General features: G+C 39.8%; 2 pseudogenes; both read left to right on the top strand.

The window, feature by feature from the left end:
• Window positions 1-31,146: 31,146 nt before the first annotated feature.
• On the top strand, window positions 31,147-44,262 carry LOC101148360 (mas-related G-protein coupled receptor member X3-like; annotated as a pseudogene).
• A 9,240-nt stretch (window positions 44,263-53,502) lies between these two features.
• LOC115936208 (mas-related G-protein coupled receptor member X3-like) lies at window positions 53,503-59,940 on the top strand (annotated as a pseudogene).
• Window positions 59,941-72,089: the final 12,149 nt, after the last annotated feature.

The following is a 72,089-nucleotide window of genomic DNA, read 5'->3' as shown; positions in this document are numbered from 1 at the left end:
TAGAGGTAGCTGTATTTATGTTAGACAAAATATAGATTGTCATAAATTGCCACAAGAGATGAAGAAGGTTATTATATAATGATAAAGAGGTCAATACATCAAGATGATATAACAATTGTAAATATATATGCACCCAACATAGGAACACACTGTTAATAGAACAGAAGGGAGAAACAAAAAGCAATATAATAATAGGGAACTTCAATACCCCAGTTTCAATAATGGATAGATCATCCAGATAGAAAAATCAATAAGGAAATAGCAGACCTGAACAATGCTATAGACCAAATGGTCCTAGGAAATATATACAGAACATTCCATCCAAAAGCAGCCAAGCTCACATGGATTATCCTCCAGGATACATCATGTGGTAGGCTGTAAAAAAGGTCTTAACAAATTGGAGATGAATGAGATCATACCAAATATCATTTCTGACCACAACTGTATGAAGCAAGAAATCAAAGAGATGTCAAAAATTGGAAAATTCTCAAATATATGTGGAAATTTTACAGCAAATTCCTGAAAACCAATGAGTCAAAGAAGATATCAAAAAGGAAACCAAAAATATCTTGAGACAAATGAAAATGAAGACATTTCAAAATGAGAGAAATGAAAATGAAAACACAATGTAACAAACTTAACGGATGCAGCTAAAGCAGTGCAAAGAAGAAAGTTTATAGTGATAAACACCTACATTAAGATAAAAGATGTTAAATAAATAAAGGGTACTAGACTTAATACCTGGTGGTGAAATCATCTGTACAACAACCCCCATGACACGAGTTTACCTGTATAACAAACCTGCACATGCACCCCTGAATTTAAAATAAAATTTAAAAAAATCAAGGAAAAAAGATATTAGATAAACAACCTAATTTTACATCTCGAGGAAGTAGGAAAAGAAAAACAAAGTTAAGCCCAAAATCCACAGAAAGGGGGAAATAATCAATACCGGAGAAAATAATAAACTAAATAGAGAATACAAAAACAATAGAAAAGATCAATAAACAGGAGCTGGTTTATTGGAAAGATAAACAAAATCGACAACCTGTAGCTACACTAAGAAAAAATGAGAGAAGACTCAAATATCATAAATGAAAGTGAAAACATTACAACTAATACCACAGTAATACTAATAATCATAAGAGACTACTGTAAACATTTTTACACCAAGTTGAATTACCTAGAAAAATAAATACATTCCTGGAAATATACACCCCACCAACACTGAATCAAAAATGGAAAATCTTCACAAAAATTCAGTCAAAATAGATCATAGACATAAATATAAAAATGCAAAAGTATAAAACCCCTAGAAGATAACATAGGAGAAACCCTAGATGATCTTGGGTATGATGACTTTTTAGATACAACACCAAATAAATAATATAGGAAATAAATAATTAATAAGTTGGACCACATTAAAATTAAAAATATCTGTTCTGCAAAAGACAACATCAAGATGACAAGAAAACAAGTCACCAACTTGGAGTAAATTTTGTTTGATACAGCTGACAAAGGACAGTTACCTAAGATACTAAAAAATCTCTTAAAAATCAACAATAAGGAAACAGGGAGGCAGGACTAGACTGCAGCTCTGGACAGAGCAGCATGTGGAGGCTCACATTGTGAATTTTAGCTCCAGATCAATGGCAAGAACAAACCAACAATCCCAAGAGGACCCACAGGCCATTTGAAGGAAGCAGACTGCTCCTGAAGGACCTGGGAGAAACCCCAAATACTGTGAGTACCCCAACTGCAGAAGTGGGAAAGGGAGACTCTCCTCTCCTGAACACACACCCCCACTGCTAAAGCAAAAGGTCCATTTGCAGGAGAAGTTTGGGACTTTACCAGGAGCTGAGTCAATTTGAGGAGCTGAGTCAATTTGGGGAGCTGAGTCAATTTGGAGAGCTGAGTGTAATACAGGGGTAGAGGAAGCAGCAGAAAGGCCCTGGGAGTGCACTGGGTCCCCTAGCAGGCCATTCCTGCCTGGCACCACAGGTATCCATCCAGAGGGTGCCAGAGGAGCAGGGCATAAAACTCCACAGAGAGAAGGAAATCTCTAGCTGAACTTTGTAACAATTTGAACAGGGTAAGAAGCCTCCTGGCCAGAACTTGGGGGAGAGTGCAAATCCAGTGTTCAGACTCCACAGTAGGGGGTAGAACCAAGCCCTTTTCATTTCCAGCTGTGGGGGCAGGTAGCCTGGGGCAGATTTTCAAGCCCATCTCGCCCTCTGCCTGGAAATGGACTCAGGGCTATTGGAGGGGTAGGGCATGGTGGGAGTGAGACCAGCCCTTTGGTTTGTGTGGGAGCTGGGTGAGGCCTGTGCTTGCTGACTTTCCCCCACTTCCCTGACAACCTGCATGACTCAGCAGAGGCAGCCATAATCCTCCTAGGTACACAATTCCAGTGACCTGGGAATCTCACCCACATCCCCCACAGCAGCCACAGCAAGTCCTGCCCAAGGAGAGTCTGAGCTCAGACACACCTAACCCCACCCTCTCCTGATGGTCCTTCCCTACCCACCCCGGCAGTGGAAGGCAAAAGACATATAATCTTGGGAGTTCTAGGGTGATGCCTACCACAAGTTCCTCACCATACTACCACAGCTGATGTTCTCTGGAAAGCGCCACCTCCTGGCAGGATACCAACCAGCACAAAAATAGAGCATAAACCACCAAAGCTAAGAATGCTTATGGAGTCCATTGCACCCCAAGCCCCACCACCTCCACTGGAACAGGCGCTGGTATCCAAGGCTGAGAGACCCACAGATGGTTCACATCGCAGAACACTGTGCAGACAACCACCAGTACCATCCCAGAGCTGGGTGACTAGACAGAGAAGAGACAACAATCACAGCAGTTCAGCTTCCAGGAAGCCACATCCATAGCAAAAGGGGGAGAGTGCTACATTAAGAAAACACCCTGTGGAACAAAAGAATCTGAAAAACTGCCTTCAGCCCTAGACCTTCCCTGTGACAGAGCCTACCCAAATCAGAAGGAATCAGAAAACCAATGCTGGTTATATAGCAAAGTGAGGCTCTTCAGCACCCTCAGAAAATCACACTAGTTCACCAGCAATGGATCCAAACCAAGAAGAAATTCCTGAAAAAGAATTCAGGAGGTTAGTTATTACCTGAAAAAGAATCCAGGTTAGTTATTAAGCTAATCAGGGAGGAACCAGAGAAAGGCAAAGCCAAATGCAAGGAAATCCAAAGAATGATACAAGAAGTAAAGGGAGAAGTATTCAAGGAAATAGATAGCTGAAAGAAAAAAAACAATTCAGGAAACTTTAACACACTTTTAGGAATGTGAAATGCTAGGCTGGGCATGGTGTCTCATGCCTGTAATCCCAGAACTTTGGGAGGCCTAGGTGGGTGGATCACAAGTTCAAGAGATTGAGACCATCCTGGCCAACATGGTGAAACCCCGTCTCTATTAAAAATACAAAAATTAGCTGGGCGTGGTGGTACACACCTGTAGTCCCAGCTACTTGGGAGGCTGAGGCAGGAGAATCGCTTGAACCCAGGAGGTGGAGGTTGCAGTGAACCGAGGTCATGCCACTGCACTCCAGCCTGGTGGCAGAGCAAGACTCCATCTCAAAAAAAAAAAAAAAAGTGAAATGCTCTGGAAAGTCTTACCAACAGAATTGAACAAGTAGAAGAAAGAAATTTAGAGATGGAAAACAAGGTCTTTGAATTACCCCAATCCAACAAAGACAAAGAAAAAAGAAGAAAATAGAAACAAAGCCTCCAAGAATTCTGGGTTATGTTAAACAACCAAACCTAAGAATAATTGATGTTCCCAAGAAATAAGACAATTCTAAAAGCTTGGAAAACATATTTGGGGAACTAATTGAGGAAAACTTCCCCGGCCTTGCTAGAGACCTAGACATCCAAATCCAAGAAGCACAAAGAACACCTGGGAAATTCATCACAAAAAGATCTTCACTAGGCACACTGTCATCAGGTTATCCAAAGTTAAGATGAAGGAAAGAATCTTAAGAGCTATGAGACAAAAGCACTAGGTAACCTATAAAGGAAAACCTATCAGATTAACAGCACATTTCTCAGCAGAAACCCTACAAGCTAGAAGGGTTTGCGGTTGGGGCCGTATCTTCAGCCTCTTCAAACAAAACAATTATCAGCCAAGAATTTTGTATTCAGAAAACTAAGAATCATATATGAAGGAAAGATGGTCTTTTTCAGACAAACAAATGCTGACAGAATTCACCATTACCAAGCCACCACCACTACTAACTGCTGAAAGGAGCACTAAATCTTGAAACAAATCCCAGAAACACAACAAAACAGAACCTCTTTAAAGAATAAATCACGCAGGACCTATAAAACTAAAATACAAGTTAAAAAGCAAAAACAAAAAAGAAAAAAACAAAGTATACAGGCAACAAAGAGCATGATGAATGCAACTGTATCTCACATTTCAATACTAACATTGAATGTAAATGGCCTAAACATTCCACTTAAAAGCTACAAAACCACAGAATGGATAAGAGCTCACCAATCAACAATGTGCTCCCTTCAGGGGACTCACCTAACACATAAGGACTCACATAAACTTAAAGTAAAAGGGTGGAAAAGGCATTTCATGCAAATGGACATCAAAAGTGAGCAGGGGCAGCTATTCTTATATCAGACAAAACACACTTTAAAATGGTTAAAAGAGACAAAGAGGGACATTATATAATGGTAAAACACCTTGTCCAACAGGAAAATATCATAATCCTAAACATATATGCACCTAACACTGGAGCTCCCAAATTTATAAAACAATTTCTAGTAGACCTAAGAAATGAGATAGACAGAAATGCAATAATAGTGGGGGACTTCAATACTCCACTGACAGCACTACACATGTCATCAAGACAGAAAGTCAACAAAGAAACAATGGATTTAAACTACACCTTGAAACAAATGGACTTAACAGATATATAGAAAATATTTCATCTGACAACCAAAGAATATATATTCTATTCAACAGGGCATGGAACTTTCTCCAAGACAGCCCATATGATAGGCCATAAAATGAGCCTCAATAAATTTGAGAAAACTGAAATTATATCAAGCACTCTCTCAGACCACAGTGGAATAAAACTGGAAATCAACACCAAGAGGAACCTTCAAAACCATGCAAATACATGGAAATTAAATAACCTGCTCCTAAATGAGCATTGGGTAAAAAACAAAATCAAGATGTAAATTTAAAAATTATTCAAACTGAAAGACAATGACACAACCTATCAAAACCTCTGGGATAGAACAAAGGCGCTGCTAAGAGGAAAGTTCATACTCCTAAACACCTGCATCAGAAAGACTGAAGGAGCACAAACTGACATTCTGAGGTCATACCTCAAGGAACTAGAGAAACAAGAACAAACCAAACCCAAACCCAGCAGAAGAAAGGAAATAACCAAGATCAGAGCAGAACTAAATGAAATTAAAACAATAAAAAATACAAAAGATAAATGAAACAAAGAACTGGTGCCTTGAAAAGATAAATAACACTGATAGACCATTAGCAAGATTAACCAAGAAAAGAAGAGAGAAAATTCAAGTAAACTCACTAAGAAATGAAACAGGAGACATTGCAACTGACACCACTGAAATACAAAAGATCATTCAGGCTACTATGAACACCTTTACACACATAAACTAGAAAACCTAGAAGAGATGGATAAATTCCTGAAAAAATACAACCCTCCTAGCTTAAATCAGGAAGAATTAGATACCCTGAACAGACCAATAACAAGCAGCAAGATTGAAATGGTAATCTAAAAATTATCAACAAAAAAAAGTCCAGGACCTGAGAGATTCAAGCAGAATTCTACCAGACATTCAAAGAAGAATTGGTATCAATCCTTTTGACAGCATTTCACAAGATAAAGAAAGAAGGAACCCTCCCTAGTTCATTCTATGAAGCCAGCATCACCCTAATACCAAAACCAGGAAAGGACACAACCAAAAAACTACAGACTGATATCCTTGATAAACATAGATGCTAAAATCCTTAACAAAATACTAGCTAACTGAATCCAGCAATATATCAAAAAGATAATCCACCATCATCAAGTGATTTCATACCAGGGATGCAGGGATGGTTCAAAATACATAAGTCAATAAATGTAATACATCATCTAAACAGAATTAAAAACAAAAATCACATGATCATCTCAATAGATGCAGAAAAAGCATTTGACAAAATCCAGCATCCCTCTATGAATAAAACTCTCTGCAAAATTGGCATACAAGGGACATACCTTAATGTAATAAAAGCCAACTGTGACAAACCCACAGCCAACATTATACTGAATGAGGAAAAGTTTAATGCATTCCCTCTAAGAATGGGAACAAGACAAAGATGTCCATTCTCACCACTCCTCTTCAACATAGTACTGGAAGTTCTAGCCAGAGAAATCAGACAAGAAAAAGAAAAGGGCATCCAAATCAGTAGAGTGGAAGTCAAACTGTCACTGTTTACAGGAGAAAACTTCAGTCCCTGAAAACTCTAAGGACTCCTCCAGAAAGCTCATAAAACTGATAAAAGAATTCAGCAAAGTTCCTGGATACAAGATTAATGTACACAAATTAGTAGCTCTGCTATACACTGACAGCGACCAAGTGGAGAATCAAATAAAGATCTCAACCCTTATTATAATAGCTGAAAAAAAAAGCAAGCTTAGGAATATACCTAACCAAGGAGTTAAAAGACCTCTGCAAGGAAAACTACAAAACATTGCTGAAAGTAATCACAGATGACATGAAGAAATGGAAATACATCCCATGCTCATCGATGTGTAGAATCAATATTGTGAAAATGACTATACTGCCGAAAGCAATCCACAAATTCAATGCAATTCCCATCAAAATACCACCATCATTCCTCACAGAATTAGAAAAAAACAATTCTAAAATTCACATGGAACCAAAAAAGAGCTCACATGGCCAAAGCAAGACTAAGCAAAAAGAACAAATCTGGAGGTATCACAATATCTGATTTCAAACTGTACGGCCATAGTCACCAAAACATTGTGGTACTGGTATAAAAATAGGCATATAGACCAATGAAATAAAATAGAGAACCCAGAAATAAACCCAAATACTTACAGCCAACTGATCTTTGACAAAGCAAAAACATAAAGTAAGGAAAGGACACCCTTTCCAACAAATGGTGCTGGGATAATTGGCTAGCCACATATAGGAGAAAAACTAGATCCTCGTCTCTCACCTTATACAAAAATCAACTCAAGATGGATTAAAGACTCAAACTTAAGACCTGAAACTATGAAAATTCTAAAAGATAACATTGGAAAAACCCTTCCAGACATTGGCTTAGGCAAGGATTTCATGATCAAGAACCCAAAAGAAAATGCAGTAAAAACAAAGATAAATTGCTGAAGCCTAATTAAACTGAAGAGCTTTTGCACAGCAAAAGGAACAGTCAGCAGAGTAAACAGACAATCCTCAGCCAGAGAAAATCTTCACAGTCTATACACCTGACAAAGGACTAATATCCAGAATCTATAATAACTCAAATCGGTAAGAAAATAACAAAATCACATCAAAAAGTGGGCTAAGGACACGAATAGACAATCCTCAAAAGAAGACATACAATTGGCCAACAAACATATGAAAAAATGCTCAACATCACTAATGATCAGGGAAATGCAAATCAAAACCACAACGCAATACCACCTTACTTCTGCTAGAATTGCCGTAATCAAAAGATCAAAAAACAGTAGATGTTGGCGAGGATGTGGTGAACAGGGAACACTTCTACACTGGTGGTGGGAATGCAAACTAGTACAGCCACTATAAAAAACAATATGAAGATTCCTTAAAGAACTGAAAGTAGAATTACCATTTGACCCAGCAATTCCACTACTGGGTATCTATCCAGAGGAAAAAAAAGTCATTACTCAAACAAGATACTTGCACACGCATGTTTATAGCAGCACAATTCACATTCACAAAATCGTGGAACCAACTCAAATGCCCATCAATCAATGAGTAGATGAAGAAACTTGGTATATATACATGATGGAATACTACACAGCCATAAAAAGGAATGAATTAACAGCATTTGCAGTGACCTGGATGAGATTGGAGACTATTATTCTAACTTAAGTAACTCAGGAATGAGAAAACCAAATGTTGTATGTTCTCACTGATATGTGGGATCTAAGCTATGAGGATGCAAAGGCATAAGAATGATACAATGGAATTTGGGGAGTTGGGGGAATTAGTGGGAAGGGGGCGAAAGATAAGACTACAAATATGGTGCAATGTATACTGCTCAGGTGATGGGTGCACCAGGATCTCACAAATCACCACTAAAGAACTTACTCATGTAACCAAATGCCACCTGTACCCCAATAATTTATGGAAAAATTTTAAAAAGATGTACAAAAATATATTTACACTATCCCATCATCTATTGAGTGCAATGGCATGATGTCTAAAGAAAAGTACATACCTTAATGAAAGAATACTTTATTGCTAAGAAATGCTAATGATCATCTGAGCCTTCAATGAGTCATAAACTTTTTTACTGTTGGAGGGTCTTGCCTCAATGTTGATCACTGCCTACTGATCAGGGTAGTGGTTGTTGAAGGTTAGAGTGGCTGTGGCAAAATCTTAAAATAATGCAACAGGGCCAGGCACAGTGGTTCACACCTGTAAACCCAGCACTTTGGGAGGCCAAGTCAGGAGGATCACCTGAGCTCAGGAGTTCAAGACCAGCCTGGACAACATGGCAAAGCCCATCTCTACAAAAAATATAAAAATTAGCTGAATGCAGCGGCACATGCCCGTAGTCCCAGCTACTTGGGAGGCTGAGGCAGGAGAATGAATTGAGCCTGGGAGGTGGAATTTGCCGTGAGTCATGATGGCATGACTGCACTCCAGTATGGGCAACAGTGAGTCACTGTCTCAAAACTAGTAGTAGTAGTAGTAATAATAATAATAATAATAATAATGATGCAATAGTTTAGTTTGTCACACTGGTTGACTCTTCCTTTTATAAAAGATTTTACTGCAGCATGCAATGTTATTTGATAGCATTTTACCCACAGTAGAACTTCTTTTAAAATTGGGGTTAAAAACAACACGGTACTTGTATTAATTCATTTTCATACTGCTATAAAGAAATGCCTGAGACTGGGTAATTTATAAAGGGAAGTTTTAATCAGCTCACAGTCCCATAGGCTTAACAGGAAGCATGGCTGGGAAGCCTCAGGAAACGTACAATTATGGCAGAAGGTGAAGGGGAGGCAAAAGCATGTCTTATATGACTGCAGGTGAAAGAAGAGTTGCAAAGGGAGAACTTTCAAACACTGTTAAAACCATCAGCTCTCATGAGAACTCCCTCACTATCATGAGAACAGAATGCAGGAAACCACGCCCATGATCCAATCACCTTCCACTGGGTCCCTCCTTCCACATGTCGGGATTACAATTCAAGATGAGATTTTGGTGGGGAACACAGAGCCAAACCTTATGATGCCACCCCCAGCCCCTCCCAAATCTCACGTCCCTTTCACATTTCAAAACCAGTTATGCCTTTCCAACATTCCCCCAAAGTCTTAACTCATTACAGCATTAACACAAATGTCCAAGTCCAATGTCTCATCCGAGACAAGTTTTTCCCACCTATGACCCTGTAAAATAAAAAACAAGTTAGTTACATCTAAGATACAATGATGGTGCAGTCATTGCATAAATGTTCCCATTTCCAAATGAAAGAAATTAGCCAAAACAAAGGGGCTATAGTCTCCATGCAAGTCTGAAATCCAATGAGGCAGTCTTTAAATCTTAAAGCTCCAAAATTATCTCCAAAATGATTTCCATGTCTCACATCCAGGGCACACTGATGCATGGGGTGGGCTCCCCCAGTCTTGAGCAGCTCTGCCCCTGTAGCTTAGCAGGGTACAGCCCCTACAGCTGCTTTTACAGTCTGGCATTGAGTGTCTGCAACTTTTCCAGGTGTACAATATAAGCTGTCAGTGGATCTGCCATTCTGGGGTCTGGAGGATGGTGGCCCTTTTTTCACAGCTCCAGCAGGCAGTGCCCCAGTGTGGACTCTGTGTGGGGGCTCCAACACCACATTTGCCTTCTGCACTGCCCTAGCAGAGGTTCCCCATGAGGGGTCCACTGCTGCAACAGACTTCTGCCTGGACATCTGGGCATTTCCATACATCCTTTGAAATCTAGGCATAAATTCCCAAAGCTCAGCTCTTGTATTCTGTGCACCCACAGGCTCAACACCACTTGGAAGCTGCCAAGGCTAAGCAATGGCCCAAGCTATACCTTTTAGCCATGACTGGAGCTGGAGCAACTGGGATGCAGGGCACTAATCCTAAGGCTGCAGAGCAGAGGAGCCCTGAGCCTGGTGCACAAAGCCATTTTTCCCTCCTAGACCTCTGGGCCTGTGATGTGAGGGGCTTCCTCAAAGGTCTCTAACATGCCCTGGAGACATTTTCCCCATTGTCTCTGATATTAACATTCAGCTCCTCATTACTTATGTAAGTTTCTGCAGCCTACTTAAATTCCTCCCCAGAAAATTAGTTTTTCTTTCCCATCACATGGTCAGGCTGCAAATTTTCCAAACCTTTATGCTCTGCTTCCCTTTTAAACATAAGTTCCAATTTCAAACCATCTCTTTGTGAACACATAAAACTGAATGCTTTCAGAGTAATCCAAGCCACCTCTTGGATGCTTTGCTGCTTAAAAATTTCTTCTGCCAGATACCCTAAATCATCTCTCTCAAGTTTAAAGTTCCATAGATCTCTAGGGCAGGGGCAAAATGCTGCCAGTCTCTTTGCTAAAGCATAGCAAGAGTCACCTTTACTCTAGTTCCCAACAAGTTCCTCATCTCCATCTGAGACCACCTCCACCTGGAATTCATTGTCCATATCACTATCAGCATTTTGGTCAAAGCCATTCAACAAGTCTCTAGGAAGCTCCAAACTTTCCCACACCATCCTGTCTTCTTCTGAGCCCTCCAAACTATTCCAACCTCTGCCTCTTACCCAGTTGCAAAGTCACTGCCACATTTTTGGTTATCTTTATAGCAGTACCCCACTCTACTGGTATCAATTCTCTGTATTAGTGTGTTTTCACACTACTATAAAGAAATGCTTGAGACAGGGTAATTTATAAAGGAAAGAATTTTAATTGACTCATAGTTCCACAGGCTTAAGAAGAAGCACAGCTAGGAAGCCTCAGGAATCTTACAATCATGGTGGAAGGCAAAGGGGAAACAAAGCATGTCCTACATGGTAGCAAGCAAGAGAGAAAAGCTGGGAAGGGGGAACTTGCAAACACTTTTAAAACCATCAGCTCTCACAAGAACTCCCTCACTATGATGAAAACAGCCTGAGAAACTGCCCCCCATGATCCCATCACTTCCCACCAGGTCTTTCTTGTGCTGTTCTTCTGATAGTGAATGAGTCTCATGAGATCTGATGGTTTTAAAAATGGGAGCTTCCCTGCACAAGCTCTCTTTTTGCCTATCACCATCCATGTAAGATGTGACTTGCTCCTCCTTGTCTTCTGCCATGATTGTGAGGCCTCCCCAGCCACATGGAAATGTAAGTCCGTGAAACCTCTTTTTCTTCCCAGTCTCAAGTATGTCTTTATCAGCAGTGTGAAAATGGACTAATACATAGAGATTGGGTGATTTATAAGAAAAGAAGTTCAATTGACTCACAGTTCTGCATGGCTGGGGAGGCCTCAGGAAGCTCACAATTATGGCAGAAGGCACCTCTTCACAGGACAGCAAGAGAAAGCATGAGTGCCAAGCAAACAGGGAAAAGCCCCTTATAAAGCCATCAGATTTCATAAGAACTCACTGACTATAACAAGAACAGCATGGGGGTAACCACCCCCATGATGCAATTACCTCCTACTTGGTCAACATGTGGGGATTATAGGAACTACAATTCAAGATGAGATCTGGGTGGGGACAGAGCCAAACTATATCAAACAGAAAACCAAATACCACATGTTCTCACTTATAAGTGGGAGCTTGTTGCGGGAAGTCACGGACCCCAAATGGAGGGACCGGCTGAAGCCATGGCAGAAGAATGTGAATTGTGAAGATTTCATGGACATTTATTAGTTCCCCAAATTAATACTTCTATAATTTCTTATGCCTGTCTTTACTGCAATCTCTAAACGTAAATTGTAAAGATTTCATGGACACTTATCACTTCCCCAATCAATACCCTTGTGATTTCCTATGCCTGTCTTTACTTTAATCTCTTAATCCTATCAGCTGAGGAGGATGTATATCACCTCAGGACCCTGTAATAATTGCATTAACTGCACAAATTGTACAGCATGTGTGTTTGAGCAATATGAAATCTGGGCACCTTGAAAAAAAGAACAGGATAACAGCAGTGTTCAGGAAACAAGAGAGATATCCTTAAACTCTGACTGCCAGTGAGCCGGGTGGAACAGAGCCATATTCCTCTTCTTTCAAAAGCAAAGGGGAGAAATATTGCTGAATTCTTTTTCTCAGCAAGGAACATCCCTGAGAAAGAGAATGTGCACCTGGGAGTGGGTCTCTGAACTGGCACCCCCAGGCGTGGCCATCTCTTATGGTTGAGACTGCAGGGGTGAAATAGACCCCAGTCTCCCATAGCACTCCCAGGCTTACTAGGAAGAGGAAATTCCCACCTAATAAATTTTGGTCAGACCAGTTATCTCAAAACCCTGTCTCCTGATATGATGTTATCAATGACAATGGTGCCTGAAACTTCATTAGCAATTTTAATTTTGCCCCGGTCTTGTGGTCCTGTGATCTTGCCCTGCCTCCATTTGCCTTGTGATATTCTATTACCTTGTAAAGTACTTGATGTCTGTTACCCACACCTATTTGCACACTCCCTCCCCTTTTGAAACTCCCTAATAAAAACTTGCTGGTTTTTGCAGCTTGTGGGGCATCACGGAACCTACCGACATGTGCTGTCTCCCCCAGATGCCCAGCTTTAAAATTTCTCTCTTTTGTACTCTGTTCCTTTATTTCTCAAGCCAGCTGACACTTAAGGAAAATAGAAAAGAACCTATGTGACTATCGGGGCAGGTTCCCCGATAGGAGCTAAATAATAAGAACTTATGAACACAAAGAAGGATACAACAGACGCTAGAGTCTACTTGAGTGGGGAGAGTGGGAGGAGGGGCAGAAAAGATAATTATTGGGTACTGAGCTCAATACATGGGTGATGTAATAATATGGACAACAAACCACCATGACACGTTTATCTGTATAACAAACATTCACATGTACCCTCAAACCTAAAATTTAAAAATCAGTGAATAAATAAAACTGAGGTCAATTCTCTCAAACTCTGCCACTGCTTTATCAACTAAACTTATGCCATAGTCTAAATCCTTTGTTGTCACTTCAACGATGTTCATAGGATCTTCACCCATCTCAAGAAACCACTTGCTTTGTGCATCTGCAAGAAGCAACTCCTCATTCACTTGAGTTTTATGAGATTGAAACAATTTATTCACATCTCCAGCTCTTCTTCCAATTCTAGTTCTCTTGTTATTTCTACCACATATGCAGTTACTTCCTCCACTGAAGTCTTGCACCTCTTGAAATCATCCATGAGAGTTTGAATCAACTTCTAAATTTCTGATAATATTGATGTTTTGTCCTCCTCCCATGAATCACAAATGTTCTTAATAGCATCTGGAGTGGTGAATCCTTTCCAGAAGATTTTCAATTTACCCAGATCCATCAGAGGAATCACTATATATTGCAGCTATAACCTTCTGAAATATATTTCTAAAATAACAAAGCTTAAAAGTCAAGACTACTTCTTGGTCCAAGGGCACAGATGGATATTGTGTTAGGAGGCATGAAAAAAATATTCACTTCCTGCACGTCTCTATCACAGTTCATGGGTGACCAGGTGAATTGCCCATGAGCAGTAATTTTTTGAAGGGAATCTTTTTTCTAAGTACAAGATCTCAACAGTGGGCTTAAAACATTCAGTAATCGATGCTGTAAACAGATGTGCTGTCATCCAGGCTTTGTTGTTGCATGTATAGAGGATTGGTGAGATCTGTTTACCTTAGTTTTTAAGGGCTGTGGTGTTTTTAGAATGGTAAATGACCATTGGCTTCAAGTTAAAGTCACCAGCTGCATTTGCCTCTAATAAGAGAGTCAGCCTGTTCTTTGAAGCCAGGCATTGAGTCTCTTCTTTAGCTATGAAGGTTTTAGATGGCATCATCTTCCAATAGAAGGCTGTTTAGTCTACATTGAAAATCACTGTTTAATGTAGCCACCTTCATCAATTATCTTAGCAGGACCTTCTGCATAACATACTGCAGCTTCTCCATCAGCACTTGCTGCTTTACCTGGAACTTTTATGTTTTTTACTTAAACATCATGAACTAAATTATTCTTCTGGAACTTCCTCACCTCTCTCATCCTTCACAGACTTGAAGAGAGGAAGGGCCTTGCTCTGGATGAGGCTTTGGTTTGAGGGAATGTTGCAGCTGGTTTTATTGAGCCAGACCACTAAAACTCTCTTCATATCATCAATAAGGATGTTTCTCTTTCTCATAATTCATGTGTTCACTGGAGTAGCACTTTCATTTCTTTCATGAACTTTTCCTTTGCATTTACAACTTTGTGAACTATTTGGCAAAAGAAGCCTCACTTTCTGCCTATTTTAGCTTTCAGCTTTCATGCATTCCCCACTGAGTTTAATCATTTCTAACTTTTGATCTAAAGTGTGAGGTATAGGACTCTTCCTTTCCCTTGAACACTTATTCCCCATTGTGGCATTGTTAGTTGACTTAATTTCAATATTTTAGTGTCCCAAGGAATAGGGACACCCAAGAAGGGAGATGGGGGAATGCCCTGTCAGTGGAGCAGTCAGAACACACATAATGTTTATCGACTAAGCTCACGGTCTTTTATGGGTATAGTTTGTGGTGTCCCCAAACAGTTACAATAAGTAACATCTAAGGTCACTGATTACAAGTTACTATAACAGATAGAACAATAATTTTAAATTTTGAAATATTGTGAAAATTACCAAAATGTGACACACAGACCTGAAGAGAGCATATGTTGCTGGAAAAATTTTGCTGACAGACAGGGTTGCCACTAACTTTAAACTTCTATAAATGCAGTATGTGTGAAGCCCAATAAAGTGAAGCAAGATAAAATGATATGCAGGAGGGAGGCAGAGCAAGATGGTGGGATACAAAGCTTCCCCAGTTGTCCCCCAAGCAAGGACACAAAGTTAACAACTATCTACATGGACAAAAATACCTTCATAAGAACCAAAAATCAGGTAAGCACTCATAATACCTGCTTTAAACTTCATATTCCTGAAAGAGGCACTGAAGAGATAGAAAAGAAACAGCCCTGAATCACAGACACCACCCCTCCCTGACCCCTAGCAGAGGCAGTGTGGTGCTGACAGCATCTCTGGGTGCTGGGGGAGGGAGAATACAGCAATTGTAAGGCATTGAACTCTGCTGACCCCCACCCACAGAGGGAGCATTTAAAGCAGCCCCAGCCAGAGGGGAATTTCCAATACCAGCAGTCTGAACTTGAGTGCCTGCAAACCTTGCCACCTAGGGCCAAGTGTTCTGGGTGTCTTATATTGAAAGGCAGTCTAGGCCATAAGAACTGTAATGCATAGGCCAGTCCTAGGGCTCAACTAGGCCCAGAGGCAGTGAACTGGGGAGCAGGAGATGCCACCCACCGACATACTAGCTGGGGTGGCTAAAGTAGTGCTGGAATCAACAACCCTCCCCTAACCCAGGCTGCACAGCTTGTGGCTCCCTTTCTTCTGCTTGAGGAGAGAAGAGGAGAGGGAAGCCTGGGGAGAACTTTGTCTTGCATCTTGGATACCAGCTCAGCCACAGCAAGATAAAGCACAGGTCAGTCCTGAGTCCCCCATTCTAGGCCCTAGCTCCCAGACAACATTTCTAGACATATCCTGGGCTAGAGAGAACCCACTTCCTTAAAGGAAACAACCCAGCCCTTCCAGCACTCATAACCTGCAAACTTAAAAGCCCTTGGGCCCTAAATAACGAGCAGCAATACCCAGGTGTAGCAGCAGTACTACATCAAGGGCCTTCGTGAAGCTGAGACTTGCTGGCTTCAGGTACCAACAATGCCACATGGGGGTAGAGCACCAAGCAGGCTCTTTGGGATCCCCATTTCTAGGACTTGACTCTGGAACAGCATTTCTGGACCTGCTGTGGGCTAGAGGGAAGTCTACCTTTCTGAAAGGTGAGTCCCAGGCCAGGCAGCATTCACCACAAGCTGACTTAAGAGACCTTGGGCCTTAAGGGAATATTGGTGGTAGTCTGAGAGGACTTCTTATGACCAGGCATGGTGGTGGCTACAGAGTGAGGCTCTTCTGCCTTTGTGACGGGGAGGGAAGAGTGGTAAGGACTGTGTCTTGTGGTTGGAGTGCCAGCCTAACTGCAACGCAATAGAATGCCAGGTAGACTCCTAAGGTTTTTGACTTTAGACTCTGATTCCCAGATGGTACTTCTGGATCCACCCAGGGCCTGGGGGGCCCCATCATCCTGAAGGGAAAGACACAGACCTGGCTGAATTTGCCACATACTGATAATAGAGGCCTAGGACCTTGAGGGAACATAAACAGTAGCCAGGGAGTGGCTACAGCAGGCCTTTGGATGAGACCCAGCATTGTGCTGGGACCCAGCACAGTCATAGTAGTGGTGGCCACAGGGGTGCTTGTTTCACTCCACCCCCAGGTTTAGGTGGCTCAGAACACAGCAAGAGAGAGACTCTGTATGTTTGGGAAAAAGTAAGGAAAGGCTACAATAGTCTCTGCCTGGTAATCTAGAGAATTCTTCCAGATTTTGTCCAACACCATCAAAGTGGTATATCTACAAGTCTGCAAGAACCACAGCATTAAATGGCCTGGGGTGCCCCCTAAAGCAGAAACAGCTTAGATAACAACACCCAAGTCCTTTTGAAAGCCTTCCCAAGAAGTGTGGGTACAAATAAGTCCAGACAGTGAAGACTGCAATAAATACCTAACCCTTCAATGTTTAGACACTGAAGAACATCTACTAGCATGAACAACTTTAAGGAAAACATGACCTCACCAAATGAAATAGACAAGGCACCAGGAACGAATCCTGGAGAAACAGGGATATGTGACCTTACAGAGAATCCAAAATAGCTGTGTTGAGGAAACTCAAAGATATTCAGGATAACACAGAGGAAGAATTCAGAGTTTTATCAGATAAATTTGACAAAGAGATTGAAATAATTTTAAAAACTCAAGCAGAAATTCTGGAACTGAAAAATGCAATTGGCTTAATGAAGAATGCATGACAGTCATTTAACAGCAAAATGGGTCAAACAGAGGAAAGCATTAGTGAGCTTGAAGAAAGGCTATTTGAAAATACATAGAGAAGACAAAAATAAACAATGAAGCACAGCTGCAGGATCTAGAAAATAGCTGCAAAAAAGCAAATCTAAGAATTATTGGCCTTAAAGAAGAGACAGAGAAAGAGATGGTGTAGAGAGTTTATTCAAAGGGTTAATAACAGAGAGAACTTCCCAAACCTAGAGAAAGATATTAATGTCCAAGTACAAGAAGATTATAGAACACCAAGAAGATTTAACCCAAATAAGACTACCTCTCAAGGCATTTAATAGTTAAACTCATGAAGATCAAGAATAAAGAATAAAGAAGGAATCCTAAAAATAGCAAGAGAAAAGGGACAAATAACATACATTGGAGTTTCAATCATCTAGCAGCAGACTATTGAGAGGAAACCTTACAGGCCAGGAGAGACTGGCATTTAAAGTGCTGAAGGAAAAAAAGAAACTTTTACCCCAGAATAGTATATCTGGTAAAAATATTCTTTAAATATGAAGAATAAAGACTTTCCCAGACAAACAAAAGCTGATGGATTTTATCAATACCAGACCCATTCTACAAGACATGCTAAATGGAGTACTTCAATCAGAAAGAAAATGGGATTAATGAGCAATAAATAATCTCCTAAAGGTACAAAATGTACTGGTAATAATAAATGCACAGAAAAACACAGATTATTATAACACTGTAAGTGGGGTGTGTAAAGTTCTTTTATCCTAAGTAGATAAACAATGAGCCAATCAAAAATAACAACAACAACCTTTCAAGACATGGTCAGTATATTAAGATATAAATAGAAACAACAAAACAGAAAGCCAGGGAATGAAGTTAAAGAGAGTTTTTATTAGTTTTCTTTTTGCTTGTTTGTTCATGTAAATAGTGTTAAGTTGTTATTAGGTAACAATAATGGGTTATAAAAGTATTTGCAAGCCTTTTGGTAACCTCAAATCAAAAAATATAGAATACACAAAAAATAAAAAGTAAAAAGCCAAATGATATTTTCAGAAAAATCATCTTCACTAGAGGAAGACAGGAATGAAAGAAAGAAGAAAGAGACGACTACAAAACCAACAGAAAACAAATAATAAAATGGCAGGAGTAAGTCCTTATTTATCAATAATAACACTGAATGTTATTGAATGGACTAAACTCTCCAATCAAAAGCCATAGACTGGTTAAGTAGATGAAAAAACAAGACCCATTGATCTGTTGCCTACAAGAAACACACTTCACCTATAAAGAAACATAGACTGAAAATAAAAGGATGGAAAAAGATATTTCATGCCAATGGAAACCAAAAAAGCAGGGGTAGCTATACTTTTATCAGCCAAATAGATTTCAAGACAAAAACTATAAGAAGAGACAAAGAAGGTCACTATATAATGATAAAGGGATGAGTTCACCAAGAGGATATAACAATTTTAAATATATATGCATCCAACATTGGAGCACCCAGATATATAAGCAAATATTATTACAGCTAAATAGAGAGGTAGGCCCCAGTACAATAATGGCTGGAGACTTTCAGCATTAGACAAATCTTCTAGACCAAAAATCAGCAAAGAAATGTCACAATTTATCTGCACTATAGACAAAATGGACCTAATAGATATGCACAGAACATTTTATCCAAGAACTGCAGAATATTCTTTTCCTCAGCACATGGATTACTCTCGAAGATAGACCACATGTAAGATCAGAAGGCAAGTCTTAAAATATTCAAAAAATTGAAATAATATCAAGCATCTTCCCTGACCACAATGAAATAAAACTAGAAATTAATAACAAGAGGAATTTTGGAAACCATACAAATACATGGTAATTAAACAATATGCTTCTGAATGAACCATAGGTCAGTGAAGTAATTAAGAAGAAAATTTAAAAATCTCTCTAAGCAAATAATAATGGAATCACAACATGCCAAAACCTATGAGATACAGCAACAGCAGTACCCAGAGGGAAATTTAGAGCTATAGGTGCTTACAGTTAAAAAGAAAAGCTTTACATAAATAATCTAGCAATGCGTTGTAAATAGCTACAAAAGCAAGAGCAAACCAAACCCAAAACTTGTAGGAGAAAAGAAATCATAAAGACCAAAGCAAAAATAAACTAAATTGAAATGAATAAAAAATATCAATAAAAACTTAAAGTTTTTTGAAAAGTTAAACAAAATTCCAAAATCTTTAGCCAGACTAAGAAAAAAAGTGAGACGATCCCAATAAATAAGATCAGACATGAAAAAAGACACTAAACTGACACTGCAGAAATTCAAATGATCACTAGTGGCTACTATGAACAACTATATCTCAATAGAAAAAGTCCTAGATACATACAACCTTCCAAGATTGAACCAGGAAGAAATCCAAAACCTGAAAAGATCAAGGAACAAGATCTAAGATGTAACAAAAAGTCTCCCAGAAAAAAAAAAAAAAAAAAAGCCCAGGATTCTATGGCTTCACTGCTGAATTCTACCAAACATTTAAAGAATTAATCCTACTCACATTATTCAGAAAAATAGAAGAGAAAGGAATACTTCTAAATTCATTCTACAAGGTCAGTATTACCTTGATACCAAAACCAGGCAAAGACACATCAAAAACAGAATACTACAGGCCAATATCTCTGATGAATATTGATGCAAAAAGCCTCAACAAAATATCAGCAAACCAAATTTAACAATACATTAGCAAGATCATTCATCAAGACCAAGTGGGATTTATCCCTGGGATGCAAGAATGGTTCAACATATGCAAATCAATCAATGTGATACATCATATCAACAGAATGAAGGACAAAAAAAAATGACCATTTCAACTGTTGCTGAAAAAGAATTTGATAAATTTCAGTAACCCTTCAGGATAAAAAAAAAAATCTCCAAAAACTGGATATAGAGGAAACATACTTTAACATAAAAGTCATATAAGACAGACCCACAATTAGTATCATACTAAGTGGGAGAAAACAAAGTCTTTCCTCAAAGAACTGGAACACAACAAGGATGCCCACTGTCACCACTGTTATTCAGCATAGTACTGGAAGTCCTAGCTACAGCAAGAAGACAACAGAAAGGTATAAAGAGCATCCAAATCGGAAAGGATGAAATCAAATTATCCTTGTTTGCTGATAAAAATCTTATATTTGGAAAAACCTAAAGATTCCACAAGGAAACTATTAGAACTGACAAATTCAGTGAAGTTATATGATAAAAAAATCAACATACAAAAATTAGTAGCATTTTTATATGCCCACAGTTAAAAATCAGAAAAAGAAATAAAAAGGTAATCCCATTTGCAATAGCCACACATAAAATTAAATACCTAGAAATTAACTGAACCAAAGAAGTGAAAGATATCTATAATGAAAACTATAAAACACTGATAAAGGAAATTAAAGAGGACAGAAAAAATGTAAAGACATTTCATGTTTATGGACTGGAAGAATCAACATCATTGGTGAAAATTTCCAGGACATTGGTCTGGGCAAGGATTTCTTGAGCAACACTCCACAAGCACTGTCAACCAGAGCAAAAACAAACAAATGGGATTACATCAAGTTTAAAAGCTTCTGCACAGCAAAGAAAGCAATCAACAAAATGAAGACACAACCCACAGAATGGATGAATATATTTGCAAACTACCCATCTGACAAGGGATTAATAACCAGAAGTTAAACAAGTCTACAGGAAAAATAATCCAATAATCCGATTAAAAATGGGCAAAAGATTTGAACGGACATTTCTCAAAAGAAGACATATAAATGGCAAAGAGGTATATGAAAAGGTGCTCAACCTCACTGATCATCATAGAAATACAAATCAAAACTACAATGAGATGTCATCACATCCCAGTTAAAAGCTTATATCCAAAAGACAAGAAATAACATATGCTGGTGAAGATGTGAAGAAAAGGGAACCCTTGTATACTGTTGGTAAGAATATGTTAATAAATTAGTATGACCACTATGGAGAATAGTTTGGAGGTTCCTCAAAACACTAAAAATAGAGCTACTAGATGATCCAGCAATCGTACTGCTGGGTATACACAAAAGAAAGGAAATTGGTATGTCAAAGGGCTATCTGCACTCTTATGTTTGTTGCAACACTGTTTACAATAGCCAAGATTTTAAAGCAACCTAAGTGTCCATCAACAGATGAATGGATAAAGAGAATGTGGTACATGTACACAATGGAGTGTTATTCAGCCATAAAGAATGAGATCCAGTCATTTGCAACAGCATGGATAAAACTCGAGATCATTATGTTAAGTGAAATAACTTTACATCACACTTTCTCACTTGTTTGTGGGATCTAAAAATTGAAACAATTGAACTCATTGACATTCAGAGTAGAAGGATGGTTACCAGAGGCTGGGATGGGTCATGTGTGTGTGTGGGGGGGGAAGTGGGAATGGTTAATAGGTACAAAAAATGGTTAGAAAAAATGAATAAGACCGGGATCCATTCCGAGATGGCCGAATAGGAACAGCTCCGGTCTGCAGCTCCCAGCGTGATTGATGCAGAAGACGGGTGATTTCTGCATTTCCAACTGAGCCTCCACTGGTGATACCCAGGCAAACAGGGTCTGGAGTGGACCTCCAGCAAACTCCAACAGACCTGCAGCTGAGGGACCTGACTGTTAGGAGGAAAACTAACAAACAGAGACGAATAGCAACAACATCAACAAAAAGGACATCTACACCAAAACCCCATCTGTAGGTCACTAACATCAAAGACCAAAGGTAAATAAAACCACCAAGATGGGGAGAAACCAGAGCAGAAAAGCTGAAAATTCTAAAAATCAGAGAATCTCTTCTCCTCCAAAGGATCGCAGCTCCTCATCAGCAATGGAACAAAGGTGGACGGAGAGTGACTTTGATGAGCTGACAGAAGTAGGCTTCAGAAGGTCGGTAATAACAAACTTCTCTGAGCTAAAGGAGCATGTTTGAACTCATTGCAAGGAAGCTAAAAACCTTGAAAAAAGTTTAGATGAATGGCTAACTAGAATAAACTGTGTAGAGAAGACCTTAAATGACCTGATGGAGCTGAAAACCATGGCACGAGAACTTTGTGATGTATGCACAAGCTTCAATAGCCAATTCAATCAAGTGGAAGACAGGATATCAGTGATTGAAGATCAAATTGATTAAATAAAGAGAGAAGACAAGGTTAGAGAAAATAGAGTAAAAAGAAATGAACAAAGCCTCCAAGAAATATGGGACTATGTGAAAAGACCAAATCTACATTTGACTGGTGTACCTGAAAGTGATGGGGAGAAGGGAACCAAGGTGGAAAACACTCTTCAGGATATTATCCCGGAGAACCTCCCCAACCTAGCAAGGCAGGCCAACATTCAAATTCAGGAAATACAGAGACCGCCACAAAGATACTTCTCGAGAACAGCAACCCCAAGACACATAATTGTCAGATTCACCAAGGTTGAAATGAAGGAAAAAATGTTAAGGGCAGCCAGAGAGAAAGGTCAAGTTACCCACAAAGGGAAGCCCATCAGACTAATAGCTGATCTCTTGGTGGAAACCCTGCAAGCCAGAAGAGAGGGGGGAGCAATATTCAACATTCTTAAAGAAAAGAATCTTCAACCCAGAGTTTCATATCCAGCCAAACTAAGCTTCATAAGTGAAGGAGAAATAAAATCCTTACAGACAAGCAAATGCTGAGAGATTTTGTCACCACCAGGCCTGCCTTACAAGAGCACTAAACACGGAAAGGAACAACCAGTACCCGTCACTGCAAAAACATGCCAAATTGTAAAGACCATTGATGCTATGAAGAAACTGCATCAATTAATGGGCAAAATAACCAGCTAAGATCATAATGACAGGATCAAATTCACACATAACAATATTAACCTTAAATGTAAATGGGCTAAATGTCCCAATTAAAAGACACAGACTGGCAAATTGGATAAAGAGTGAAGACCCATCAGTGTGCTGTATTCAGGAGACCCATCTCATGTGCAAAGACACACATAGGCTCAAAATAAAGGGATGCAGGAAGATCTACCAAGCAAAAGGGGGGAAAAAAAAAGCAGGGGTTGCAATCCTAGTCTCTGATAAAACAGACTTTAAACCAGCAAGATTAAAAGAGACAAAGAAGGCCATTACATAATGGTAAAGGGATCAATTCAACAAGAAGAGCTAACTACCCTAAATACATATGCACCCAATACAGCAGCACCCAGATTCATAAAGCAAATCCTTAGAGACCTACAAAGAGACTTAGAATCCCACACAATAATAATGGGCGACTTTAACACCCCACTGTCAATATTAGACAGATCAATGAGACAAAAGGTTAACAAGGATATCCAAGACTTGAACTCAGCTCTGCACCAAGCAGACCTAATAGACATCTACAGAACTCTCCACCCCAAAATCAACAGAATATACATTCTTCTCAGCACCACATCACACTTATTCTAAAATTGACCACGTAATTGAAAGTAAAGCACTCCTCAGCAAATGTAAAAGAACAGAAATCACAACAAACTGTCTCTCAGACCACAGTGCAAACAAATTGAAACTCAGGATTAAGAAACTCACTCAAAACTGCACAACTACATGGAAATTGAGCAACATGCTCCTGAATGACTACTGGGTAAATAAAGAAATGAAGGCAGAAATAAAGATGTTCCTTGAAACCAATGAGAAAAAGACACAACACAGAATCTCTGAGACACATTTAAAGCAGTGTGCAGAGGGAAATTTATAGCACTAAATGCCCATAAGAGAAAGCAGGATAGATCTAAAATTGTCACCCTAACATTACAATTAAAAGAACTAGAGAAGCAAGAGCAAACACATTCAAAAGCTAGCAGTAGGCAAGAAATAACTAAGATCAGAGAGACACAAAAAACTCTTCAAAAGATCAATGAATCCAGGAGCTGGTTTTTTGAAAAGATCAACAAAACTGATAGACCACTAGCAACACTAATAAAGAAAAGAGAGAAGAATCAAATAGATGCAATAAAAAATGATAAAGGGACTATCACCACCAATCCCACAGACATACAAACTACCATCAGAGAATACTATAAACACCTCTATACAAATAAACTAGAAAATCTAGAAGAAATGGACAAATTCCTGGACACATACACCCTCCCAACACTAAACTGGAAAGAAGTTGAATCTTTGAATAGACCAATAACAGGCTCTGAAATTGAGGCAATAATAGCCTACCAACCAAAAAAAGTCCAGGACAAGATGGATTCACAGCTGAATTCTATCAGAGGTACAAAGAAGAGCTGGTACTATTCCTTTTGAAACTATTCCAATCAATAGAAAAAGAGGGAATCCTCCCTAACTCATTTTATGAGGCCAACATCATCCTGATACTAAAAGCCTGGCAGAGACACAACAAAAAAAAAGAATTTTAGACCAACATCCTTGATAAACATCGATGTGAAAATCGTCAATAAAATACTGGCAAACCAAATCCAGCAGCACATCAAAAAGCTTATCCACCACAATCAGGTTGCCTTCATCCCTGGGATGCAAGGCTGGTTCAACATATGCAAATCAATAAACATAATCCATCATGTAAACAGAACCAACCACAAAAACTACATGATTATCAATAGACGCAGAAAAGGCCTTCGACAAAATTCAACAGTCCTTAATGCTAAAAACTCTCAATAAACTAGGCATTGATGGAACATATCTCAAAATAATAAGAGCTATTTATGACAAACCCACAGCCAATATCATACTGAATGGGCAAAAACTGGAAGCATTCCCTTTGAAAACTGGCACAAGACAGGGATGCCCTCTCTCACCTCTCCTATTCAACATAGTGTTGGAAGTTCTGGCTAGGGCAATCAGGCAAGAGAAAGAAATAAAGCATATTCAATTAGGAAAAGAGGAAGTCAAATTGTCCCTGTTTGCAGACGACATGATTGTATATTTAGAAAACTCCATTGTCTCAGTCCCAAATCTCCTTAAGCTGATAAGCAACTTCAGCAAATTCTCAGGGTGCAAAATCAATGTGCAAAAATCACAAGCATTCCTATACACCAATAACAGACAAACAGAGAGGCAAAACATGAGTGAACTCCCATTCACAATTGCTACAAAGAGAAGAAAATACCTAGGAATCCAACTTACAAGGGATGTGAAGGACCTCTTCAAGGAGAACAACAAACCACTGCTCAATGAAATAAAAGAGGACACAAACAAATGGAAGAACATTCCATGCTCATGGATAGGAAGAATCAATATCATGAAAATGACAATACTGCCCAAGGTAATCTATAGATTTGATGCCATCCCCATCAAGCTACAAATTACTTTCTTCACGGAATTGGGAAAAACTACTTTAAAGTTCATATGGAACCAAGAAAGAACCCACATTGCCAAGACAATCCTAAGCAAAAAGAACAAAGCTGGAGGCATCACACTACCTGACTTCAAACTACACTACAAGGCTACAGTAACCAAAATAGCATGGTACTGGTACCAAAACAGAGATATAGACCAATGGAACAAAACAGAGGCCTCAGAAATAACACCACACATCTACAACCATCTGATCTTTGACAAACCTGACAAAAACAAGAAATGGGGAAAGAATTCCCTGTGTAATAAATGGTGCTGGGAAAACTGGCTAGCCATAGGTAGAAAGCTGAAACTGGATCCCTTCCTTACTCCATATACAAAAATTAATTCAAGGTGGATTAAAGGCTTAAATGTTAGACCTAAAACCATTAAAAACCCTAGAAGAAAACCTAGGCAATATCATTCAGGACATAGGCATGAGCAAAGACTTCATGACTAAAACACCAGAAGCAATGGCAACAAAAAGCCAAAACTGACAAATGGGATCTAATTAAAGAGCTTCTGCATGACAAAAGAGACTGCCATCAGAGTGAACAGGCAACCTACAGAATGGGAGAAAATTTTTGCAATCTACCCATCTGACAAAGGGCTAATATCCAGAATCTACAAAGAACTACAAATTTACAAGAAAAAAATCAAACAACCCCATCAAAAAGTGGACAAAGGATATGAACAGACACTTCTCAAAAGAAGACATTTATGCAGCCAATAGACACATGAAAAAAATGCTCATCATCACTGGTCATCAGATAAATGCAAATCAAAATCACAATGAGATACCATCTCACACCAGTTAGAATGGCAATCATTAAAAAGTCAGGAAACAACAGATGCTGGAGAAGATGTGGAGAAGTAGGAACACTTTTACAATGTTGGTGGGAGTGCAAATTAGTTCAACCATTGTGGAAGACAGTGTGGTGATTCCTCAAGGATCTAGAACTAGAAATACCATTTGACCCAGCCATCCCATTACTGGGTATATACCCAAAGGATTATAAATCATGCTACTATAAAGACACATGCACACATATGTTTCTTGTGGCATTATTCACAATAGCAAAGACTTGGAACCAACCCAAATGTCCATCAATGATAGACTGGATTAAGAAAATGTGTCACATACATACCATGGAATACTATGCAGCCATAAAAAAGGATGAGTTTATGTCCTTTGCAGGGACATGGATGAAGCTGGAAACCATCATTCTCAGCAAACTATCACAAGGACAGAAAACAAAACACTGCATGTTCTCACTCATAGGTGGGAATTGAACAATGAGATCACTTAGACACAGGGCGGGGAACATCACACACAGGGGCCTGTAGGGGGTGGGGGCACTGGGGGAGGGATAGCATTAGGAGAAATATCTAATGTAAATGATGAGTTGATGGGTGAAACAAACCAACATGGCATATGTATACCTATTTATCAAATCTTCACGTTGTGCACATGTATCCTAGAACTTAAAAAAAAAAAAAAACTAAAAAAAAGAAAAAATGAGTAAGACCTACCATTGATAGCATAATAGTGCTACTGTAGTCAATAATAACTGAATTGTATATTTTTAAGTAACTTAAAGAATATAATGGGATTGTTTGTAACTCAAAGGATAAATTATTGGGGGATGGATACACCATTCTCCATGATATGCTTATTTCACATGGCATGCCTATATCAAAACATCTCATGTACCCCATAAATATATACATCTACCATGTACCCACAAAAATTTACAAAAATAAAGAATTATAAAAATAAGAGATATGACCGTACTATGTTTCCATATGCATTTGTGTTAGTTTTACAACTTTTCCATTGATTAGCTTTTCTATATATGAATGACTACTACAATATTGTGCTTATTCAGGCTTTACACTATATTTTAATCATCCGTCCTCATTACCCTTCTTTTTCAGAAGATGTGGTTGGGTTCGTTTTCTCTTATTTCTTCCTACTGCTTACTTTGTATATAGAAACACTATTGGTTGTTATACAATAACATGGCATGCAGCCACCTACCTGAACTGTCTTGTCTGTGGTGTTTCAGTTCACATCAGCGGTGTCCAGGAAATCCATCACACCACTTGCCATTCTCTCGCACACCTGCTCTGCTTCGTCTTCCAGCCACTCTTTCTCTGCAACCACTTTGACAACATTGGCAATGACTCCTCATTGCTCAGCCAAAGGTTAATCTTGAAACCATGTAGCCACTACTGACACTACTTACTCATCAATAACTCCATGGCTTGGAATTCTGGAACATCATAATCTCGTTTTCTTCTTCCCCCGCCCCGTTTCTCCTTTTCATGTTTTGCCAATGTTAGATATCAGTTCTAAATTTCTTTTCAAAGAATCAGTGTCAGTATGTTCAATTCTTTGCCTTTGACTTTTAAACTTAACTTTATTGTAAAGCAACCTTTTTCGATTATCTGCTCTACCCTGACTCATTCCAATTACCTGCTCTGTCATAACCATTTTTCCCACCAAACCACTCACGCTGTCACTCTTTAAATTAGCCAGTCGGAATTAGTTTAGCCTGTGCGGTCTAACCCTAGCCAATAGGGGAACAACACAGCAGCAGGGGCCACATGAGTCAGGGATAAGAACCTGTTTCCCTCCCTTGTCCAAGTGTGCTCTCACCATTGCTCCATCTGTAAGGGTGCACCCTTCTATAGAAGTGACTTGCCTTGCTGAGAATTAAAAAGAAAATTTTATATTCGAGTGCTGTTTCTTTTGTGGCACTGAAACTTTATTTATAACAGAGGGATGCCAGTAAAATTGGGGAAGGACCACAGGGAGAAGGAAACTTCCAGCTGAACTTTGTGATAATTTCAACTAAGCATGAATTTTCCAGGACATAATTTGGGGGTGGGAGGCAAACATGAAGTGCCAATAAAACCACAGAAGCCGGGGCAGGGAGGAGGCAATGCCTGAAAGCCCTGCTTGCTTTCTCAGAAGGCGGGCTTTCCTCTGGCAAGTTCTCAGTCCCTGGATATAAAGTTGGTGCTGTTGGGGGAGCACAGCAGGAGTGAGACTGGCATTTCTGGCTGCATGGGAGCTGGGTGAGGCCTGTGACTGCCAGCTTTCCCCCCACTTCCCTGAAGTCCTGTATGATGCAGCAGAAGCAACCCTAATAGCCCTGGGAATGTAACTCCATCAGCCTGAGAAACACACCCCTATCTCCCACAGCAGCCACTGCAAGCCCCGCCCAAGGATAGTCTGAGCTCAGACATACCTAACCCTACCCCCAACTGATGATCTTTCTCTGCCTGCCCTGGAAGCCAAAGACAAAAGACATAATCTCTTGGGAGCTCTACAGCCCCCACCCAGCACCTGAGAAACCGGAATACTTATCCAGGTGACTTCAGGGAAAACTTGTATCCTCCCTAAAATACTGCAGCTGATGCTGGTGAAAGCCTCATGTCCTGGCTGGAGGCCAACCACACAACCATTACAGCAACTCACAAAACAACCCTGCCTGAAGAAAGGAGAAAATATCAGATAACTGCACAGCCTGTAACATCCTGGCTAACCAGAGGTCCTGAGTCTGTCCATGTGACTTTACTGCCAGCACAACCAGCATTTTAAAAAACCAATACACTAAACAAAACTACAATCAAGGTCCCACATAGAGTCCACCTCATTCTCCTACTACCTCCACCAGAGCAGGTCCTGGTATTCATGACTGACAGACCTGAACACAGATCACATCACAGGACCCTTTGCAGACACTCCCCAGTACCAGCCCAGAGCCTAAGAGCTCCCCTAGGTGGCTAGACTCAAAAGAGAAATGACAGTCACTGAAGTCTGGCTCTCAGCAAGTCCCATCCCTAGGAGAAAAGGGAGAGGGCCACTTCAAGGGATCACCCCATGGGACAAAAGAATCTGAACAGCAGCCCTTGAGCCCCAGATCTTCCCTCTGACATAGTCTACCCAAATGAGAAGGAACCAGAAAAACAATTCTGATATGACAAAACAAGGTTCTTTCACACCCTCCAAAAATCAAGCTAGCTCACCAGCAATGGATCCAAACCAAGAAAAGATCTCTGAATTGCCACAAAAAAAGAATTCAGAAGGTCGATTATTAAGCTACTCAAGGAGGCACCAGAGACAGGTGAATACCAACTCAAAGAAATATTTTAAATGTTACAGGATATGGGCAGAAAAAATTCCCTAGAGAAATAGACAGCATAAATTTAGAAAATTACAGCTTCTGAAAATGAAGGACATAGAGAAATGCAAAATACACTGGAAAATCTGAATAGAATCAAACAAGCAGAAGAAAGAACTTCAGAGTTGGAAAACAAGGCTTTCAAATTAACCCAATATGACAAAGGCAAATAAAAAATAACTTAAAAAAAATGAACAAATCCTCCAAGAAATTTGGGATGTTAAATGACCAAATCTAAGAATAATTGGAGTTCCCAATATGTTAAATGACCAAACGTAAGACTAATTGGTGTTCCTGAGGAAGAAGAAAAATCTAAAAGTTGGGAAAACATATTTGAGGGAATAATCAAGGAAAATTTCTCTGGCCTTGCTAGAGATCTAGACACCCAAATACAAGAAGCTCAAAAAACATCCCATAAAATTCATCACAGAAAGACCACCACCTAGGCACACAGTCATCACATTATAGAAAGTCAAGATGAAGGAAAGAACCTTAACAGTGGTGAGGCAAAAGCACGAGGTAATCTATAAAGGAAAACATATCAAATTAACAGCAGATTTCTCAGCAGAAACCCTACAAGCTAGAAGGGATTGGGGCCCCATCTTTAGCCTCCTTAAACAAAACCATTACCAGGCAAGAATATTGTATCCAATGAAACTAAGCTTCATAAATGAAGGAAAGATGCAGTCTTTTTTAGACAAACAAAGGCTGAGAGATTTCCCCACTACCAAACCAGCACTACACGAACTACTGAAAGGAGCTCTAAATCTTCAAATAAAACCTTGAAATACACCAAAATAGAACCTTGTCAGAGATTAAATCTCACAGGACCTATAAAACAGTAACATGATGAAAAAAATAAGGTATTCAGACAACTAGCATTATGAATAGAATAACACCTCACATCTCAATACTAACACTGTAAAGGGGTGGGAAAAGTCCACTCAAATGGACACTAAACGTGAGCAGGAGCTATTCTTATATCTTATATTCTTATTCTTATGTCAGAAAAAAGAGACTTTAAAGCAACAACAGTTAAAGACAAAGACAGGTATTATGTTGTGGCTGACTGCCACAACCACTACTTGAGATGGTCACTACAACAGTTACTACTGTTACTACTTGAGACCGTCATTACGGCAGTTACTACCTGAGATCATCATTACAGCAGTTACTACTGTTACTGCTTGAGACCGTCCTTATGACTGAACGAAGGGACAAATGTAGAAATGATAACAACAACAACAAAAAACTTTTAGGGAAAGGCAAGACGGAGAGAAGAGAAGATCTCCCTACTCCTAGTGAGCAAAGGCCACCACCCGAGCTTCTCAGAGCTTCATATTTATTGGGTAACAAGAGCAAGGAGGAGGTAACAATTGTTCAGCTGCTTAATTGATCACAGGTTCATATTACTACTGATAGGCTTCAATTGTGCCTAATCATAAGAAATACTTGTGCAGTCTCCAACATCTCCTTTTTGTTTTTAAATTAATTGAGCAAGGCAATTGCAGGCTGTGCAGCCCTTAATTGCCAGTTGGTGATCCAGCTTAATTTTTCTTAGCCCTTATTCAAAATGGAGTCACTCTGGTTTGAATGCTTCTTTCATATTTCCCCCTTCCCTTTCACGAGAGGACCCTTAATCCTAAGAGTTGCAGAAGGATGAAGGCCCATCTTCTGCAACTTCTTCTTGCTGAATAGAGACAATGATATTCCTGCTTAACTATTAGGGTCTCGTATTCAGGGTAGAGAGGAGCCCAGTCAGAAAGCATTGGTCCGTTAAGCATTGATTGTACCTCTGAGTTCCAGCAAAAGGTGAAACCTTGGTGCTCCAGCGGTTTCTCAGCTTCCTGTGTGGTTTTCTTGATCTGTCCCCATATTATGGTGGTTGATGTCAACGTGACTCTGGTCGGTCCTCCTTCTGTCTTCGCTTCCGAATTCAACTGGCTTATGGCTCGTACTGGGGGAACCAGGCCTGTAGTTGGAATTCATGGGTCCCTCCAGTCTCCCATTCCATGGTCACACACATCTTGAAGGCACCCGCATGGCTTGTTCATCTCCTGCAAAAACACAAGCATACCCTCATCCCCACCCTAGTAAAGCTACTGAAACAGAAGCAAAGGTTTTGTGGCTGTAGCCAGGAGGTATGCTGTTGCTGAAGCATTTGTTCCACAGACAGTAACTCAGCTTCTGCCTCTTTGGTTAATTACCGTGGGGTAAAACTTTCCATTCATAATGAGAGACAGGCTCTTTCTGATTAAAGGAGACACAGAAAAAGCAAATTGAGGCTTATCCTTCTTGTAAACCATCCTCAAGATCTATTACCATGAGAGACCAGTCTCTTGCTCCCACATCCATAAGCCCACAAAACTTAACTGCACAAGTGGGTCTATGAGAAGCTATGGATTGTGTAGATAAATCTCTCTCCTAGTTGCACTTCCAAATCCCTGACCTCCTTATGTAGAGAAGGGTACAACTTAAAGGGAACAAGCAACAGTTGAGCAACATATTCTCCTGGTTCAAAAACCCAAAGATCTTGTGACATTACCACTACCTGAATTTCTCCTTCACAATCAAAATCAACAACTCCTGGGCCTGTAAGTTAAGACAACTTTTACCAAAATCAATCCCAAGTATTTTGTTTGCAAAGATCCCCAATATCAATGTGAATCTTAGTGAGTTCGTTTTTTTCAATTAATATAATTTGTTCTGGAGGGGATCTAATCCTGCATTTCCAGATGTTCCTGGGGAAAGGGAATCAGCGTGCCTCCAGAAACCCACCCCTGAGACAGAGTTAGGGCCTGGATGGGGAAATGCCTTCATAGTTTGAGGTGCCCAGGTCCAGGCCCCCTTCTCAGCTTCCCAACAGGGGGTGCCATTTTGATGAAATTTTGAGTGACACTGATTAGCCCAATGATTTATTTTATTGCGATGAGGGCAAAGTCCTGGCGTTTTTTTCTGTTGAGAGGGGAACTGTGTTACAAGATCACTTTTGTCCAGTGGTCTGGTAGTGTTCTTTTTTGAAACATCCAATTTTTCTACACTTATAACACTTTCCCACTTTAGGGCTTGACCCTTGGCTTCCTTTATATCTGTCAGCTACCAAATTAGCCATTGCCTGAGTCAATACTGCAGAGCAATGAAACTCAATTCCCACATCTTGACAGGCTCCGAAAAAACCTCCCAAGTCCTCTGCACATCTCACAGGTGCCAGTGCACGTTACAATCCATGAAAGCCAAAGCTAAAGTCAGCCTTTCGGTAGCCACAAAAGAAGACGGTACAAGCCAATTTTCATCCTCCCTCTCCTGATCATCCTACAGCACTTTGGATAGGTGCTGTAGGTGTAGCAAAAAATTCTCTCAAACCCTGAAATAACAAAAAGGTGGTACATACCAAACTCCAAACAAAAAAGAAAATAAACAGAAACAACCAAATTCTTCCTCATGTTACTCTGATTCAAAAACTTCCCGTTCTTTGTACCTCTAGGGCACTGACCAGTACCTTTTTAGAGCACTGACCTTATGTTGCTCCTGGCAGACTTGTGATGGGGTTTCTCATTTGTCTTTGTCTAGTTGGTTTTAGATTTTTCTGGGCTTTAGTTTTTTCTGTTCCAGCAGATCTTCCTCATTCAAGTCCCTATAGGACCCTATCTATCCCTATCTGTCCGTGTCTGTCCCTGCAAATCTTTGCTAGTCTTTGCTTGTCTCTACTTGTGTACCTCTTTAGGGCATTGACCTTATATTTCTAGTCTTTGCTAGTCTATCTATCCCTATCTGTCCCTATGGTACCTGTTAGTTCCTGCAAGTTCCTGCAAGTCCCTGTCTTTCCCTACCTATCTCTACTTACTTATCTCTACTTACTTATCTCTATTCGTTTCGATTTATCTCTATTTCTGTTTATCTCTATTTATCCCTGCAGGCCTCTTCAGGTCCCTTCAGGTCTCTTCAGGTCTCTTTGTCCCTGATAGTCCTTGTTAGTGTGCCGCTTGTGGCTGACTGCCACAACTACTACTTGAGATGGTCACTACAGCAGTTACTACTGTTATGGCTTGAGACCATCATTCAGCAATTACTGTTACTGCTTGAGACCGTCATTATGACTGAACGAAGGGACAAATGTAGAAATGATAACCAAAAAAAAAAAAAAAAAACTGTTTTAAGGAAAGGCAACATGAGGAGAAGAGAGAAGAGAAAAAGAAAAGAGCTCCCTGCTTCTAGTGAGCAAAGGCCACTGCCCGAGCTTCTCAGCCCTTCATATTTATTGGGTAACAAGAGCAAGGAGGAGGAGGTAACGATTGGTCAGCTGCTTCATTGATCACAGGTTCATATTGTTACTGACAGGCTTCAATTTTGCCTAATCGTAAGAAACATTTATGCAGCCTCCAACATTATATAATGATAAAAGGTCTAGTCCAACAGGAAAATATTAGAATCCTAAATATATATGCACCTAACACTGGAGCTCCCAAGTTTACAAAAACAGTTGCCACTAGACTTAAGAAATGAGATAGACGGTAACACAATAATAGTGTGGGACCTCAATACTCCACTGACAGCACTAGACAGGTCATCAAGACAAAAAGCCAGAAAAGAAACAATGGATTTAAACTATACCCTAGGACAAATTAACAGATATTTACAGAACAGTCTACCCAACGACTGCAGAATGTACATTCTATTCATCAGCACATGGAATATTCTCCAAGATAGACCGTACAATAGGCCGCAAAACAAGTCTCAAATTTAAGAAAATCAAAATTGTAGCAAGTACTCTCTCAGACTGCAGTGGAATAAAATTGGAAATCAACTCCAAAAGGAACATTCAAAACCACGCAAATACATGGAAATTGAATAAACTGCTCCTGAACAATCACTGGATCAATAATTAAATCAAGATGGAAATTAAAAAATTCTATGAACTGAACCATAATAGTGACAAAATCTATTAAAAGCTCTGGGATACAGCAAAAGTGATGCTAAAGGGAAAGTTTATAGCATTAAATGCACATATCAAAATGTCTGAAAAAGCACAAATAGACAATCTAAGGTCACACCTCAAGGAGCCAGAGAAGCAAGACCAAACTAAACCCAAACCCAGCAGAAGAAAAGAAATAACAAAGATCAGAGCAGAATTAAATGATACTGAAACAAACAAACAAACAAAAGATAAGTGAAACAGAAGCTGGTTCTTTGAAAACATAAACAAAATTGACAGACCATTGATGAGTGTAGCCAATAAAAGAACAGAGAGGGTCCAACTAAGCTCAATTAGAAATGAAACAGGAGATATTACAACCAATACCACAGAAATACAAAAGATCATTCAAGGCTATTGTGAATGCCTTTACATACACAAACCGGAAAACCTAGAGGATATTCATAAATTCCTGGAAATATACAAACCTCTTAGATTAATCCAAGAAGAAATAGAAACTCTGAACGGGCCAATAAAAAAGCAGTGAGATTGAAATAAAAATTTAAAAAATTGCCAACAAAAAAAGTACAGGACCAGATGGATCCACAGCTGAATTCTATCAGACATTCAAAGAAGAATTGGTACCAATGTTACTGAAACTATTCCAAAATATAGAGAAACAGGGAATTCTGCCAAAAGCATTCTATGACGCCAGTGTCAACCTAATACAAAAAACAGGAAAGGATGTAACAAATAAAGAAAACTACAGACCAGTATCCCTGATGAATATGGATGCAAAAATCCCCAACAAAATACTAGCTAACCCAATCCAACAGCATATCAAAAAGATAATCCACCATTATCAAGTGGGTTTCATACCAGGGATGCAGGGATGGGTTAACGTACACAAGTCAATAAATGTGACACATTGGATAAACAGAATTAAAAACAAAAATTACATGATCATCTCAATAGACACTGAAAAAGCATTTGACAAAATCTAGCATCCGTGTATGATTAAAACCTTCAGCAAAATCAGCATAGAAGGGACATATCTTAACATAGTGAAAGCCACCGATGACAAACCTATAGCCAACATTATACTAAATGGGGAAAAGTTGAAAACATTCTCCCAGAGTTGAAAACATTCTCCCAACACAAAGATGCCCACTTTCACCATTTCTATTCAACATAGTAGTGGAAGTTTTATCCAGAGCAATCAGACAAGAGAAAGAAATCAAGGGCATCCAAATCAGTAAAAAGGAAGTCAAACTGTCCCTGTTCACCAATGATATGAATGTATACCTAGAAAACCCTAAAGACTCATCCAGAAAGCTCCTAGAATTGATACATAAATTCAGTAAAGTTTCAGGGTACAAATTAAGTGCACAAATCAGTAGCACTGCTATACACCAATAGTGATCAAGCTGAGAATCAAATCAAGAACTCAAACCCTTTTACAATAGTTGCAAAAAAAAAAAAAAAACAACTTAGGAATATACCTACCCAGGGAGGTGAAAGACCTCTACAAGAAAACTATGAAACTGCTGAAATCATAGATGACACAAACAAATGGAAATCCACCCCATGCTCATGGATGGGTAAAATCAATATTGTGAAAATGACCATACTGCCAAAAACAATCTACAAATTCAATGCAATTCCCACAAAAATATCATCATCATTCTTCACAAAACTAGAAAAAACAATTCTAAAATTAATACAAAAAAAAACCTGCATAGCCAAAGCAACACTACGCAAAAAGAACAAATCTGGAGGCATCACATTACCTGTCTTTAAACTATACTACAAAGCTAAAGTCCCCAAAACAGCATGGCACAGGCATAAAATTAGGCACATAGACCAATGGAAAAGAATAGAGAATCCAGAAATGAAGCCAAATACTTACAGCCAACTGATTTTTGACAAAGCAAACAAAAACATAAAGTGGGGAAAGGACACCCTATTTAACAAATAGTGCTGAGATCATTGGCAAGCCACATGTAGAAGAATGAAACTGGATCCTCTTCTCTCACCTCATACAAAAATCAACTCAAGATGGATCAAAGACTTAAATATAAGACCTAAAAGCATAAAAATTCTAGAAGATAACCCCAGAAAAACCCTTCTAGACATCCGCTTAGGCAAAGACTTCATGACCAAGAACCCAAAGATAAATGCAACAAAAACAAAAATAAATAGATAGGACTTAATTAAACTAAAAAGCTTTTGCACAGCGAAGGAAATCATCAGCAGAACAAAGAGATAACCCACCGAGTGGGAGATAATCTTCACAAACTATGCATCTGACAAAGGACAAATATCCAGAATCTACAAGGAACTCAAACAAATTAGCAAGAAGAAAACAGTCACATCAAAAAGTGGGCTAAGGGCATGAAGAGAAAATTCTCAAAAGAAGATATACAAATGGCCAACAAACATAATAAAAAATGCTTAACACCAGTAATCATCAGGGAAACGCAAATCAAAACCATAATGCAATGCCACCTTACACCTGCGAGAATGGCCATAATTTAAAAATCTAAAAATAATAGATGTCGGCAGGGATGTGGTGAAAAAGATACACTTTTACACTGCTGGTGGGAATGTAAACTAGCACAACCACTATGGAAAACAGTGTGGAAATTCCTTAAAGAACTAGAAGTAGATCTACAATTTGATCCAGCAATCCCACTCCTGGGTATCTACCCAGAGAAAAAGAAGTCATTTTACAAAAAGGACACTTGCACTTGCAAGTTTATAGCAGCACAATTGCAATTACAAAAATACGGAACCAGCTCAAATGCCCATCAATCACCAAGTGGATAAAGAAAATTATATATATATAGTGTGTGTATGTATATGTGTATGTATATATGTATATGTGTCTGTATATATTTATATATACACACACACACACACACACACACACACACACATACCATGGAATACTACTCAGTCATAAAAAGGAATGAAATAATAGCATTCTCAGCAACCTAGATGCAATTGGAGACCATTATTCTAAGTGAAGTAACTCGGGAATGGAAAACCAAACATCATATGCTCACACTTATAAGTGGGAGCTAAGCTGTGAGGACACAAAGGCATAGAATAATACAATGAACTTTGAGGACTTGGGGGGAAGAATGAAAGAGAGATGAGAGACAAAAGACTACACATTGGGTACAGTATACACTGCTTGGGTGATGGGTGCACCAAAATCTCAGAAATCACCACTAAAGAACTTATGCATGTAACCAAACACCACCTGTTCCCCAAAAACCCATTGAAATACAAATAATAATAAATGATTTGATTTCACAGAACTTAAAAAAAGTTAGCTGTTAAGAGTTGATAAAAGAAGTAAAAGTGAACAGTGTAGCAAGTGGTAGCCTCTAGACAATGGGATTCTAGACTTTCACTTTGCATACACTTCTCTAGCATTTGGAAAGAAAGTATACACATGAATATATTACCACTATAATAAAGAAAACACCAAAAAAATGGTGTCAGGACATTGTCAGCCTTGAATGATCCTATGATCCACTTTTTTCATTATTTATAAAGCCTCATAATGAAAGTTCACATTACTTGATGTGATACCTAGGCCCATAATTGATTTTTAAAATCAGGACAGCAATTACTTACAGGAAGGTGAACAACATGGGACATGATGAGAGAGGCTTATATGTACTGGGTATGGGACAGAGGCCAAGAATCATCTCAGTTGGGATTTGTGTCTCGAACTCCTCTGGCCTCTGATTTGTCCACAGTCCTCATACAGGAAATAACAAGTCTGTCCAGCATCTTCATAAGCCTGGGTTGCTAACCAGTGTTCACTCTAGCTCCCGTAGGCATCCCCTGAATTAAGCAACACAAAAGGGTCCTCTGAAGTTACTGAATCCCAGAAAGGCCCTCCACCTTTACCACAAGGGAGATCTTCACCTCTGGACAAAAGAAAAAGCAAAGACAAGGGTGAGTACCAAGAACTGTCTTCTTTTATAGTCAGTTACAGTTTTAGCTACAAGATCACTTTCCTGCGTTTCCACCTCCGTGCTACATGCAGGGGATCATGATCTTGTTTCATGAAAAGACAAGAGACATGGAGCTTCCTTCTGGAAACCGATTGCTACCAACCCAGTCTGTGTGAGTTCCAAATAGGGTCCCCGCTTCTGATTTATCTCCCCATATCACTTCCTTTATTCCAATCATTCAATCTGCCCTCGTGGAGAGAATGCTACCTCTAACATTCATTTAATGAACAAGGGGATATGCAGGTATTGCTTCCTAGAGCTGAACTGCTGTAGAAGCCAGTTTTGTTGTTTTACTTACTTTTCAAAATTTTTCTTCCTTGCCTATCTGGAAAGTTTCAAGGAAGACATGGATGGTCCAAACTGAAATGATTGAGGAGTGTTTCATGAGGGAAGTATTTACAAAGACATGCAGGGTTAAGGAAAGAGAAAATGCATAGGTCAGTACCCTAAGCAGCAATACCTAGGGGAGCACTAAGTCCTCCCCTAGACTGAAAGGGACAGGGAAGGAGCAGTTATTATTGTCGCCATAGCCATAGCTATATCCATAGGGGTGGGAGAACAAGAGCGGGCAGGTGGAGAAGCCCTGTATGGCCAACACACAGCCACACAGGCTGATATGCTTTGGATCTGTGTCTCCACCCAAATCTCATGTTGATTGTAATTCCCGATGTTGGAAGGAGGGCCTGGTGGGAGATGATTATTAGATCACGGGGATGTTTTCGCATGAATGTTTTAACACCATCCCCCTTTGGTATTGTTGTTGTGACACTGATGAGTTCTCATGATATCTAGTTGTTTAAGAGTGTGTAGCACCTCCTCCCTCTCTCTCTTGCTCCTGCTTTCACCATGTGAGATGCCTCTCTCCCCCTTGGCCTTTCACCATGAATGGAAGCCTCCTGAGGCCTCCTTAGAAGCAGAAGCTGCTATGCTTCCTGTATAGCCTGCAGAGCCATGAGCCAATTAAACCTGTTTTCTTCATAAATTTCCCAGTCTCAGGTATTTCTTTGTAGCAATTCAAGAATGAACTAATACACTGGCAGAGATCCAGGAGGTGGAAATCCCAAGTGGCTCTCCTGCTGTCTTCCAGTCTCCCCCTGGTGTCTCCCAGTGTCTCAATTCCACCAGAAACAAGAATTTAAAAGAATCCCACTGATGTGGTACATAGAAGCCACTCTCTTGGGATGTCAAACAGGATAGAGAAGAATGGAAAGCAAATCCTCCTGGCAACTAAGACTATCCCTCACACCTTCTTATATCCTCCTACTTCCTGTGGTTTTTTCTGTCTAAAGGTGATTGATTCCGGTCTCATTTCAACTCTATCAGACTAATGTTTGGCATGTCCTTCTCTACTGTCACTTCTATGCAGACATGTTTGCATTCATCAAAAATGCATAGAAAATTAAACGTAATTTTTTAAAGAGAGGACATATTTCTTTTGTTTAGAATATAAGTTTGGTTGCTCTCATAAAGACACGAAGTAGAAATATCTTAACAAGAAAGTACAGTTGTGTCTCTGGGTCACTACATTCTGAATCTGCAGATTCAACAAACCACAGGTGGAAACTATTTTAAAAATAAGAATATGGCAGAGTTGTGTATATACTGAGCAGGTATAAACTTGTTTTTTCTTGTCATTACTTCTGAATTGATAGAGTAAAAAAAAGGATTTACATAGCAATTACATTTTGTCAGTTATTCTAAGTAACTTAGAAATTATTTAATGTATCTAGGAGAAAGTGCATAGGTTGTATACAAATATCACATCATTTTGTATAAAGAAATGAGCATCTGCAGATTTTGGTGTGTGCTGAGGTTCCGGAAGCAAGCCCCAATGAATACCCAGAGATGACCATCTTCTAGATCCCAGCTGGAAGCTCCAAGGCATCATAAATCAGAATTCCAAAATTGAAACTCCCCAGTGCCTAGAGAGTTGCCCTCATTTTTGTGATCCTGCATGATTCGCAGCCACATCAGCATTCCAGCATCATGGAAAAGGATGAAAGGAAGGAGAGGCCTTGCTCATTCTATTGATCCCATGAGCCAGGGATCACTTTTGTTCATCTTTCATTGAACAGCACCTGCTCATATGATGGCACCATCATCAAGGAACACTGGGATGTGGGTCTTTGTGCTGCTTTTACACTCTCAGAATTGTTATGTGACCAAAGAGGAAGATGATTATTGGGGCAACCTAGCAGTCTCTTCAGCCCCGCACTGTCTCTGATTCTGTGCTCACATCAAGATTTTTCAAGAACTCCTCAGAAATAATAAATGATGGGACAGAGAACAGTTCAGAAGTCTCAAACAGGGCTCCAGGGACCAGGGACTGGTATTGGACCTGCTTTCCATGTTATGATCTCAAGAAAACCCTTTAATTCTATAGGCCTCGGCTTCATCTTATGTTATATGAGGATAATACCATAGATGGTCTTTAAGAAAGACATGCTAAATGTTGATGATACTACAGTGAAAAAGACAGCTTATGGAGCTTCAGGTTTCATGAGAAAGACAAATATATCATACCCTAAATATAGATGGACAAAGTGTTTAGTGCCCTGAATGTGGATAACAGACGTTCTCCTTTTCCTCCCATTTCCTTTTCGGGCCAATCATGGATATGGCAGCTTGTCTTTCTACTAAAGGTCAGGATGGATACATCAATTCTTGATGTTTCTCTGTACTCCCAGCAGAGGGTGAATCTTCTTTCCACATGGAAGCCTCCTGCCCTTGTGCATTCTTGGGATTCCAGAGCAAAGGTGGCCTCAGGTAGGCAAAAAGGAACTCCTGAATTTGTTCCTAAATGGTTTTCACTTTCCTCTATATTGTTCCCTATTTGATTAGCTTCTTATTCTCTATCTGGAGTTTGTTTAGGTTAGTTTTTTTTTTCAGCCCACAATTTTGAATGCCAACTTGGATTTCACTTGAGAATCACTCTGTTGCTTTACTCCCTCTAACAGGTATAATCGACACAGAGTCGTGCTGGTTCGAAACGGCTGGTCAAAGACTGGATAATGAGTCAGCCCTGCTGGGCTCAACTTCATACTATATAAGTCCCAGGACAAATAATTCATTCTTTTTGTGCTCCAATGCATTATTGGCCATATGGGAATAATACTCATTCTTACCTCCTAGGCTCTTCAGATAATTAAAAGAGGCAATACCTAATAAACTCTCAATCAGCTGCTGTTATTCTCCCAGATTAGACCCAGTCCTCATTCTACAGCTGAAGTCTGCATGAATCTCTCTCTTTATACTCCAAGCCCTATACTAGCCCTATTTCCCTCATTGACTCTGCTAATACAAATATTTTCATCAACAGAGAAATAAGCCACAGATCTACTGAAAGAGAGACGGAAATAGGGTTACATTTTGTATACGGAACAGAACACTTATTAGCCCCCCCATAGATATTCCAACACTTCAATTACTTCCTTCAGTTGCACTCAGACCTCACCCACACTTACTCTTTCCTCTGCTCTATTGCTGAACAGTTCAGCTCAGACCCACACCCTACCCAAACGTTGTGTACAAAAATGCTTCTTGGTGTTCAGCAAAGCTACACTGAGACCTCATGTCAAAGGCACATCAGTGGTCATTTTCTGGTGTTGGGCACACATCAATCATTCTTCTCAACACAGATAGAGCTGTCCACAAATAGATTTCTGATTATTGAAATTCTCTTCATATAATTACAAATGTGTGTTCTAATGCCTTACATTGTGCTTTCATTTTTATTTTCCATTTCACCAAAATCTACCAGTACCATTAGGCTCCTCATGCATGCATTCATTCATTGAATGAATATTTATGAAGAGCACAGTGTGCTGCTCATGGAAATAGGCACTGGGAGTATAAAATGTACAATGCGGTCCTGTCTGCAACAACTGACACACTGAGTTATTTCTCACCCACCAGGCCCAGCCATTTCCACACTTACCCTAGCAAAGTTCTCATTTTCCTCTGCTTCATAATGCATGGTCTTCTTTCCTATCCATGGATGACCAGTCCTAGTCATGAGGGTGTCACAACCACCTCTTTGTGTATCTGAATTCCTCCACCTGAGAGAAATTTCAGGCCCAGGATAGAGTAATCAACGGGTCCACAGCCCTGGCCACTTGAATGGGGGTGTTTTGATCCTAATGTTATTCCCATGTCAGTACAGAACTCGTGTGGCAATAAAGAGAGGTCAGGCTTCAGAGTCAGCAGGAACTGGATTTCAAACTGGATTTGAGGACCCCCACCTTTTGATAGGTGACTTATTCTCTGTGAGCCTCTGTTTCTCTCCTCTTTAAAATGAGAACAGTAAATCCCACATGGCAGGGTAGTGGGGAGAATCAGAGATCAAACAGCTGGTGATCACATCTGGTTTGTGTTCCCAGGGACACCAGACTACGGTTTCTGAGCGTGGATCCAAGCATCCCAGCCTCGGATGCAGAACTGACACCGATTAACAGAACTGAGGAGACTCCTTGCTACAAGCAGACCCTGAGCCTCATGGGGCTGACGTGCATCGTTTCCCTTGTCGGGCTGACAGGAAACGCGGTTGTGCTCTGGCTCCTGGGCTTCCGCATGCGCAGGAACGCCATCTCCATCTGCATCCTCAACCTGGCCGCGGCAGACTTCCTCTTCCTCAGCGGTCACGTTATACGTTCCGCCTCACTCCTCATCAATATCTGTCATCCCATCTCCAAAATCCTCATTCCTGTGATGACCTTTCTATACTTTACAGGCCTGAGCTTTCTGAGTGCCATGAGCACCGAGCGCTGCCTGTGCGTCCTGTGGCCCATCTGGTACCGCTGCCTCCTCCCCCCACACACCTGTCAGCGGTCGTGTGTGTCTTGCTTTGGGCCCTGTCCCTACTGCGGAGCATCCTGGAGTGAATGTTCTGTGACTTCCTGTTTAGTGATGCTGATTCTGTTTGGTGTCAAACATCAGATTTCATCACAGTCGTGTGGCTGATTTTTTTATGTGTGGTTCTCTGTGGGTCCAGCCTGGTCCTGCTGATTAGGATTCTCTGTGGATCCTGGAAGATGCCGCTGACCAGGCTGTACGTGACGATCCTGCTCACAGTGCTAGTCTTCCTACTCCGCAGCCTGCCCTTCGGCATTCGGTGGGCTCTGTCTACTGGGATCCACCTGGATTTGGAAGTCATTTTCTGTCATGTCCATCTAGTTTCCATTTTCCTGTCCCCTCTAAACGGTAGTGCCAACCCCGTCATTTACTTCTTCGTGGGCTCCTTTAGGCAGCGTCAAAATAGGCAGAACCTGAAGCTGGTTCTCCAGAGGGCTCTACAGGACATGCCTGAGGTGAAGGTGGACGGCGGCTTCCTGAGGAAAGCCTGGAGCTGTCGGTAAGCAGATTCGGGCAGTGAGGAAGAGCCTCTGCCCTGTCAGTCAGACGGAACTTTGAGAGCAACACTGCCCTGCCGCCCTTGACAATTACATGCGTTTTCTTAGTGTTGTGCCTCAGAAATGTCTCAGCGGTAACTCAAGGTCGTCGAATAGATGTTTATCTATACTGACAGTTCCAGTTTTCATCCACAGAAAGCATTAGTCTGACAGTACAATGTTTAGATTCTCCTTGATATTACCAACACATTTTTCCTGTCATCTTACACAGAAAACTTTTTCTGCAATTTTCATTGTAATAAAAAGAGTTCCTCTCCACAACCCTAAACTCATCTTTATACGTTTGCTACCTGATTGTATCAAAAAGGAAGTTTCCTTATTGATCTCTCAGACTATGTTCCCCTGAAACCATATTCCCTTCTATGACTGGAGGCATTACTGAAGTTGGAGCTCGATTCTGAATAAGTGAGTTCTGTTATCTCTACATTCCACTGAATTCTCAGATATAAAGCAAAATAGTGTCCTTAGAGACAGACTCTCTCTCATAAAAACACTCTCACAAATTGGTTTTATGAAAAGTCCTCTCCTGTCATTTGTCCACAGCATGGTGACACACTGGCCTTGATTTCTAGTAAAGACAACCATGGCCCCTTCCCCTTGAGAACTGGTAAGTTCTTATTTAGCTCTTCCTGGACTAATAGACCAGTGAGGAGCCTATAAATATGCCCCACCAGTTCCATTTTGCCCATTGGAAATGGCAGTATTGATTATAAAGTGGAAACTATCTTGAAAAATCATTATTCCCTTTCAGATTCTTTCAGTTGTAGGAGAATTCTTCTTACTTCCAGGTTTTGCACAAATTTTTCTGGCTGTAACTTTCAGTTAGTTTTATGGTCATTCACGTGAGAAGCAAAACTGAAAACATCTGACCTTTCCATGCTAATGTCAATTATAGTATCTGGATAATAACTTACAGTTGGTATAGAATTCTAATACATGCTGTGACATAGATGAACCTGAAAACATTGTGCTAAGGAAAATAAGCCAAACCAAAGAACAATATTGTAAGTTCAAATTTTATGAGATATTGAAACTAGGAAATTTGTGAACACAGAAAATAAGTTAGGAGGAGCCTGGTGCTGGATGATGGAGGGAATGTGTAGCCATTATTTAATGAGCAAAGACTTTCTGTGTGGAATAATGCAAAGTTCTTAAAGGGGACAGTGGTAATGGTTACAACTTATTGGAATATACTTAATGAAACAGAATTTTACAACTAAAATAGTTGAAGTTGTAAAATGTATGTTACATAAATTTTACAACTAAAAACATTTAATTATAAACACAGGATCAGTACAAAATTCAGAACTATTCTCCACCAGTGATTATCCCTTCCACAGATAACTCAAGCAGACAGAAGAGACCACCAAGAGATGTGACATCACAGTGGGCTCTGTGCTGCTCTTAGACAGTGAGGCTGCCCCTCAGATTGACCCTCACTAAGGGGAGCTGACACATGCAATTTGAGTATGCAGGAGACAGTATAAAGTAGCTATGAAAACAATAAAGAGGTATATAGTTTTCAACTTGTCCAACCAAATTTGTTAGCGGCTCTTATCACACTGTTAACAATGTTGAACTCAGGTCCCCTCAGTCCAGATCCATTGCTTTTCCAGGCCCAGACTCCATTGATGCTGAATCCTATCTGTCCACCCTCAATTCCCAAATGCTGTAGTAGGACATGGCTGTTGGCGAGGGTTTCCTACAGGTCAGAGGAAGCAGGAAGCCAGTGCTTGCAGCCCGTGCTCCCGGCAAGGAGCTTTGATGTCATGTAGTCAGTTCAGACTGAGGGTTATTGGGAGAGTCCACTCTGGAAGTCTCTGATATCAATTGTATAGTTTTGGCCTAAGATGTTGTCTACATGAGGAATTTCGTAGAGAATATTCACCTGACAATTGAATCAAATAATGTTGGTCCTCACCTGGGAATTGCTTGGTTTGATGTTAGAAACATTCTTTTTCTTTTGGCAGAAGAAAACTTCAACTTCATGAAGCTTAGATTCAGTCCATGAAGCCCATTCTGAACTTACTTGGCCTCACAGATTGCTCTACGATAAAACTTATAACAGCATAGTTGAAATACTTTTCCTCACATCTTTCTCTTCAACTGCATTCTGAAGTCTTTAAGACGCAAAGAACATGTCCTTGAATTTCTAGTGCAACAGACTAGGTGTGGAATTTAGAAGATGCTTGGTAAATATTTTTCTCAAGTAGCTCCCACCTGAAAATCACAGGGTTGTCCAGCATCTTGCAAAGGCTGGCTCAGTCACCAGGTCTCACTGGATCTCCTATAGGCACCTTCCACTTAACAGAGTGTCCTCTGCAGTTGGTCTTTCTGAGAACAGCTGTTCCCTTTTATTGCAGGTCTGCTCACTGCCTCTGGGAAGAAGAATAGAGGGGATGCAGGAGTCTGCTCATGAGCTGCCTTCTTTCCAAGGTCAATGATATCATTTCCTCTCAGTTCTATGTCAAGGAAGAGCATGCAGGACATCCAGGAGTGTTCTCCAGAAAATGAGAAATGATAAGAAAATCTCTCATGGCACTTTTTGGGAGCTGCCATTCATGACTATATTTTAGGCATGAATTCAACTAACATTCAAACATAATTCACCAAGCACTGTGCTAATTCTACATAAAAGCAAACACCTTTCAAATAAGTCTCTCACTAATACATTCTGTATCTATAACTAATCCTTTCCACTTCATGAAGAAAATATACTGATGGATGCTGAGCAAATGCTGAGCCTTCGTGGCCATTCACTGATGCTCTAGTACACCTGAGCTCAAGGGCACTGGGCCATCACACTCACAAGAACCAACTGGATCTGTTTCTTGTCCTGCTTTTGCCAATTAGGCTTGTCAATATAATTACCTAGTTTTTCAAAATACAGCACAAGTCAATGAAATACGAGTATGAAAGAATTGCGGTTTCCATAAAAACTAATGTGAATGTGTAAATGGACAATAAAAGCAGGTTCCAAAATTATTGTTAGTTTACTAGGTGTGAGTCTGCCAACTCTACAAGATTAAACAAAAATAAGCAATATTGAACAATATCCTTAGACAGAATGCTATGCATCTGATGCTAAGATCTACACTTAAACTAATCCAAACTGCAAATTATAGACAATGATTGATAGATATGCTTTCAGACAGAGTAGAATTCTATATGCTGAACCCTACACAAAGGATTGTTCTACAGCCTAGTTCTATTGTAGTGAATTAATTCTAGGTAAAATTGAAATACTCATGTTACAAATGTATCCTTTTTTATGAATACTGATTAACAGATATTTTCAATTAATCTATCTACTTACACTCCTGAATATATCATTAAGTGGGCTTTACATAGCAATATCTCTCACTTTTTCTACTGTTTGTTGTATAAATATATACTGAGCATCTTCTATTCTCTAGCTTGCATGCCAGACCCTTGGGAGTCAAAGTAAACATACGCAGATTCACAGAGCTCCTAGCCTGTGAAGGAAGGACACTAGTGCAGGAAAGACTGCCTCCCAATGTGACACATGCTATCCAAGTGTTGTGTTTGTGGCTTAAGTGTGCTCAGAGGAGAGGGTGTCTAAAAATTTCCAGTTATCTTGCTGCCATCCTGAAGAGGAATGCCACATCCAAGCACCCAGCTGAAGCAGCACAATATGATTTCAACAAATGAGAGAATGTGCACCAGGTGACTGCTCATGCAAGACAACAATCTCAGCAACAGTTCTATAATTGATGACATTACAAGACTAATAGGCTAAATCTTACAATAGCGCTCAGTCTGTAGTCTAACATCACACCAATGCACAATTCCTGAAAGCATTTTCTAGAGACCCTGCAGATGCTTAGGTCACAGGCATCGCAGAACTACCTACTACCACTACCTTGCATTCCTGCAGAAGAAGCCCTTGCCTCCATGCAAACCCAATTCAGCATCTACAAATTCCAGGATATGGAGGGAAGAAGAATGTGCAAGTGCTAGAATGGGAAGAACACCCTGACCTGGTTTCATGGATTTGGGATTCTCAAGCTGACTGCATGGCCAACGTGGATCACATGCTCATTCCAGGCAAACTAAGCAGAAGTGAGGTTATGGGATTGCCCCAGTCATTTGTGCATTTGTGCTCAGGTATCTCTTTTCAGAACATGTGGGTAAAGTGTGACTTTACCATAACCATGGACTGAAGATAACTAGTGTTGTGATCCAGGTTGCCTGAGAAATTCATGTCACTACACAGCGACCAGTAAGCATATGTTGTTCCCACCTATGTGGAAGCGACCTAGAATCCAAAGAGACTGCTCTGATGCTTGTTCTGTATGAAGGTGTGGTATGATTTGGGCACAATTAGTGTCAATGTATCAATGCTGGCTATAGATATAGACGACATTTGTTTGCTGTTATCTAGCAGTTACAGCAGAGTATAGAAGAAGAAATCTCAATGCTCATGCCCATCATATTGGTCCAAATTTTTCTGAAACCTTGCAGGATGAAAACACAAGGAAGGAGAGCAGAGACAGAGCAGATCTCATTCCTGAGTGTGTATGTAGCAGTGAGTGGATCATGGAAGGCTTTGTGTAATAGGTGGAATTTTAACTGATGACTACAATTGACCCAGCATTCTTATTATGATTGTACCCTCTGTAAATTTTGCCAGTCACTTAAATTTTTATATGGGCAAGGATTGGTAAATAGGATCTGGACCAATGCAAATGGCAGAAGAGATAATTTACAGTGGCTCTGTTAATAAAAGCACAGAGTTTTTTTTAGGGAATGGTGAATAATTCACACCAGAGTTTTATTCCTTGTGTCACCCCGTGTATTTGGTCATGATGGCAAGATCCCTCTTAAATAGAATCACAAGACTGGAGTGCTCTGAATAATGAGCATCATCTTTTGTGGCCTTGAAGTGATAGAGCTTGATGTTAGTTTTGTGATATTCATAGGAGTGAACTCTATAATAATGTAAAGTCCAGAGAGGGCCAGGCAAGTCAGGCCAACAGGACATGCCACAAAGTCAATGCCATGCTCTCCTTACCCTCCTCACTGGGATATGTCCAGCCCTCCAGGGTCAGAAGGCATAGATTAAAGAATTAAAAAATTAAAATAATAATAATAATAAAAAAACACGTGGGGGTTAGGGGAGAAGAGAGAAGCAATGGAATGCAGCCCCTTTTCAGGAGCAGCATTTTTACCTGCAAAAGGCCCATATTGGGAGTAGGGGAGATAGTTAATCTTTGAATTAAATTCAACATTTTATTTGTCACATAAAAATTCAAATCTAAACTCTGCATAGCCTTGATATGGATGTCCAAAAATTCCTAATCAAATTCTGTGTCACTTTGCAACTCTTTTGTAATGTAATATTTATAGTGACTTGAAATTTAATATTCCTGTTTCAACATGCTGCTACACATGTGACAGAATAATACATACCAAACTCAGACATTCTGAAGTTGAAGAAAATTGTCATTCCCATTCCAGGTGTTCAGGCGCCCTTGCCTTCTTATCAAAGACATGTGTAATCATTGGTGAGACTAAAGATGTAAGATTCAGCCTTAAATTGTATCTGTAAAATGTATGTATTTATTTTTAAGAGTTATTAGAAACAAATGTGATAAAAATTTAATATGTGCTTAATTTTGTGTTGGGTGTATGAATGCTAATTATATTACCTTCTAGCCTATGTGCCTGGTTGGCAAGCTTCCTTCCAGCATACCCAATTTTCTCATTCTTGGTGACTTCAATATCCATAAAGATAGTCCATACAATAAAGAGGCATTTCAGTTGTTTTTAAGTTTTCATTGAGAATTAATTGTAGACTATGAAGAAGTTACTAAAACAGTACACAGAGTTCCTGTATGCCCATCACCCAACCTACAGCAATACTGACATGTTAAGTAAATGTAGCACCAAAACCAGAAAATTGACATTGGTACCATCTAATTATCTACACTACAAATCTTACGAGATTTCACCAAATATCTACAGTACAATGTTATCAGATTTTACCAGTGTTTGCATGCACTTATTTTTGGAGTGAGGTATTCCTTCTATGTTTCATTCCACAATATTTCATCACAGGTGTAGATTCATAAACACAATCACATTGAATATAGAAGTGTTTCTTCACCACAGAAGAATTCCCTTGGGCTCCTCCTGCTGTCACACCCAAATTATGTTTCTTCCCAAACCCCTCTAATCACTGATCTATTCGTCATCTCTATAATTTTGTCATTTCAAAAGTGTTACATAAATGGAATCATACAGTATCTAATCTCTTGACTTTTTAAAATTCAGCATAATGTCCTCAAGATCCACCCAACTTTTTGCAGGTATAAATACCTTATAGCTGATTTATTTTTAAACTACTGAGTAGTGTTCCATTGTATGGATGTACTATGCTTTGTTTCACTAATCATGAGTGAAAGGACATTGCTGTTTCTTCTATTGTGGCATTTATAAATAAAACAACTATAAACATATATGTACAGATACTTAAGTGAACAAAGTTTTCCAGTTTATTGGATAAATTTAATGGCTGAATTGCTGGATTGTATGAAAATACAAGAAGATTTCCCAGAGTAGCTCTACTGTTTTGCTTTCTCATTGGCAGTGTATGAGACCTCCAATTCCTTCAAATCTCAGCCAGTATTTCAAACTATCAGTATTTTATATTTTAGCCATATTAAGAGGGTAGAATGGTATCTCATTGTAGTTTTTATTTATTGCCCTAAACATTAGTGATGTTGAGCATCTTTTTACGTGTTTATTTGTCATGCATATATGTCTTTGCTGAAGCATATGTTCATCTTTTGCCCTGGTTGAATCCAGCTCTCCACTAACTTCATGCCTGTTCCCATAGAACTGAGTGTGGCTGGAGCTCAACACACAACCATGCCCAGCGGTTTCACTGTACATTTATGACCTTGAACCTGAAATGTTCACTTATATCTCCTGAACAGTCATGTAACATTTCCGTAATTGCCTCTCTCTCTCCAAAGGAAAATCTTCATGCCATCTTCTCTCTCTTGAAACCTCCTACTTTTTATTTTTTTAAAATCTCTGTCAGGTGATGCTCTTCTGAGAATTACTCAGTCTCCCCAGAGGGAACCTACCTGCCCATCTGCCTCTGAGCGCATCTCTCTGCATTTTCTCTCATGCCAGGAAATGGGCTCTGCAAATTCCTGTTTGAAACCACCGTTTCCATTTGTGCAGTTTCCCCTTTTGCCTCCCCAGAAACATTTTATAGCATTATTGCCTCTCCCTTCTACATCTTCAATGTTTCCTTCTCTAATGGATCCTTCCATTGCAATTGAAACACCCCATCCTATTCTTGTTTAAAACACCATCCAAGCCCCCATTCCCCTCTATCCACAGCCTGATTTGTCCTCTTTCCTTTAGAAAAAAAAATTTTTCCAAAGAGTTTTCTGCACTCGTGTTTTCATTTTTTCATCCTTCCTCATATCTTCTCATATCTCTATCTCCCTCTCTTAGCTAGATCATTAAATTTATGTTTTTTGCTTGAAAATTTATTTGTGACATAGTAATAAAGTCAAAGCTTTCAAAAACAATCTTTAAATGCATGCGCTGAAAACTGTCATTCCCATTTGAGGTCCTCAGGCATCTTTGCCTTGTTAACAAAGACATATCCTATTATACTTATTAATAAGTTTATATTAATTCACAAATATTTAATAATAAAACAATATATATTTTTTGTCATACAATATATACATTGGCATGCATACTTTTTAAAAGAGCTAACAAATTCTGGAGGGCCTTTTATATCAGGTTTGTTGCTCTTTCTGTGCAGCTACAGAGTATTCTACTGCACAGATAGACAATAATTTATACAGTCTTGATGGCCATTTTGGCTGTCACCAGTCTTTTACTGTAAATAACACTGCATTCATTAACTTAGTACATAGATCTTTTGAACATGCACAAATATATCTCAAAGATAAATTCCTAGATGAGGAATTACAGAGAGAAAAGGATGATACTTTATACCTGCTTACATATGTTGAAAATAGCCTTCACTGGAAGTTGTATCCATCTGCATCCTCAGCAGAAATGAGTGAGGAGGGTACCTGATCCCAGTCAATCCCCACATGATAATCTATCAAACTTTATGGCCTTTTACATTTTGGTAAGTAAAATGTAACTCTGTAATTTTAATTGGCATGTCTTTTATTATGAGTTGCATTTCTCCTCTTTCCATATGTTTAGGAGCCATTTTTATTTTCTAGAAATTGTGAATCATGACTTAAAGTTATTTTCCTACTAGCTTTTTGGATTTTGAATTATTAATATCATTTTAGAAAATTTTTATCAATAGAGAAAATTTATACTTTGGCTATAACATACATTACCAAAAAATCTCCCAGTTTATTTATTTAATTTTATTAATTTATTAATTTATCTTTTGGGATGGAGTCTCGCTCTGTCACCCAGGCTGGAGTGCAGAGAGGCGCAATCTTAGCTTACTGCAACTTTCGCCTATCAGGTTCAATCCATTCTCTTGCGCAGCCTCTCGAGTAGCTGGGATTACAGGCATGTGCCACCACACTCGGCTAATTTTTGTATTTTTAGTAGAGACTAGGTTTCACCATGTTGGCCAGGTTGGTTTCATACTCATGTCCTCAGGTGATCTGACCACCTCGGCCTTCCAAAGTGCTGGGATTACAGAGGTGTGCCACCATGACTGGCCACAGTTTATTTATATTTTGATTATGATGGTTCGTGTCATGCTAAAAATAGCTTTTGGTTTTTTGGGGTTTTTTTGTTGTTGTTGTTGTTGTTTTGTTTGTCTTGTGAAAAGGTCTGGTCTTGTGACCCTTGTGCTATCAACTGCACTCCAGTGCAGTGATGTGATGTGAGCTCACTGTGACCTCTGCAGCCTGGGCTCAAGCAGTCCTCCCACCACAATGTCCCGAGTAGCTGGGACTACAGACATGCACCACCACACCTGGCTAGTTTTTGTATTTTTTGTAGAGACAGGTTTTCACCATGTTGCCCAGGATGGTCTCAAACTTGTGAGCTCAAGCAATCCACTCACCTCGGCCTCCCAAAGTGCTGGGATTATAGAAGTGGGCCATCAGCTGGCATTCTTTTTGTCTTTTTTAATATTTTATTTAATGTCTTCTGAATTGTATCCTATAATTGAAAGTCTTTTTCCACTTTGATTTAAAAACTATTTGGCTATGGCTCCTCCAGGTAATTGTATTTTCTTTATAAAATTATAAGTAGTGTATTTGGATTTATCCTCAAATCATATATAAAGTATGTTTCCACCTTTATTTTATTTCTCATGGCAACTCAGTTGTCCTAATAGCATTCATTGAATAGTGCCTGTTTTACACACTACGTTGATATACAACCTTTATCATAATAAGCATACATTGAAGATATTGCAAGTCTTCTTCCATCACTGTAATACAGCAAATATTACAGTAAAGTGAATCACATGAATTTTTGGTGTCCCAGTACATGTAAAAGTTATGCTTATACTATATTGTAGTCTATTGAGTGCGCAATGACATTATGTCTAAAGCAATCTACATGCATTACTTAAAAAATCCTTTTTTACTAGGAAATGGTAACCATCATCAGAACCTTTATCAAGCCAAACGCTTTGCTGCTGGAGGGTCTTGCTTGATATTGATGGCTGCTGAGGTGGCTGCTGAAGGTAAGACAGGCTGTGCCAATATCTTAAAACAAGACAACAGTGAAGTTTGCCACGTCGATTGACTCATCCTTTTATGAAAGATTTTAATGTAGCATGCAATGCTGTTTGATAGCATTTTATACACAGTAGAACTTCTTTTAAAACGGAAGTCAGTTCTCTCAAACCTTGCCACAGTTTTTATCAAGCAAGTTGAATAAGATGGAATGTGATGGGAGAGGCTTATATATATTGGATATGGGACAGAGGCCAAGAATCATCTCAGGTAGGGTTTGTGTCTCCAATATCTCTGGCCACTGATTTCTCCATAGTCCTCATACAAGAAATAACAAGTCTGTCCAGCATCTTCATAAGCCTGGATTGACCACCAGCTTTGACTCCAGCTCCTGTAGGCATCTCCTGAATTAAGCAACACAGAAGAGTCCTCTGAAGTCACTGAATCCCAGAAAGGCCCTCCACCTTTAGCACAAGGGAAGTCTTCACCTCTGGACAAAAGAGAAAAAGATAAGGGTAAGTACCAAGAACTGTCCTCTTCCATAGTCAGTTATGGCTTTTGCTATAAGATCGTTTCTGTGTTTCCACCTAGGTGCTACAAGCAGGGGATCGTGAGCTTGTTTCAGGAAAAGACAAGAGACATGATGTTTCCTTCTGGAAACTGAGTGCTGCCAACTCAGACTGTGTTGAGCTTCAACTGGGATCCCCGCTTCTGATTTGTCTCCCCATATCACCTCCCTTATTCCAATCACTGAACCTGTCCTCATGGAGAGAATGCTTCCTCTGACATTCATTTAAGGAGTTAGAGGACATGCAGGCATTGCTTCGCAGAGGTGAAATGCTGTAGAAGCAGGTTTTGTTGTTTTGCTTACTTTTCTAAATTTTTCTTCCTTGCCTGCCTGGAAAGGTTCAAGGAAGAAACAGACCGTCCCAACTGAAATGATTGAGGAGTGTTTCATGAGGGAAGTATTTATAAAGATGTGCAGGGTTAAGGGAAAGAGACAATGCATGGGTCAGCACTCTAAGCAGCAATACATAGTGGAGCACTAAGTCCTCCCCTAGGCTGAAAGGGACAGGGAAGGAGCAGTTACCATTGTCGCCATAGCCATAGCTGTAGCAATAGGGGTGGGAGAGCACCAGCAGGCAGGTGGAGAAGCCTTGCATGGCCAACACACAGCCACACAGCCTGATAAGATTTGGATCTGTGTCCCCACCCAAATCTCATATTGATTGTAACTCCCAATATTGGAGGGAGGGCCTGATGGGAGGTGATTAGATTTTGGGGACAGTTTCACATGAATGGTATAAACACCATCCCCCTTTGGTATCGCTGTAGTGATAGTGAGTGAGTTCTCATGAAATCTAGTTGTTTAAAAGTGTGTAGTGCCTCCCTCTCTCTCTGTATTTCTCTTGCTCTCACCGTGTGAGATGCCTCTCTCTCCCTTGGCCTTTCACCATGATTGGAAGCTTCCTGTGGCCTCCCCAGAAGCAGAAGCTGCTATGCTTCCTGCATAGCCTATACAGCAATGAGCCAATTAAACCTAGTTTCTTCATAAACTTGCCAGTCTCAGGTATTTCTTTATAGCAATGTGAGAATGAACTAATACCCAGGCAGAGAGCCAGGAGGTGGAAATCTGAAGTTGCTCTCCTGCTGTCCTCCAGTCTCCTGCTGGTGTGGCCCAGTGTCACAATTCCACCAGAAGCTAGAATTAAAATGAATCCCACCGATGTGGGACATAAAAGCCACTCTCTTGGGATGTCAAACAGGATAGAGAAGAATGGAAAGCAAAACCTCATAGCAAATGAGACTATCACTCTCACCTTCTTCTATCCTCCTAATTACTGGGCATTCTCTGTCTAAAGGTGATTGATTTCTTTCTTATTTCAGCTCTATCAGACCACTTCAATGTTTGGCATGTCTTTCTCTACTGTCACTTCTATGCAGAAATGTTTGCATTCATCAAAAATGCATAGAAAATAAAATGTAATCTAAAAAAGAGAGAACATATTTCTTTGGTTTAGAATATAATTTTGGTGGCTGTAATAAAGAATGAAGTAGAAATATCTTTAAAAAGAAGGTATAGTTGTGCCTCTAGGTCTCTAGGTTCTGAATCTGCAGATTCAACAAATCACAGGTGGAAACTATTTTAAAAATAAGGGTATGGCAGAGGTGTGTATGTAGTGAACAGGTACAAACTTGTTTTTCCTTGTCATTACTTCCAAAAAAACGTATAGTAAAACAAGAATTTACATGGCAGTTGTATTTTGTCAGTTATTCTAAATAACTTAGAAATGATTTAATGTATCTGGGAGAAAGAGCATAGGGTGTGCACAAATATCGCATCTTTTTATGTAAGGAAATTGAGCATCTGCATATTTTGGTGTGTGCTGGGGTTCCGGAGCAAGAACCAGGGAATGCCCAGAGATGACTATCTGTGAGATCTGAGCTGGAAACTCCAAGACATCATATATCAGAATTCCAAAACTGCAACTCCCCAGTCCCCAGGGAGCTGCCCTCATCCTTGTGATCCTACATGGTTCACAGCCACGTCAGCATTCCAGCGTGATGGAAAAGGATGAAGGAAAGGAGGGGCTTTGCTCTTTTGATTGATTCTATGAGCCAGGACTTGCTTACTTCACTTTTGTGCACCTTTCATTGAACAGCACCTGGTCATACAATGGCACCCAGCATCAAGGAAAACTGGAATGTGGGTCCTTGTGCTGTCTTTAGACTCGGTCGTGACCAAAGAGGAAAATCAATATTGGAGCAACCTAGCAGTCCCTTCAGCCCCTCACTGTCTCTGATTCTGTGCTCACATCAAGATTTTTTCAGGAGCTCCTCTGAAATAATGAATGATGGGGCAGAGAACAGTACAGAAGTTTCATGCAGGGCTCCAGGGACCAGGGGCGGGTACTGGACCTACTCTTCTTGTTGTGATCACAGGAAAACACTTTACTAGTCTAGGCCACAGCTTCATCTTATGTTATATGAGGATAATACCACAGATGGTCTTTAAGGAAGACATGCTAAATGTTGGTGATACCACAGTGAAAAAGACAGGCATGACTTACTCCTTAATGGAGCTTCACGTTTCATAAGGAAGACAAACATATCAAACCATAAATATAGATGGACAAAGTGTTTAGTGCCCTGAGTGTGGATAACAGAGGTTCTCCTTTTCCTCCCATTTCCTTTTCGGGTCAATCAGGGTGGTGGCAGCTGGTCTCTCTAAGAGAGCTCATGATGGATGCATTCACTCCTGATGCTCCTCTGTATTCCCAGAGGAGGGTGTGTCTCCTTTCCACCTGAAGAGTTCCTGCCCATGTGCATTCTTGGGATTCCAGAGCAAAGGTGGCCTCTGATAGGCAAAAAGGAACTCCTGAATTCATTCCTAAATGCCTTCACTCTCCTCTATATTTTTCCCTATTTGATTTGCTTCTCATTCTCTATCTGAAATTTGTTTAGGTTAGTTTTTTTTTTTCAACCCACAATTTTGCCTGCCAACTTGGATTTAATCTTAAGAATCACTCCTCTGCTTTACACCCTCTAACATGTATAATCAACACAGAGTGGCGCTGGGTGTAAAGGGCTGCTCCAAGACTGGATCATGAGTCAGCCCTGCTGGCCTCAAATCATACTATACAAGTCCCAGAAAGAACAATTCACTCTTTTTGTGTACCAATGTATTATTGTCCATATGGGAATAACACTCATTCTTACCCGCTAGGCTCTTCAGATAATGAAAAGAGACAATATCTTAAACACTCTCAATCAGCTGCTGTTATTCTCCCAGATTAGACCCAGTCCTCATTCTCCAGTTGAAATCTGCATGAATATCTCTCTTTATACTCCAAGCCCTACATATCTCCTATTTCCCCTCATGGACTCCTCTCATACAAATGTTTACATCAACAAAGAAACCAGCCAAAGATCTCCTGAAAGAGAGAATGAAACAGGTTTACATTGTGTATACCCAGCAGAACACTTAGTAGTCCCCCATATATATTCCCACACTTCAATTACCTGCTTCAGTGGCACTCAGACCTCACCCTCACTTACTCTTTCCTCTGCTCTATTGCTGAGCATTTCAGCTCAGACCCACAACCTACACAAATATTCTGTACAAAAATGCTTCTAGGTGTTCAGCAAAGCCACATTGAGTCCTCATTTCAAAGGCACATCAGTGGTCAATTTCAGGTTTGGGGCACACATCAGTAATTCTTTTTTAACACAGATAGAGCTGCCGCAAACAGAATTCTGATGAATGAAATTTTCTGTACCTAATTAAACATGGGTGTTCTAATGCCTTACATTGTGCTTTAATTTTTATTTTCCATTTCCCCCAAATCTACCATTATCATTAAGTTCCTCATGCATGCATTCATTCATTGAATGGATATTTATGAAGAGCACAGTGTGCTGCTCATGGAAATAGGTACTGGGAGTACAAAATGTAAAATGTGGTCCTGTCTGCAATGACTGACATGCTGAGTTATTTCTCAACCACCAGGCCCAGCCATTTTCACACTTGTCCTAGTGAAGGTCACATTTTCCTCTGGTTCATAATGCATGGTCTTCTTTCTTGTCCATAGATGACCAGTCCTAGTCACGAGTGTGTCACAACCACTTCTTTGTGTATCTGAATTCCTCCACCTGAGAGAAAATTTCAGGCCCAGGATAAAGCAATGATCAGGTCCACAGCCCTGGCCACTTGAGTGGGGGTGTTTTGACCATAATGTTATTCCCATGTCAGCATAGAACTTGTGTGGCAATAGAGAGAGGTCAGGCTTTAGAGTCAGCAAGAACTGGATTTCAAACCGGATTTCAGGACCCCCACCTTTTGATAGGTAACTTATTCTCTGCACGTCTCTGATATCTCGTCTTAAAATGACGACAGTAAATCCCACGTGGCAGGGTGGTGCAGAGAATCAGAGATGATACAGCTGTTGATTACATCTGGTTTGTGTTCCCAGGGACACCAGACTAGGGTTTCTGAGCGTGGATCCAACCATCCCAGCCTTGGGTACAGAACTGACACCAATCAATGGACGTAAGGAGACTCCTTGCTACAAGCAAACCCTGAGCCTCACAGGGCTGACATGCATCGTTTCCCTTGTCGGGATGACAGGAAATGCAGTCGTGCTCTGGCTCCTGGGCTTCCGCATGCGCAGGAACGCCTTCTCCATCTACATCTTCAACCTGTCCATGGCCGACTTCCTCTTTCTCAGCCACATTATACGTTTTCCGTTAAGCCTCATCAATATCCTCCATCCCATCTTCAAAATCCTCAGCCCTGTGATGATGTTTTCCTACCTTGCAAGCCTGAGCTTTCTAAGCGCCATGAGCACCGAGCGCTGCCTGTCCGTCCTGTGGCCCATCTGGTAGCGCTGCCGCCCCCACCCCTACACCTGTCAGCGGTCGTGTGTGTCATGCTCTGGGCCCTGTCTCTGCTGCGGAGCATCCTGGAGTGGAGTTTCTGTGACTCCCTGTTTAGTGGTGCTGATTCTGTTTGGTGTTAAACATCAGATTTCATCATAGTAGGGTGGCTGATTTTTTTATGTGTGGCTCTCTGTGGGTCCAGCCTGGTCCTGCTGGTCAGGATCCTTTGTGGGTCCCGGAAGATGCCACTGACCAGGCTGTACGTGACCATCCTGCTCATAGTGCTGGTCTTCCTCCTCTGTGGCCTGCCCTTTGGCATTCAGTTTTTCCTATTTTCATGGAACCACGTGGATTTGGAAGTCTTATATTGTCACGTTCATCTAGTTTCCATTTTCCTTTCCTCTCTTAACTGCCAACCCCAACATTTACTTCTTCGTGGGCTCCTTTAGGCAGTGTCAAAATAGGCAGAACCTGAAGCTGGTTCTCCAGAGGGCTCTGCAGGACACGACTGAGGTGGATGAAGGTGGACGATGGCTTCCTGAGGAAACCCTGGAGCTGTCGGGAAGCAGATTTGGGCAGTGAGGAAGAGCTTCTGTCCTGTCAGATGGGACTTTGAGAGCAACACTGCCCTGCCATCCTTGACAATTGCATGTGTTTTTCTTAGCGTTGCACCTCAGGAATGTCTCAGTGGTTCCTCAGGGTCTTCAAATGGATTTTTATCTATCCTGACGGTTGCAGTTGTCAACCATAGAAAGCATTAGTCTGATAATACAATGTTTAGATTCTCCTTGATATTGCCAATCTATTTTTCCTGTTATCTTACATTGAATCTTTCTTGCTGAACACTTTTTCTGCAATTACCTGGTATTGAAAGGAATTCCTGTCCAAAACCTTAAAACTCTTCTTTATACTTTTTTCCTACCTGATTATATCAAAAGGGAAGATTCCTTATTAATCTCTCAGACTATGTTCCCCTGAAAATCATGTTCCCTTCAATGACTGGAGGCATTACCACAGTTGGAAGCTCGATTCTGAATAAATGAGTTCTGCTATCTCTATGTTCCATTGTATTTTCAGATATAGAGCAAAATAATGTACTTAGAGACAAACTCTCTCTTCATAAAAACAGTCTAGAAAATTGGTTTTATGAAAAGTTCTCTGCTGTAATTGTCCACAGCATGGTGACACGTGGCCTTGGTTTCTAGTAAAGACAACCATGGCCCCTTCCCTTTCAGACTTTGAGAACTGGTAAGTTTTTATTTAGCTCTTCCTGGACTAATAGACCAGTGAGGAGCTCATAAATATGTCCCACCAGTTCCATTTAGGCCACTGAAAACCTCAATATTGGTTTCAAAGTGGAAATTATCTTGAAAGCCATTTATTATTTACTTACAGATACTTTCAGTTGTAGAATTCTTCATTCTTCCAGGTTTTGTACAAATTGTTCTGGGTGTAACTTTCAAGTAGTTTTACAGCTGTTAACAAGAGAAGCAAAACTGAACATATCTGACCTTTACATGCTAATGTCAATTATAGTATCTGGATAATAACTTACAGTTGGTATAGAATTCTAATACATGTTGTGACATAGATGAACCCGGAAACATTGTGCTAAGGGAAATAAGCCAGACCAAACAACAATATTGTAAGTTCAAATTTTATGAGGTATCGAAACTAGGAAATTTGTGAATACAGAAAGTAAATTAGAAGGATCCTGGTGCTGGATGACGGAGAGAATGTGTAGCCATTATTGAATGAGCACAGACTTTCTGTGTGGAATAATGCAAAGTTCTTAAAACCGACAGTGGTAATGGTTACAACTTATTTTGAATGTACTTAATGACACTGAATTGTACACTTTAAATCATTATAGTTAGAAAGTGTATGTTATGTATATTTTAACACAATTAAAAACAGTTAATTATAGAAATGGGATCAGTACAAAATTCAGGACTGTTCTCCACCAGTGGTTATCCCTTCTACAGATAACTCAAGCAGACAGAAGAGACCACCAAGAGAAGAAGAGACATCACAGCAGGCTCTGTGCTGCTCACAGACAGTGAGGCTGCCCCTCAGATTGGCCCTCACTGAGGGGAGATGACAAGTGCAATTTGAGTATGCAGGAGACAGTACTAAGTAGCTATGAAAGTAATAAAGAGGTATATAGTTTTCAATTTGTCCAACCAAATTTATTGGTGGCTCTTATCACACTATTCACAATGTTGAACTCAGGTCCCCTCAGTCCAGATCCATTGCTCTTCCAGGCCCAGCACTCTGCTGATGCCGAATCCCATCTGTCCACCCTCAATTTCCAAATGTTGCAGGAGGACATGGCTGTAGGTGAGGGTTTCCTACAGGTTGGAGGAAGCAGGAAACTGGTGTTTGCAGCCAATGCTCCAGGCCAAGAGCTTTGATTGGATGTCTTTAGTTCAGACCAAGGGTTATTGGGAGAGTCCACTCTGGGAGTCTGTGATATTAATTGTACAGTATTCGCTAAAGATGTTGTTTATCATTAGGAATTCTGTAGAGAATTTTCACCTGGCAATTGAATCAAAGAATGTTGTTTCTCATTTGGAAACCTGCTTATTTTGATGTTAGTGACATTCTTTTTCTTTTGACAGAAGAAAACTTCAGCTTCATGAAAGCTTAGATTCTGTCCCTGAAGCGCAATCCAAACTCACTTGACCTCAACATTGCTCAACTACAGCACTTATAACAGTGTACTTGAATTATCTGTCCTCACTTCTTTCTCTTCAACTGCACTCTGAGGTCTTTTAAAGCAGGGATAGCCTTTGATTTTCTAGTGCAACAGATTAGGTGTGGAATTTAGAAGATGCTTGGTAAATATTTTTCTCAAGTAGCTCCCGCCTGTAAATCACAGGTTCATCCAACATCTTGCAAAGGCTAGCTGAGTCTCTAGTTCTCACTGGAACTCCTATAGGCACCTCCAACTTAATAGAGTGTCCTCTGCAGTTGGTCGTTCTGAGAACAGCTGTTCCCTTTCATTGCAGGTCTGTTCACTGCCTCTGGGAAGAAGAATGGAGGGGATGCGGGAGTCTGCTCATGAGCTGCCTTCTTTCCAAGGTCAATGATATCATTTCCTCTTGGTTTCATATCAAGGAGGAGCATGCAGGACATCCCGGAGAGTTCTCCAGAAAGTAAGAAAATACATGAAAGTCTGTTGGCACTTTTGGGAGCTGCCATTTATAACTATATTTTAGGCATGAATTCAACAAACATTGAATTCTAATTCATCAGGCACTGTGCTAATTCTACATAAAAGCAACAGCTTTTAAATAACTCTCTCACTAATACATTTCTATGTCTATAACCAATCCTTTCCACTTCATGAAGAAAATATATTGATTGATGCCGAGCAAATGCTGAGCCTTCGTGGCCATTCACTGATGCTCTAGTACACCTGGCCACAAGAGCACTGAGTCATCACACTCGCAAGAACCAACTGGATCTGCTTCCTGTCCTGCTTTTGCCAATTAAACTTCTCAGTATAGTTACCTAATTTATCAAAGTACAGCATGGATCAATGAAAAAAGAGTATGAAAGAAGAACTGCAGTTTCCATAAAAACTAAAGTGAATGCTCAAATGGAAAATAAAAGCAGATTCCAAAATTATTGTTAGTTTAGTAGGTGTGAGTCTTTCAACTCTACAAGACTAAACAAAAATGAGAAATACAGAATGATTTGCTAGGACAGAATGCTATGTATCTGATGCTAAAATCTACACATAAACTAATCCAAACTGCAAATCATAGACGATGATTGATAGATATGCTTTCAGCCAGACAGAGTAGAATTCTATTTTCTGAAATCTACACAAACAAATGTTCCACAGTCTAGTTCTATTATAGTGAATGAATTCTGGTAAAATTGAAATGTTCATATTACAAATGTATCATTTTTGTTAATACTGATTAACAGTCATTTTCAATTAATCTACGCACTTGCATTCCTGAATATATCATTAAGTGGGTTTTTCATAGCAATATCTCTCACTTTTTCTACTGTTTATTGTATACACACTGAGCATCATCTATTTTCTAGCTTTCATGCCAGACACTTGGGAGTCAAAGTAAACATACCCACGTTCACACAGTTCACAGCCTGTGAAGGAAGGACACTAGTGCAGGAAAGACTGCCTCTCAATGTGACACATGCTATCCAAGCATTGTGTTTGTGGCTCAAGGGTGTTCAGAGGAGAGGGTATCTAAAAATTCCAAGTTATCTTGCTGCCATCCTGAAGAGGAATGCCACACCCAAGCACCCAGCTGAAGCAGGACAATATAATTCCAACAAATGAGAGAATGTGCACCAGGTGACTGCTCATGCAAGACAACAATCTCAGCAACAGTTCTATAATTGATGACACTATAAGATTAACAGGCTAAATGTTACAACAGCGCTTGGTCTATAGTCTAACATCGCACAAATGCACAATTCCTGAAAGCATTTTCTAGAGACCCTGCAGGTGCTTAGGTCACAGGCATTGCAGGACTACCTACTACCATTACCCTGTGTTTCAGCAGAAGAAGCCCTTGCCTCCAGGCAAACCCAACTAATATCTAGAAATCCTAAGATATATAGGGAAGCAGGATATGCAAGCGCCAGAATGGGAAGAACACTGGACCTGGTTTCAGGAATTTGGGATTCTCAAGCTGACTGCATGGCCAACATGGGTCAGATGCTCATTCACGGCAAATCAAGCAGAAGTGAGGTTATGGGATTGCCTCAGCCTGAAACTGTGTCATTTGTGCATTTGTGCTTATATATCTCTTTTCAGAATATGTGGGTAAGGTGTGATTTTACCATAACCATGGACTGAAGATAACTACTGTTATGATCCTGACAGCCTGAGAAATTTACGTCTCTACACAGTGACTGTAATCACAGTAAGTGAATGTTCTTCTCAACTATGGGGCAGTGACCTAGAGTCTGAAAAGTCTGCTGAAATGCTTGCTCTGTATGACTGTCTGGTATCAGTTGGGCACCGTTATTGTCAATGTATCAATGCTGGATATAGATATAGATGGCATGTGTTTTCTATTATCTAGCAGTGACAGCAGAGTATAGAAAAAGAAATCTCAATGCTCATGCCCATCATATTGGTCCAATTGTTCTGGAGCTTTGCAGGATGCAAACACAAGGAAGGAGAGCAGAGACAGGGAAGACCTCACTCCTGAGTGTGTAGGTAGAAGCGAGTGGATCATGGAAGACTTCGTGTAATAGGTAGAATTTTAACTGATGACTACAATTGACTCAGCATTATTATTTTAATTATACCCTCTGTAAATTTTGCCAGTCACGTAGATTTTTGTATTGGGCAAAGAGAGGTAAATAGGATCTAACAGATGCAAATGGGAGAAGAGATAATTTACAGTGGCACTGTTAATAAAAGCATAGAGTTTTTTACGGAATGGTGAATAATTCATATATGAGTTTTATTCCTTGTGCCACCTCATGTATTTGGTCATGGCGGCAAGATTCCTCTTAAATAGAATCACAAGGCTGGAGTGCTCTAAATAATGAGCATTATCTTTTGTGGCCTTGAAGTGATAGGGCTTGCTGTTAGTTTTGTGATATTCGTAGGAGTGAGCTCTATAATAATGTAAGCCCAGAGAGGACCAGGCATGTCAGGCCAACAGGACAAACCAAAATCAATGCCCTGCTCTCCTTACCCTCCTCACAGTGATATATCCAGACCTCCAGGGCCAGAAGGCATGGATAAAAAAACAAAAAAACGTGTGGGGGCTAGGGGAGAAGAGAGAAGCAATGGAATGCAGGCCCTTCTCTGGAGCAGCATTTTTACCTGCAAAAGGCCCACATTGGGAGTAAGGGAGACAGTTAATCTGTGAATTAAATCAACACTGTAATTGTCACATAAAAATTCAGACCTAAATTTTGCATAGCTTGATATGGATAATCAAAAATTCCTATTCAAATTCTGTGTCACCTAGCACCTCTTTGTAACATAATATCTATAGTGTCTTGACATTTGGTTTAATACTCCTATTTTAACATCTTGGTACACACGTGAGAGAATAATACATATCAACCACAGACATTCTGAAATTGAAGAAAATTGTCATTTCCATTCCAGGTATGCAGGCACCCTTGCCTTATTATCAAAGATATATACGATTATTGCTGAGAGTAGAGATGCATGAATCAGCCTTAAGTTGTATCTGTAACAGTGTATGTATTCATTTTAAGAGTTATTGGAAACAAATATGATAACAATGTAATATGTGCTTAATTTTGTGGAAGATGTCTGTTAATGTTTACTACATTATCTTCCAGCCTATGTGCCTGGTTTACAAACTTCCTTCCAGCATACCCCATGTCCTCATTTTTGGTGACTTCAATATCCATGGAGATAAGTCCATACAAGGAACTGGCCTTTCAGTTGGTTTTTAAGTTTTTACTGTGAATTAATTGTAGACCACGAAGAAGTTATGAAAGCAGTACAGAGAGTTCCTGTATGCCCATCACCCGACCTACAGCAATACTTACAATTTAAATAAATGTATTGTCAAAACCAGGAAATCGACACTGATACCATCTAATTATCTACACTGCAAATCTTATCAGATTTCACCAAATAACTACAGCACAATCTTACCAAATTTTACCAGTGTTTGCATGCACTCATTTTTGGAGTGAGATATTCCTCTATGTTTCATTCCATAATATTTTGTCACAGGTGTAGATTCATAAACACAATCACATTGAATATAGAAGTGTTTCTTTACCACAGAAGAATTCCCTTAGGCTTCTCCTACTGTCACACACACAGTGTGCTTCTTCCCAAATCCCTCTAATCACTGATCTATTCTTCATGTCTGTAATTTCATCATTTTGAAAGGGTTACATAAATGGAATCATACAGTATCTAATCTTTTGACTTTGGCTTTTTTTATTCAGCATAATGTCCTCAAAATCCACCCAACATTTTCCAGCTATCAATAGCTTATTGCTGACTTTCTTATACTACTGAGTAGTGTTCAATTGTATGGATGTACTATGCTTTGTTTCACTCTTCACAAGTGGAAAGACATTGCTGTTTTTTTCTAATGTGGTGTTTATAAATAAAGCAGCTATACACATATGTGTACAGACTTTTTTATTTTAAGTTCTGGGATACATGTGCATAATCTGCACGTTTCTAACATAGGTATACATCTGCCATGGTGGTTTGCTGCACCTATCAACCCATCATCTAGGTTTTAAGCCCTGCATGCATTAGGTATATGTCATAATGATCTCCCTCCCCTTGATCCCCACCACCCAACAGGACGTGGTCTGTAATGTTCCCCTCCCTGTGTTCAACAGTTCTCATTTTTCAACTCCCAATTATGAGTGAGAACGTGCGTTGTTTGGTTTTCTGTTCCTGTGTTAATTTGCTGAAAATAATGGCCTCCAGCTTCATCCATGTCCCTGCTAAGGACATGAACTCCTTCTTTCTTATGACTGCATAGTATTCCATAGTGTATATGTGCTACATTGTCTTCATCCAGTCTATCATTGATGGGCATTTCGGTTGGTTCCAAGTCTTTGCTATTGTAAATAGTGCTGCAATAAACATACGTGTGCATGTGTCTTTATACTAGAATGATTTATAATCCTGTGGATATATACCCAGTAATGGGATTGCTGGGCCAAATGGTATTTCTGGTTCTACCTCCTTGAGAAATCTTCTCACTGTCTTCCACAATGGTTGAACTAATTTATACTCCTACCTACAGTATAAAAGCTTTCCTGTTTCTCCACAGCCTCATCAGCATCTGTTCTTTCCTAACTTTTTTTTTTTTTGGCTAATTTTTTGTACTTTTAGTAGAAACAGGGTTTCACCATGTTAGCCAGGATGGTCTCGATCTCCTGACCTCATGATCTGCCTGCCTCGGCCTCCCAAAGTGCTAGGGTTACAGGCGTGAGCCACCACGCCCGGCCTCTTAACTTTTTAATAATTACCATTCTGACTGTTGTGAGATGGTATCTCATTGTGGTTTTTATTTGCATTTCTCTAATGACCAGTGATGATGAGCTTTTTTTCATATGTTTGTTGGCCGCATAAATGTCTTCTTTTGAGAGGTGTCTGTTCATATTCTTTGCCCACTTTTTGATGGGCAAAGAGGACCTTTGTCCTTTTTTAAATTTATTTAACTCCCTTTAAGATTCTGGATATTAGGCCTTTGTGAGATGGTGAGATTGCAAAAATTTTCTACCATTCTGTAGGTTGCCTGTTCCCTCTGATGATAGTTTCTTTTGCTATGCAGAAGCTCTTTAGGTTACTTAGATCACATTTGTCAATTTTGGCTTTTGTTGCAATTGCTCTTGGTGTTTTCATCATGAAGTCATTGCCTATGCCTATGTCCTGAATGCGATTGCCTGGATTTTCTTCTGGGGTTTTTTTATGGTTTTGGGTTTTACATTTAAGTGTTTAATCCATCTTGAGTTTATTTTTGTACACAATGTAAGGAAGGGGTCCAATTTTTGTTTTCTGCACATGGCTAGCCAGTTATCCCAGCACCACTTATTAAATAGGGAATCCTTTCACCATTGCTTATTTTTGTCAGGTTTGTTGAAGATCAGATGTTTGTAGATATGTGGTGTTATTTCTGAGGTCTCTGTTCTGTTTCACTGGTCTATGTATCTGTTTTGGTAGCAGTACCATGCTGTTTTGGTTACTGTACCCTTGTAGTATAGTTTGAAGTCAAGTAGCGTGATGCCTCCAGCTTTTTTCCTTTTCCTTAGGATTATCTTGGTAATATGGGCTCTTTTTGGTTTTAAATGAAATGTAAAGTAGTTTTTTCTAATTCTGTGTGGAAAGTCAAGGGTAGCTTGATGGGAATAGCACTGAAACTATAAATTACTTTGGGTAGTATGGCCATTTTCATGATACTGATTCTTCATATCCATGAGAATGGAATTTTTTTCCATTAGTTTGTATCCTCTCTTATTTCCTTTAATAGTGGTTTGCAATTTTCCTTGAAGAGGTCATTCACATCCCTTGTATGTTGTATTCCTAGGTCTTTTATTCTCTTTGCAACAATTGTGAGAGGGAGTTCACTCATGATTTGGTGCTTTGCTTTTCTATTATCGGTGTATAGGAATGCTTGTAATTTTTGCACATTGATTTTGTATCCTGAGACTTTGCTGAATTTCCTTATCAGCTCAAGGAGTTCTGGGGCTGAGACGATGGGGTTTTCTAAATATACAATCATGTCATCTGCAAAGAGAGACAATTTGACTTCCTGTCTTCCTATTTGAATACCCTTCATTTATCTCTCTTACCTGATTTCCCTGGCCAGAACTTTCAATACTGTGTTGAATAGGAGTGGTGAGAGGGCATTTCTGTCTTGTTTCCAGTTTTTAAAGGAAGTGTTTCCAGTTTTTAAAGGAAGTGTTTCCAGTTTTTGCCCATTCAGTATCATATTGGCTATGGGTTTATCATAAATAGCTCTTATTATTTTGAAATATGTTCCATCAATACCTAGTTGATTGAGAGTTTTTAACATGAAGGGATGTTGAATTTTATCAAAGGCCTTTTCTGTATCTATTGAGATAATCACATGGTGTTTGTTATTGGTTCTGTTTATGTGATGGATTACACTTATTGATTTGCATATGTTGAACCAGCCTTACATCCCAGGGATGAAGCTGACTTGATCGTGGTGGATAAGCTTTTTGATGTGCTGCTGGATTCGGTTTGCCATTATTTTATTGAGGATTTTTACATCCATGTTCCTCAGGGTTATTGGCCTGAAATTTTCTTTTTTTGTTGTGTCTCTGCCAGGTTTTGGTATCAGGATGAAGCTGGCTTCATAAAATGAGTTAGGGAGGAGACCTTTTTTTTCTGTTGTTTGGAATACTTGCAGAAGGAGTGGTAACAGCTCCTCTTTGTGCCTCTGGTAGAATTTGTCTGTCAATCCATCTGGTCTTGAACTTTTTTTCATTGATAGGCTATTAATTATTGCTTCCATTTCAGAACTTGTTATTGGTCTATTCAGAAATTTGGCTTCTTCCTGGTTTCATCGGAGGAGGGTGTATTTGTCCAGGAATTTATCCATTTCTTCTAGATTTTCTAGTTGATTTGCTTAGAGGTGTTTATAGTATTCTCTGATGGTAGTTGTATTTCTGTGGGATCAGTGGTGATATCCCCTCTATCATTGTTTATTGTGTCTATTTGATTCTTCTCTCTTCTTCTTTACTAGTATCGCTGGTGGTCTATCTATCTTGTTAATGTTTTGAAAAAGCCAGCTTCTGGATTCATTGATTTTTTTGAAGGGTTTTTCGTGTTTCTAGCTCCTTCAGTTCTGCTCTGATCTTAGTTATTTCTTGTCTTCTGCTAGCTTTTGAAGTTGCTTGCTCTTGCTTCTCTAGTTTTTTTAATTGTGATGTTAGGGTGTTGATTTCAAGCCTTTTCAGCTTTCTGATATGGGCATTTGGTGCTATTAATTTCCCTCTTAACACTGCTTTAGCTGTGTCCCAGAGATTCTGGTACATTGTCTCTTTGTTCTCATTGATTTCAAAGAACGTCTTTATTTCTGCCTTAATTTTGTTATTTACCCAGTAGTCATTCAGGAGCAGGTTGTTCAATTTCCATGTAGTTGTGCGGTTTTGAGTGAGTTTCTTAATCCTGGGTTCTAATTTGATTGCGCTACAGTCAGAGAGATTGTTTGTTATTGTTTCCAATCTTTTGTATTTGCTGAGGAGTATTTTACTTCCAATTATGTGGACGATTTTTAGAATAAGTGCTATGTGGCACTGAGAAGAATGTATATTCTGTTGATTTGGGGTGGAGAGTTCTGTAGATGTCTATTAGGTTCACTTGGTCCAGAGCTGAGTTCAAGTCCTTGAATATCCTTGTTAATTTTCTGTCTCTTTGATCTAATATTGACAGTGGGGTGTAAAAGTCTCCTGCTATTATTATGTGGGAGTCTAAGTCTCTTTGTAGGTCTGTAAGAACTTGTTTTATGAATGTGGGTGCTCCTGTATTGGGTGCATATATATTTAGGATAGTTAGCTCTTCTTGTTGCCTTGATCCCTTTACCATTATGTCATGCCCTCCTTTGTCTTTTTTGATCTTCATTAGTTAAAGACTGTTTTATCAGAGACTAAGATTGCAACCGCTGCTTTTTTTTGCTTCCCATTTGCTTGGCAAATATTTTTCCATGCCCTTATTTTGAGCCTATGTGTGTCTTTGCACGTGAGATGAGTCTCCTGAATATAGCACACCTATGGGTCTTGACTGTTTATCCAATTTGCCTGATGCTAGCTGGGTATTTTGCACATTAGTTAATGCAGTTTCTTCATAGTGTCATTGGTCTTTATATTTTAGCGTGTTTTTGCAGTGGCTGGTACCAGTTTTTCCTTTCTATATTTAGTGCTTCCTTCAGGAGCTCCTGTAAGGCAGGCCTGGTGATGACAAAATCCCTTACAATTTGCCTGTCGGGAAAGGATTTTTTTTCTTCTTTCCTTATGGAGCTTAGATTGGCTGGATATGAAACTCACGGTTGAAAATTCTTTTCTTTAAGAATGTTGAATATTGGCCCCCACTCTCTTCTGCCTTGTGGGGTTTCTGCAGAGAGATCTGCTGTTATTCTGATGGGCTTCCCTTTCAGGTAGCCTGACCTTTCTCTCTTGCTGCCTTTAACATTTTTTCCTTTATTTCAACTTTGGAGAATCTAACAATTATGTGTCTTGGGGTTGCTCTTCCCGAGGCATATCTTAGTGTTGTTCTCTCTGTTTCCTAAATTTGAATGCTGGCCTGTCTTGTTAGGATGGTGAAGTTCTCCTGGATAATATCCTGAAGTGTATTTTTGAACTTGGTTCCATTCTCCCCATCACTTTCAGTTGCACCAATCAATTGTAGGTTTGTCTATTCACATAGTCCCATATTTCTTGGAGGTTTTGTTCATTCATTTTCATTCTTTTTTCTCTAATCTAGTCTTCACACCTTATTTCAGTAAGTTGATCTTCAATCTCTGATGTTCTTTCTTCCCCTTGATCAATTTGGCTATTGATACTTGTGTATGCTTCACAAAGTCCTTGTGCTGTGTTTTTCTGCTCCATCAGGTCACTTATGTTCCTCTCTGTACTGGTTATTCTAGTTAGCAGTTCCTGTAACCTTTTATCAAGGTTCTTAGCTTTCTTGCATTGGGTTAGAATATGCTCCTTTAGCTCAGAGGAGTTTGTTATTACCCACCTTTTGAAGCCTACTTCTGTCAATTCATCAGTCTCATTCTCCATGCAGTTTTGCGCTGTTGCTTGAGAGGAGTTGCGATAGTTTGGAGGAGAAGAGGCTTTCTGGTTTTTGGAATTTTCAGTATTTTTGCACTGCTTTCCTCATATTTCTGGATTTATCTACATTTGATCTTTGAGGTTGATGACCTTTGGATGGGGTTTTTGTGGGGGGGGTCTTTTTAGTTCATGTTGATGTTATTGCTTTCTGTTTGCTAGTTTGTCTTCTAACAGTCAGGCCTCTCTTCTGCAGGTCGGCTGCAGTTTGCTGGAGGTCCAATCCAGACCCTGTTCACCTGGGTATCACCAGTGGAGGCTGCAGAACAGCAAAAGATGGCTGCCTGATCCTTTCTCTGGAAGCTTCATTCCAGAGGGGCACTGGCCTGATGCCAACCAGAGCTCTCCTGTATGAGGTGTCTGTCCACCCCTGTTAGGAGGTCTCTCCCAGTTGGGAGGCGCGGGGGTCAGGGACC

Source organism: Gorilla gorilla, chromosome 9 (assembly GCF_029281585.2).
Source record: "Gorilla gorilla gorilla isolate KB3781 chromosome 9, NHGRI_mGorGor1-v2.1_pri, whole genome shotgun sequence".
In the NCBI taxonomy this organism is placed as follows: domain Eukaryota; kingdom Metazoa; phylum Chordata; class Mammalia; order Primates; family Hominidae; genus Gorilla; species Gorilla gorilla.
The sequence above is the reverse complement of the archived record's forward strand: the minus strand, read 5'-3'. Positions and strand labels throughout refer to the sequence as shown.